Genomic DNA, 72,089 nt, shown 5'->3' with positions numbered 1-72,089 from the left:
CAGCAGTCTCTTAATGCTAGAATGAAACCTGAACCTGCTTTTGCTACTTCACCTATCTGTGTTACTGATAAGGATTATGAATTCTCTGTTGATGCTGAGATTATTACTCTAGTTGAATCTGATCCTTTTTATGGCCTTGAATCTAAAACTGTTGTGGCACATCTTACCAAGTTGAATGATATAGCTACCCTGTTTACTCATGATGAAAGATCTCGCTATTTTTATATCCTTAAGATATTTCCGTTCTCGTTAAAGGGTGATGCTAAGACTTGGTATAATTCTCTTGATCTTGGTTGTGTGCGTAGTCCCTAGGATATGATTTATTACTTCTCTGCTAAATATTTCCCTGCTCATAAGAAACAAGCTGCCTTGCGGGAAATATATAACTTTGTGCAAATCAAAGAAGAGAGTCTCCCACAAGCTTGGGGGAGGCTTCTATTGTTACTTCATGCTTTGCCTAATCATCCCCTTAATAAAAATGAAGTACTTGATATCTTTTATAATGGACTAACCGATGCTTCCAAGGACTACTTGGATAGTTGTGCTGGTTGTGTTTTCAGGGAAAGAACAGTCGACGAAGCTGAAATACTATTGAATAATATGTTGAATAATGAAAATAATTGGACTCTTCCTGAGCCAATTCCTGAGGCAATTCCTAAACCAATTGAGCCAACTCCTGAGGTTATTCCTAAACCCACTCCGAAGAAGAGAGGTGTTTTATTTCTCAGTCCTGAAGATATGCAAGAGGCAAAGAAATCAATGAAAGAAAAAGGTATTAAAGCTGAAGATGTTAAGAATTTACCTCCTATTGAAGAAATACATGGTCTTAATATACCGCCTATTGAAGAACCACATTGTCTTGATAACCCGACACAGGTAGTAAAGGTAAATTCTCTCTATAGATATGATAAAGTTGAAATCCCCTCTACTAAATTTCATAGCCTCATGATTAGATGAATTTGATGACTTTATGGATAGACAAGAAAGTTTTAATGCTTATGTTGCTAGATAGTTAAATAATAATTCTTTTGAGATAGGACGTGTAAGTGATAATCTGGCTAGAGTTAAAGATGAACTTCACCTCGTTAGCAAATATACTTCTATGGTTGCTACTCAAGCTGAGCAAGTACTTAAAGCTCAAAATGGTTTGCTTGATGAATTAAATAATAAGAATGACTTTGTTGTTAGAGTGGCTACTAGAACTGGTAGAATGACTCAGGAACCTTTGTATCCTGAACGCCACCCTAATAGAATCGATCAAGATTCTCAGAGAAATAATTTAGAGGTACCTAGTTCTTCTAAAAAGAAGAAAAAGAAAAATGATAGGACTTTGCTTGCTTCTAGTGAACTTACTGTAGACACACCTGAGAATCCCAATGATATTTCTATCTCTGATGCTGAGACTCAATCAGGTGATGAACATGAACCTAGTAATAATGTTAATGATAATGTTCATGTTGATGCTCAACCTAGCAAAAACAATGATGTAGAGATTGAACCTGCTGTTGATCTTGATAACCCACAATCAAAGAATCAACACTATGATAAGAGAGATTTTGTTGCTAGGAAGCACGGTAAAGAAAGAGAACCATGGGTTCAGAAACCCATGCCCTTTCCTCCTAAACCATCCAAGTCAAAGGATGATGAGGATTTTGAGCGCTTTGCTGAAATGATTAGACCCATTTTCTTACGTATGCGCTTAACTAATATGCTCAAAGTAAATCCTTATGCTAAGTATATGAAGGATATCATCACAAATAAAAGAAAGATACCGGAAGCTGAAATTTCCACCATGCTTGCTAATTACACTTTTAAGGGTGGAATACCAAAGAAACTTGGAGATCCGGGTGTCCCAACTATACCATGCTCCATTAAAACAAATTATGTTAGAACTGCTTTATGTGATCTTGGAGCCGGTGTTAGTGTTATGCCTCTCTCTTTATATCGTAGACTTGAATTGAATAAGTTGACACCTACTGAAATATCTTTGCAAATGGCTGATAAATCAATTGCTATACATGTCGGTATTTGTGAGGATGTGCCTGTTGTGGTTGCAAATGTCACCATCTTAACTGACTTTGTTATTCTTGATATTCCCGAGGATGATAGTATTTCTATTATCCTTGGTAGACCTTTTCTTAATACTGCAGGGGCTGTTATTGATTGCAACAAAGGCAATGTCACTTTTCATGTTAATGGTAATGAGCATACGGTACACTTTCCGAGGAAACAATCTCAAGTTCATAGCATCAATTCTATTGGAAAAGTTCCAACTATTATTTTTGGAGGTTTTGAATTTCCTCTCCCTACTGTGAAGAAAAAGTATGATATTCTTATTGTTGGGGATTTTCATATCCCCGTTGAGGTAACTTAGTGTTATTTGAAATTTCTCCGGTTCCGTGTTATTCGGAATGAGTTTGTTAACAAGACTTGATCAACCTTGTTAGTGGATTCATTTTGATGATCATGAGATGGATGAAACTAGAAGGCACAACCTTCTGTACCCACTTTTTACTTTCTGTTATTTAGATAAAATAAAGCAAAAATAGTATTATCCGTCTGTTTTCTGATTTATCCGTGCATTAAAAAATAGTCCAAAAATAAAAGTGCTCCAAATGCCCTACAAATATAGTATGATTTTTTCTAGAATATTTGAGGATTTTAGGCACTGAAAATATTGCAGGAGGGGCAAGCACCAGGCCACGAGAGTGGAGGCCCCCCTATAGGGCGCCCCCCTATCTCGTGGGCCCCCCGTGGCCCCCCTCCACTTATGCCAGCACCCACACACTTCATCTTCTACCCCAAAAAAATCCCCATCCAGCTCAAGCACGCGTTCTAGCTTGTTTTGCTGTGATTTTCGATCTCTTAGCTCAAAGTTCAATACACAAAACTGCTTTGGGAGATTGTTGCTTGGTATGTGACTTTTCCATTCGTCCAATTAGTTTTTGTTCTAGTGCTTTATTCATTGCAAATTTTTGCTGCATAGGTGACCATGTTCTTGAGCTTGCATGTCAAATTTTTGAGGTCCCAAGCAATTCTAATGCATGATATAGGCTCTAGGCACTTGTAGGAGTAGTTGCTACCAATCTTATTTAGTTTTATTCACTTTTATTTTGAAGTTACTAAAATTTCAGAAATTTTCAGAAAAAGAATTATGCTTAGAAGAATGTACCAAGGTGGTTCCTCGGCAAAGAAAGGGCCAAAGATTGCTATACGTGATCAAGATGTTGAATTGCCGAGGGACGCAAATGTACGGGCTTGTGAGTGGCCATCCGATGGTTTTATGGTCGAAGCAGGCTTCAAGGAGGAATTTGACGCGTATGTGCATAATGCCGAGCTGGAGAACTTCTTACAAGATAAGTGTCCGCAGTATTATCAATTGACTGATTCTTTTGTGCGGAGGTTCAAATATACAAGTGCGCGTAATTCTCCTAGTGTCATGTTTGATATTTATGATACATCTTATACCATGGATTTAGAGGATTTCACAACTGCTTGTAAACTCCCGTAGTGGAGTAATATTAATGATCCTCGCAAATATGAATTTAGAGATTTTCTTGCTAGTATTACTGTGGGAGAATCTAGGGACATAGCACAAGCTAACATAGGGAGCATTCATTTACCGGCTATACATTATTTTGCTCTCTTTATTGGTAGAAGCATTAATGGTAAATACGAAGCTTGTCACATGTGTGTCCCTGATCTGGGTGTCCTCAAGAGTGTTGTTTCAGGTTATAAAGGTTATAACTTGGGGGGGCAATAGTTGCACGTAGGTTGCAGAATAATAGTAGAAAGGGAGATTTATTTGGAGGAATTTATGCAACCCGTGTGGCTAATTATCTTAATATAGCCCCACGAGAAGGGGATATGATTTTACCTCCTGTTTATTTGGATAAAGAATCTATGTTCAATCATAATTTTCTTGAGAGGAATGAACAATTCCTCCATTATCGACTAATCTATGACAGACGCAACGTAGTCCCTGTTACTCTTCCTGCTCCCTACCTTTTTGATTATCAGGTAAAAGGAAGTTATGTTGTCACCAGGGAGGAAGCAGCTGAATACGAGAGGGGAGTGGAGGCAGCTCGCCAACACACTGCAGCTCAGGAGGCGGTTGCCGCTGCATCTCAATACAACCCCGGTTTCACTTATGGATATCAGCCAGGCGGTCCTTGGTACTAGACCCACTTAGGCCAAAAGCCTAAGCTTGGGGGAGTACGTATATCTCACCAACTTTACATTCATGTTCACACACTAGTCGTTGGTGCTCATACTCTTTCATTGTATTATCCATGCTAGTTTAAATTTCTTTTTCTAGTTTTCTTCTTGTGTGCTTGATAAACTTTAAGAAAAACCAAAAAAATTAGTTAGTTTAATTCTTATGCTTGCAGTAGAAATTAAAGTGAAAACCCAAAAATATTTCTAGTTCTTCTTCTTACTTGTTGGGAGCTTTCCCATGTAAATAGTTTTATTTTCTTTTCTTTCCTCTGGGGGTCGAGAAGACCATATTAAAAATGTTTAGTGGCTCTCATATGCATGATTGTTTATTTACCTTAGAGCCCATATTACGTTGTCTCCTCTCTTGAGTTGAATGCTTGTAGATTCCAGCTTAGTCCAATGCACGTGCACTCTTATTATTATACACACCGTTCGGTCGTGCAAGTGAAAGGCAATAATGACGATATATGATGGACCTATTGGGATGAGAAAAGCTGGTATGAACTCGACCTCTCTTGTTTTTGTAAATATGATGAGTTCATCGTTTCTGAGTCAGCTTATTATGAAGTAAACATATTTGCAATGATATTTAGAGATTATAGTTGCTTTCGCCATGCTTGATTAGCTATGAGTTATAATGGTCTACCTTGCGTGGCAACATGCTATTAGAATGATTATGATGTGATGGTATCCTCCTTTGAATGAATTGAGTGACTCGACTTGGCACATGTTCACGCATGTAGTTGAAACAAATCAACATAGCATTCACGATATTTATGTTCATGGTGGATTATATCCTACTCATGCTTGTATTCGGTGTGAATTATTTTTAATGCATGTTTATGACTGTTGTCGCTCTCTCAGTTGGTTGCTTCCCGGTCTTTTGCTAGCCTTCACCTGTACTAAGCGGGAATACTGCTTGTGTATCCAAACTCCTTAAACCCCAAAGTTGTTCCATATGAGTCCACTATACCTTCCTATATGCGGTATCTACCTGCTGTTCCAAGTAAATTTGTATGTGCCAAACTCCAAACCTTCAAATGAAATTCTGTTTTGTATGCTCGAGCAGCTCATGTTACAACTAGGGCTGCCTATATCTTCCATGCTAGGTGGGTTATTCTCAAGAGGAGTGGGTTCCGCTCCTCATTCACGAGAAAGGGCCGGTAACCGGGGTGCCCAGTCCCATGATCCAAAAAGATCAAAGCAAATCAAATTAATTAAACAAAACTCCCCCAGGGTTGTTGTTAGTTGGAGGCACTCGTTTTTTCTAGCAAGCCATGGATTGATGCTTGTTGGTGGTTGGGGGAGTATAAACCTTTACCATTCTGTTTGGGAACTGCCTATAATGCATGTAGTATGGAAGATACAACCATCTCATAGTTGTTGCATTGACAGTGAAAGTATGCCGCTCAAAATGTTATTCAATCTCTATTTTAAAATCGAGCTCTGGCACCTCTACAAATCCCTGCTTCCCTCTACGAAGGGCCTATCTATTTACTTTTATGTTGAGTCATCACCCTTCTTATTAAAAGCACCCGCTGGAGAGCACACTGTCATTTACATTCATTACTATTGGTTTATATTGGGTATAACTTGACTGGATCTCTCTTACCATGAATTACGATGTTTAGTCAGTCCTTGATCTTTAAAGGTGCTCTGCATTTATGTTTTGCGGTCTCAGAAAGGGCTAGCGAGATACCATTTTGTTATATCATGTTATGATTATTTTGAGAAAGTGTTGTCATCCAAGTTTTATTATTATGGCTTGCTAGTTGATTATGTTATTGATATGAGTAATTGTGAGACCTAAGTGTTATTGTGAGTATGGTTAGTTCATAATATTTGCTGAAACTTGAATGCTGGCTTTTCATGTTTACAACAACAAGAGCAAACAGAGTTTGTAAAAGTTTTTCTTTATCACTTTCAGTTTATCAACTGAATTGCTTGAGGACAAGCAAAGGTTTAAGCTTGAGGGATTTGATACGTCTCCAATGTATCTACTTTTCCAAACACTTTTGCCCTTGTTTTGGACTCTAACTTGCATGATTTGAATGAAACTAACCCGGACTGAGCTGTTTTCAACAGAACTGCCATGATGTTGTTTTATGTGTAGAAAAGAAAAGTTCTCAGAATGTCCTGAAAATCCATGGAGGCACTTTTCGGAATTAATAAGAATTTCTGGGCGAAAGAAATACATCAGGGGGCCCAGGGCCTGTCCAAGAGACAGGGGGCACGCCCACCTAGGGCGCCCCCCCTATCTCATGGCCCCCCTGGACCTCCACCGACGTCAACTCCAACTCCATATATTCCGTCTCGCGGAGAAAAAAAATCAGGGAGAAAGTTTCATCACGTTTTACGACACGGAGCCGCCGCCAAGCCCTAATCTCTCTCGGGAGGGCTGATCTGGAGTCCGTTTGGGGCTTCGGAGAGGGGGATTCGTCGCCGTCGTCATCATCAACCGTCCTCCATCACCAATTTCATGATGCTCACCGCTGTGCGTGAGTAATTCCATCGTAGGCTTGCTGGACGGTGATGGGTTGGATGAGATTTACCATGTAATCAAGTTAGTTTTGTTAGGGTTTGATCCCTAGTATCCACTATGTTCTGAAATTGATGTTGCTATGACTTTGCTATGCTTAATGCTTGTCACTAGGGCCCGAGTGCCATGATTTCAGATCTGAACCTATTATGTTTTCATGAATATATGTGTGTTCTTGATCCTATCTTGCAAGTCTATAGTCACCTATTATGTGTTATGATCCGACAACCCCGAAGTGACAATAATCGGGATACTTCTCGGTGATGACCGTAGTTTGAGGAGTTCATGTATTCACTATGTGTTAATGATTTGGTCCGGTTCTCTATTAAAAGGAGGTCTTAATATCCCTTAGTTTCCACTAGGACCCCGCTGCCACGGGAGGGTAGGACAAAAGATTTCATGCAAGTTATTTTCCATAAGCACATATGACTGTTTACGGAATACATGCCTACATTACATTGATGAATTGGAGCTAGTTCTGTGTCACCCTATGTTATAGCTATTACATGAGGAATCGCATCCGGCATAATTATCCATCACTGATCCATTGCCTACGAGCTTTCCACATATTGTTCTTCGCTTATTTACTTTTCTGTTGCTACTGTTACAACAACTACAAAAAACCCCAAAACAATTATATTTACTGTTGCCACCGTTACCTTTATTATCATACCACTTTTGCTACTAAACACTTTGCTGCAGATACTAAGTTATCCAGGTGTGGTTGAATTGACAACTCAACTGCTAATACTCAAGAATATTCTTTGGCTCCCCTTGTGTCGAATCAATAAATTTGGGTTGTACTTCACCCTCGAAAGCTGTTGCAATCCCCTACACTTGTGGGTTATCAATCCTACTATAAACAATGAAGCATGATGCAGCAACGAGAGGAAAAAACTGATTTACATAAAACAAATCTAATCTGAAAACTATCGGATTATATTGATGGCACTTGAGTAGGCGAACTAGCAAATAACAGAAGTAGTACTAAAATTGAATCAGCCTCAAGTCCTCGTACTAGAGAAAGTACTACTAGTAGTACCGAAAACAAAACGAAGATGGATACTTAGCTTTGGGAAGCTTTACGTAGTGATGCCCTTTGGAATCTGTGCATATGGGCACTTCTTTTGTGGCTTTGCACGTTGCCGACGCCGGATACTTGTTCCGGTCAGCCGCGGCTCCTCGCAAGGCTGGGATTGCAGCCCCAGACTGCCGCATGCATGTGCGCACTTCATGGGACCTCACATGGCGTACGGGAGTTGCATGTCTCCATGGGTTAGATGTGTTGCTGGTGGCCGCCGCACAGCCCGATCCGACATACTGCCTGATTGTCTCATCAATCCGCAACGATCGCCCAGCAGGCTCTCAATGAAAGCACCAATGTCGGTTCAATATCTGGCGTATCTCATAGTAGGGGTGCTAAGCTAGGCGTCTTGGAGCGATGGTAACATGGACACGGATTTTACCCAGGTTCGGGCCCTCTTGATGGAGGTAAAACCCTATGTCCTGCTTTTGATTGTATTCATATGGGGATAGTACAGAGTACATATGTCTACCACGAGATGATAATAATGAATATGAGATTGTCTATTGACTAACTTGGCCTCGGTTTATATAAGACACCAGAGGCCTAGGGTTTAGGAGAGTCCTTGTCTTGGGCGCCAAGTCTTGTGGTGTCTTCCTTGTATGCGGCAGGAGCTGTCCGAACTGGCCCATGAGTATACGGCCATGGGGGTCCTCGGCCCAATCTAACTGATCGGGAGACGACGTGGTGAGTACCCCCTAGTCCAGGACACCATCAGAAGTAACATAGCAATAACAATATATGATAAATTCATAGGCATTGGATCGGTGACTCATTGGATGATATTCATCATGAGACAGTTATAACCTAGGGCGATACGACACTAGCTCCAGTTCATAAATATAATGTAGGCATGTATTCCGTAAATAGTGATACGTGCTTATGGAAAGGACCTGCATGACATCTTTTGTCCTACCCTCCCGTGGCAGCGGGGTTTGATGTCTACTACACAACCTTCTTCTTATAGACGTTATTGGGCCTCCAAGTGCAGAGGTTTGTAGGACGGCAGCAAATTTCCCTCAAGTGGATGACCTAAGGTTTATCAATCCGTGGGAGGCATAGGATGAAGATGGTCTCTATCAAACAACCCAACAACCAAATAACAAAGAGTCTCTTGTGTCCCCAACACACCCAATACGATGGTAAATTGTATAGGTGCACTAGTTCGGCGAAGAGATGGTGATACAATTGCAATATGGATGGTAGATATAGGTTTTTGTAATCTGAAAATATAAAAACAACAAGGTAACTAATGATAAAAGTGAGCGTAAATGGTATTGCAATGGTAGGAAACAAGGCATAGGGTTCATACTTTCACTAGTGCAAGTTCTCTCAACAATAATAACATAATTGGATCATATAACTATCCCTCAACATGCAACAAAGAGTCACTCCAAAGCCACTAATAGCGGAGAACAAACGAAGTGATTATGGTAGGGTATGAAACCACCTCAAAGTTATCCTTTCTGTTCTATCTACTCAAGATTCCGTAGTAAAATAACATAAAGCTATTCTTTCCATTCAATCTATGATAGAGTTCATACTAGAATAACACCTTAAGACACAAATAAACCAAAACCCTAATGTCACCTAGATACTTCATTGTCACCTCAAGTATCCGTGGGCATGATTATACGATATGCATCACACAATCTCAGATTCATCTATTGAACCAACACAAAGTACTTCAAAGAGTGCCCCAAAGTTTTTAACGGAGAGTGAAGATGAAAACGTGTGCCAACCCCTATGCAAAGGTTTATGGGCGGAACCCGCAAGTTAATCACCAAAACATACATCAAGTGGATCACGTGATATCCCATTGTCACCACAGATAAGCACGGCAAGACATACATCACGTGTTCTCAAATCATTAAAGACTCAATCTGACAAGATATCTTCAAAGGGAAAACTCAATCCATTACAAGAGAGTAGAGGGGGGGAGAAACATCATAAGATCCAACTATAATAACAAAACTCGCGATACATCAAGATCGTGCGAAGTCAAGAACACGAGAGAGAGAGAGAGAGAGAGAGAGAGAGAGATCAAAGACATAGCTACTGGTACATACCCTCAACCCCGAGGGTGAACTACTCCCTCCTCGTCATGGAGAGCACCAGGATGATGAAGATGGCCACCGGTGAGGGACCCCCCCCTCCGGCAGGGTGCCGGAACGGGCTCCCGAGAGATTTTTGGTGGCTACAGAGGCTTGCGGCCGCGGAACTCCCGATCTATCTTGTTGTTCGATGGTTTTAGGGTATATGGGATTATATAGGCGAAAGAAATCGGTCGGGGGAGCCACGAGGGGCCCACGAGAGTGGAGGGCGCGCCTAGGGGGGTGGGCGCCCCCCCATCTCGTGGCTTCCTCGAAGCTTCCCTGACCTGCACTCCAAGTCCCCTGGATTGCTTCCGTTCAAAAAATAACTTTCCCAAAGGTTTCATTCCGTTTAAACTCCGTTTGATATTCCTTTTCTTTGAAACACTAAAATAGGCAAGAAAACAACAATATGGGCTGGGCCTCCGGTTAATAGGTTAGTCCCAAAAATTATATAAAAGTGTAAAGTAAAGCCCATAAACATCCAAAATAGGTAATATAATAGCATGGAACAATCAAAAATTATAGATACGTTGGAGACGTATCAATCATTCCCAAGCTTAATTCCTGCTCGTCCTCAAGTAGGTAAATGGTAAAAACAGAATTTTTGATGTGGAATGCTACCTAGCATATTTCTCAATATAATTTTCTTTATTGTGGCATGAATGTTCAGATCCAAATGATTCAAAATAAAAGTTCATATTGACATAAGAAATAGTAATACTTCGAAGCATACTAACAAATAATCATGTCCTATCAAAATAGCATAGCCAAAGAAAGCTTAGCCCTACAAAATCATATAGTTAGGCCATGCTTAATTTTCATTACACAAAATACTCCCATCATGCACAACCCCGGTTTCAGCCAAGCAATTGGTTCATACTTTTTAAAGCGCTTCAGCTTTTTCAACTCTTACGCAATACATGAGCGCAAGCCATGGACATAGCACTATGGTGGTATATGGTGGTGGTTGTGAGGATAAAAGGGGGAGAAGACAGTCTCACATCAACTAGGCGTATCAATGGGCTATGGAGATGCCCATCGATAGATATCAATGTGAGTGAGTAGGGATTGCCATGCAACGGATGCACTAGAGCTATAAATGTATTAAATCTCAACAGAAGAAACTAAGTGGGTGTGCATCCAACTCGCTTGCTCACGAAGACCTAGGGCATTTTGAGGAAGCCCATCATTGGAATATACAAGCCAAGTTCTATAATGAAAAATTCCCACTTAGTATATGAAAGTGACAACATAAGGGACTCTCTATCATGAAGATCATGGTGCTATTTCGAAGCACAAGTGTGGAAAAGAGATAGTAGCATTGCCCCTTCTCTCTTTTTCTCTCATTTTTTATTTTTTTATTTTTTCATTTGGCTTTTCCCTTTTTTTTATTTGGTGGGCTCTTTGGCCTCTTTTTTTTCTTTTTTTAGTCCGAAGTCTCATCCCGACTTGTGGGGGAATCATAGTCTTCATCATCCTTTCCTCACTTGGGACAATGCTCTAATAATGAAGATCATCACACTTTTATTAATTTACAACTCGAGAATTACAACTCAACACTTAGAACAAAATATGACTCTATATGAATGCCTCCGGCGGTGTACCGGGATATGCAATGAATCAAGAGTGACATGTATGAAAATTATGAGGGTGGCCTTGCCACAAATACAATGTCAACTACATGATCATGCAAAGAGCAATATGACAATGATGGAGCGTGTCATAATAACGGAACGGTGGAAAGTAGCATGGCAATATATCTCGGTATGGCTATGGAAATGCCATAATAGGTAGGTATGGTAGCTGTTTTGAGGAAGGTAAATAATGGGTGCATGATACCGGCGAAAATTGCGCGGTATAATAGAGGCTAGCAAACTGGAAGGGTGAGTGTGTGTATATCCATGGACTCACATTAGTCATAAAGAACTCATATACTTATTGCAAAAGTCTACTTGCCCTCGAAGCAAAGTACTACTACGCATGCTCCTAGGGGAAGGGTTGGTAGGAGTTAACCATCTCACGATCTCGACCTCCACTCATAAGGAAGACAATTAAAAGAGCACCTCATGCAACAAATTTGTCACATAACTTCTACCATACGTGCATGCTACGGGACTTGCCAACTTCAACACAAGTATTTCTGAATTTCATAATTACCCACTAGCATGACTCTAACATTACCACCTCTATATCTCAAAACAATTATCAAGCATCAAATTGATCCTAGTGTTTTATGCACTTTATATGATAGTTTTTATTATACCCAACCTGGATGCTCATCATTCTAGGACCAAATTTATAACCATAGCAAATACCATGCTGTTCTAAAAGACTCTCAAAATAATATAAGTGAAGCATGAGAGATCTACAATTTCTACAAAACATAACCACCACCGTGCTCTAAAAGATATAAGTGAAGCACTAGAGCAAATTAATTACAAACTACTCCGAAATATATAAGTGAAGATCAATGAGTAGTCGAATAATTGTACAACTATGTGAAGACTCTCTAATATTTAAGAATTTCAGATCTTGGTATTTTATTCAAACAGCAAGCAAAACAAAATAAAATGACATTGCAAGGATAGCACGACTCATGTGAAGAAGCAAAAACTTAGGCTCAACTGATACTAACCGATAGTTGTTGAAGAAGAAAGGTGGGATACCTAATGGGGCATCCCCAAGCTTAGATGCTTGAGACTTCTTGAAATATTATCTTTGGGTGCCTTGGGAACCCCCAAGCTTGAACTTTTGTGTCTCCTTAATTCCTCTCATATCATGGTTTCTCTATTTCTCAAAAACTTCATCCACATAAAACTCAAGAGGAACTCGTGAGATAAGTTAGTATAAACCAATGCAAAACCTCATCATTTTCTACTGTAACAAATAACTAAAATTATTATTCAACATTGCATACTAAATGACTCTGCATATTTAATACTCCTATCCTTAAATAGAATCATTAAACAAGCAAACATATGCAAACAATGCAAACATAACAGCAATCTGCCAAAACAGTACAGTCTGTAAAGAATGCAAGAGTATCAATACTTAACTAACTCCAAAAATTATGAGAAAAATACTAAGCTTTAGAATATTTATCATAGATCATTATGCAAAAAGTTTCAACATTATATCATGCTCTGACTTTTCTAGGGAATTTTTGCAACAGCGGTAAACTTTCTGTTTTCAAACAGCAACATGTATACTAGCAAAATAAGCATGGCAAAGGCTATCCTTGACATTTTTATTGAAAATAAAGATGCAAAACATTATTCTAAATAACATAAAGCAAATACTAACAAAAGAAAATGACGCTCCAAGCAAAACACATATCATGTGGCGAATGAAAATATAGCTCCAAGTAAAGTTACCAATGAACGAAGACGAAAGAGAGGATGCCTTCCGGAGCATCCCCAAGCTTAGGCTCTTGGTCGTCCTTGAATATTACCTTGGGGTGCCTTGGGCATACCTAAGCTTAGGCTCTTGCCACTCTTTATTCCATAGTCCATCGAATCTTTACCCAAAACTTGAAAACTTCACAACACAGAACTCAACAGAAAACTCGTAAGCTCCGTTAGTATAAGAAAATAAAACCACCACTTAGGTATTGTAATGAACTCATTCTAAATTCATATTCGTGTAATATATACTGTATTATAACTTCTCTATGGTTCATACACTCCGATACTACTCATAGATTCATCAAAATAAGCAAACAACACATAGAAAACAGAATCTGTCAAAAACAGAAAAGTCTGTAGTAATATGTATCAAACATATACTTCTGTAACTCCAAAAATCCTACCAAATTAGGAAATCCTAAGAAATTCGTGTACCAATCCAGAGCAAAAATAATCAGATCAATATCATGTTTGTGTGAATTAACATAACTAATTTACTGGGTGCAAAAGTTTTTGATTTTCAGCAGGATCAACACAACTATCACCGTAAGCTATCCTAAAGGTCTTACTTGGCACTTTATTGAAACAAAAGCTATAAAACATGATTACTACAGTAGAATAATCATGTTAACACACAAAAACAGTAAGGATAAATATTGGGTTGTCTTCCAACAAGCGCTTTTCTTTATTGCCTTTTAGCTAGGCATGATGATGACAATGATGCTCACATAAAAGATAAGGATTGAAACATAACGGGATCATCATGAAGTATATGACTAGCATATTTAAGCCTAACCCACTTCCTATGCATAGGAATTTTGTGAGAAAACAACTTATAGGAACAATAATCAACTAGCATAGGAAGGCAAAACAAGCATAGCTTCAAGATTTTCAACACATAGAGAGGAAACTTGATATAATTGCCATTCCTACAAGCATATGTTCCTCTCTCATAATAATTTTCAGTAGCATCATGAATGAATTCAACAATATAACCAGCACCTAAAGCATTCTTTTCATGATCTACAAGCATAGAAAATTTACTACTCTCCACATAAGCAAATTTCTTCTCATGAATAGTAGTGGGAGCAAACTCAACAAAATAATTATCATGTAATGCATAATCCAATTGAAAACTAAAATCATGATGACAAGTTTCATGGTTATCATTATTCCTAATAGCATACAAGTCAAATGATCATCATAGATAGCAACTTTGTTCTCATAATCAATTGGAACCTCTTCCGAAATAGTGGATTCATCACTAAATAAAGTCAAGACCTCTCCAAATCCACTTTCATAATTATCACAATAATATTCAACATCCTCCGAAATAGTGGGATCATTACTTCCTAAAGTTGACACTCTTCCAAACCCACTTTCGTCAATATAATCATCATAAATAGGAGGCATGCTTTCATCATAATAAATATTCTCATCAAAACTTGGGGGACTAAACATATCATCTTCATCAAACATAGCATCCCAAAGCTTGTGGCTTTGCATATCATTAGCATCATGGATATTCAAGGAATTCATACTAACAACATTGCAATCATGCTCATCATACAAAGGTCTAGTACCAAACATTCTAATGCATTCTTCTTCTAGCACTTGAGCACAATTTTCCTTTTCATCATACTTACGAAAAATATTAAAAAAGACGAAGCGTATGAGACAAACTCAATTCCATTTTTTGGTAGTTTTCTTTTATAAACTAAACTAGTGATAAAACAAGAAACAAAAAGATTCGATTGCAAGATCTAAAGATATACCTTCAAGCACTCACCTCCCCGGCAACGACGCCATAAAAGAGCTTGATGTCTACTACACAACCTTCTTCTTGTAGACGTTGTTGGGCCTCCAAGTGCAGAGGTTTGTAGCACAATAGCAAATTTCCCTCAAGTGGATGACCTAAGGTTTATCAATCCGTGGGAGGCATAGGATGAATATGGTCTCTCTCAAACAACCCTGCAACCAAATAACAAAGAGTCTCCTGTGTCCCCAACACACCCAATACAATGGTAAATTGTATAGGTGCACTAGTTCAGCGAAGAGATGGTGATACAAGTGCAATATGGATGGTAGATATAGGTTTTTGTAATCTGAAAATATAAAAATAACAAGGTAACTAATGATAAAAGTGAGCGTAAACGATATTGCAATGGTAGGAAACAAGGCATAGGGTTCATACTTTCACTAGTGCAAGTTATCTCAACAATAATAACATAATTGGATCATATAACTATCCCTCAACATGAAACAAGGAGTCACTCCAAAGCCACTAATAGCGGAGAACAAACGAAGAGATGATGGTAGGGTACGAAACCACCTCAAAGTTATTCTTTCTGTTCTATCTACTCAAGAGTTCGTAGTAAAATAACATGAAGCTATTCTTTCCGTTCAATGTATCATAGAGTTCATACTAGAATAACACCTTAAGACACAAATCAACCACAACCCTAATGTCACCTAGATACTCCATTGTCACCTCAAGTATCAGTGGGCATGATTATACGATATGCATCACACAATCTCAGATTCATCTATTCAACCAACACAAAGTACTTCAAAGAGTGCCCCAAAGTTTCTAACGAAGAGTGAAGATGAAAACGTGTGCCAACCCCTATACAAAGGTTCAGGGGCGGAACCCGCAAGTTGATCACCAAAACATACATCAAGTGGATCACGTGATATCCCATTGTCACCAAAGATAAGCACGACAAGACATACATCAAGTGTTCTCAAATCATTAAAGACTCAATCCGACAAGATAACTTCAAAGGGAAAACTCAATCCATTACAAGAGAGTAGAGGGGGGAGAAACATCATAAGATCCAACTATAATAGCAAAGCTCGTGATACATCAAGATCGTGCGAAATCAAGAACACGAGAGAGAGAGAGAGAGAGAGAGAGAGAGAGAGAGATCAAAGACATAGCTACTGGTACATACCCTCAGCCCCGAGGGTGAACTACTCCCTCCTCGTCATGGAGAGCACCGGGATGATGAAGATGGCCACCAGTGAGGGACCCCCCCTCCGGTAGGGTGCCGGAATGGGCTCCCGAGAGGTTTTTGGTGGCTACATACGCTTGCGGTGGAGGAACTCCCGATCTATCTTGTTGTTCGATGGTTTTAGGGTATATGGGAATATATAGGCGAAAGAAGTCGGTCGGGGGAGCCATGAGGGGCCCATGAGAGTGGAGGGCGCGCCCAGGGGGGTGGGCGCGCCCCCTATTTCGTGGCTTCCTCGAAGCTTCCCTGACTTGCACTCCAAGTCCCCTGGATTGCTTCTGTTCAAAAAATAACTTTCCCGAAGGTTTCATTCCATTTGGACTCCGTTTGATATTCCTTTTCTTCGAAACACTGAAATAGGCAAGAAAACAACAATATGGGCTGGGCCTCCAGTTAATAGATTAATCCCAAAAATGATATAAAAGTGTAAAGTAAAGCCCATAAACATCCAAAACAGGTAATATAATAGCATGGAACAATCAAAAATTATAGATACGTTGGAGACGTATCAGGGTCCTATTGGAAACTAAGGGATATTGAGGCCTCCTTTTAATAGAGAACCAGAACAAAGCATTAACACATGGTGAATACATGAACTCCTCAAACTACGATCATCACCGGGAGTGGTCCCGACTATTATCACTCCGGGGTTGCCAGATCATAACACGTAGTAGGTGACTATAACTTGCAAGATCGGATCTAGAACATGGATATAATGGTGATAACATAAATGGTTCAGATCTGAAATCATGGCACCCGGGCCCAAAGTGACAAGCATTAAGCATGTAAAGTCATAGCAACATCAATCTCAGAACATAGTGGATACAAGGGATCAATCCCTAACAAAACTAACTCGATTACATGATGAATCTCATCCAACTCCTCGCCGACCAGCGAGTCCACGAAGGAATTACTCACTCCTGGTGAGGAGCATCATGGAATTGGCGACGAAGATGTGTTGGTGATGACAAAGATCGAAGATTCCCCTCTCCGGAGCCCCAAACGGACTCCAGATCTGCCCTTCCGAGGAAGAACAGGGCTTGGCGGCGGCTCCGTATCATGAAACGCGATAATTCTTTCTCCCTGATTTTTTTTAGAAATATGGGATTTTATAGCGTCAGTTTGAGGGTCAGCGGGGCCACCAGGTGGGCAGCACTCACCAGGGCGCGCCTGGGGGGCCGGGGGGGGGGGGGGGGGGGGGGGCTGGCGCGCCCTGGTGGTTGTGCCCACCCAGGTGCCCCCTCAGGTCCATCCTGGTTCCATAAATTCTCTTATTTGATATAAAAATTCTCGCAAAGTTTCGTTCCATTCCGAGAACTTTTATTTCTGTACAAAAGTAACACCATGGTAGTTCTGCTGAAACTAACGTCAGTCCAGGGTTAGTTTCATTCAAATCATGCAAATTAGAGTCCAAAACAAGAGGAAAAGCTTTAGGAAAAGTAGATATCTTGGAGACGTATCAACTCCCCCAAGCTTAAACCTTTGCTTGTCATTAAGCAATTCAATTCATAAACTGAAAGTGAAAAAGAAAAACTTTTACGAACTCTTTTGCTCTTGTTTCATAAAGAAGCTTAAACAGCACCCAGGTTTTCAGCAAGGATTATAACTAACCATGTCGACAATAACTCTTAAAAATTATATTAACTCATATCAATGACATAAACAACTAGAGAGCAATAATAAGATATCTCAAATAGCAACACGTTGTCAAAACAACCATGATATAATATGACAATAGTGGTATCTCGCTAGCTGTTTCCGAGACTGCAAAACATAAATGCAGAGCACCCCCAAAGTTCAAGCAATGACTAAACATTGTAATTCATGGTAGAAAAGATCCAATCATGATGCACCCAACATTAGCTATACACAATGCATCAACATGACAGTAGTGCTTTCGGGTTCTGGCGCTTATTTGAGAAGGTGATGACACAACATAAAAGTAAATAGGTAGTCCCTTCGCAGAGGGAAGCAGTCATTTGCAGAGGTGCCAGAGCTCAAGTTTTAAAACAGAGGTAAATAGTATTTTGGGACATGCACCCTTCTCATTCACTTCACGACCATCAGTTATCAATATCTTCCATGCTAAGCACGCTAGTGGCGGTTCCCAAGTTGAAAGGTAAAGGTTATGACTTCATTGGGAGTTTTTGTTTGATTATATGTGAGCTCTTTTCTTTCTACAGTTTGGGACTGGGCATCCCTATTACCACCCTTTTCTCGTGCGATGGCGAGTTAATAAACACTCGACCTGAGAATAACCCGCTTAGCATGGAAGATATCGACCACCTCCTATCGTTCCATGAACGATCCAGGCACACAAAAAAGATATTTATTTGAAGTTTTTGGAGGTGGCACATGCAAATTTACTTAGGACGGCAGGGTAATACCGCATATAGGTATGTATGGTGGACTCATTTGGAATAACTTGGGTTTCAGGTTTTTGGATGTACAAGTAGAGTTCCCACTTAGTACAGGCGAACGCTAGCAAATAGGTTGAGAAGCGGCCAGTTCGAGAGCAACAACGGTCATGAACATGCATTATGCATAAGTAACATTGGATACTAGCATGAGTAGGATATGAACACCATGAACATAAATATCATAGAGGCTATGTTGGTTTTGATTCAACTACATGCATGAACATGTGCCAAGTCAAGCCACTCGAACATTTAGAGGAGGATACCATATCATCATACTACATTACAATCATTTTAACGCAATGTTGATATCCAAGATAAGTCATTATTCACTCCTAGCTACTTATGCATGGCATGAGAAACTATAATCTGTAATTTTCATTGCAAACATGTTTGATCATAATAGGCTGAAGCATGGATACTAGGTTAAACATATTTACAAAAACAGAACAAGTCAAGTTCATACCTGTTTCTCTCTGCCACGTCCAGTTTATCTAATATCGTCATTATTGCCTTTAACTTGCACGACCGAATGATTTGAAATAATAATAGTGCAAGAGTGCCATGGACTAAGCTGGAATCTGCAAACATTTATTCAAGAGGAGAAGACAAGGTAATATGTGCTCTTTGTTAGATCAACACAATGCAAGAGCCACTCAACATTTTCGTCGTGGTCTTCTCCTCGGTATGACTCGATAAGAGAAAAAGAAATTTCAGAGAAACACAATGAAATATTTTTGGAGTTTTTGGTTTTTCGAAAGCAAGCAAACGTACAAAAAGGGAAAAACAAAAACGACAAAAACTATTTACACGGGGAAGCTCCCAACAAGCAAAAGAAGAACAAGGAAGTCTTTTTGGGTTTTCTTTTAGTGCTACAATAATTTAAACTAGAAATAAAAATCAAAAAGAAGCAAGAAACATATTTTTGGATTTTCTCAAAGTTTTTTCAAACAGACAAGAAGAAAGCGAGAAAATAATTTAGGCATGGATGATACAATGAAAAAGTGTGTACACCGACAACTGGAATGAAATGTGTGAATCATGAATGTAGTGTCGGTGGAGATACGTACTCCCCAAGCTTAGGATTTTTTCCTAACTTGGTAATCACCAGTCGTGGAAGCCATGAGGTCCAATGTTGAAGTGCCAGGGAGCGGGCACCATAGGGTCTGTCGGTGTACTAGAGTAGGGGTACCCTAGTATCCCGAACTCGTGCACGGGCAGATGCAGCGCCCCGCGGCAAGGCTTGCCGGGTGACCGCCAAGACCCTCCATGGTTCCCTTGAAGACCATTCAAGAACAAAGTACTCAAACCAAGGCCCCGGCAAGAGGAGCTTGCCGGAAAGGCCAACCAAGGCCCCGACAAGAGGAGCTTGCCGGGAAGGCCAACCCAGGCCCCGGCAAGAGGATCTTGCCAGGAAGAGACAAGACCCCGGCAAGAGGAGCTTGCCGGGAAGGCCACTGAAGGCATACCAAGAAATCTTGCCGCGACGCGCCCTGCGTCCCGGCAAGATCCGGCGAGCGACAAGCTTCCGGACGCGACAAGACGACGACCCCGGCAAGGTACTTGCCGGGGGCCAGTTGCCACTCTATACCCACGCTCCAGCGCACCCACCCGCATGTCGCCATGAGGCTTCCTCAGGGGGCGCGTGGCGGGAGCCTGTGCAGCCAGGGGTACGTGGTGGCAAGCGGAGATGAAGAGAAGGCCATCGTGGCGAACGGTGGCGCTCCTAACGGTCACTTTTTGCATTGTTTAGGCAACTCAGACAGGCATTCAATGCTCTTGTCCCCTGCCGTCAGAGTTAGGTAGGGTGCACTGTGTCTACAGTAGCGGTAGGTGCAGCTACCGCATTCTTTTTCCATTTCTACCCCTCTCATCTACGTTGCCACCTGTCGGTGACCCCTTGAGAATATAAAAGGAGGCCCAGGCGCAACGTAGAGGGGGTTGGGGTTCGGCTCATTCGAAAGACCAGAAACACTCCCACGCTCAGTCTGATAGCGTCCACCGCTCCTGAGCAAGAGTTCAATAGACACAAACAAGCAGCAGTAGGGTTTTACGCATCTGTGCAGCCCGAAGCTGGGTAAAACTGCTCGCGTGTACCGCCTCGATCCGCTCTTTGTTCAACCTCCGCCCTCACCGAATCGAAAGGGGCTCGGTCCGCCGATCCCCATAGGTGTTCGTGGATCAGTTTCCCCGACATCTTTGGCGCGCCAGGTAGGGGGATGCTTCGGCGGCAGCTGTTCCATCCACGTCAAGGCTCAGATGTTCTTCATCGTCATGGCTCCTAAGAAGCAGGTGAGCAAAAGAACGACGCCAGTGCGGCAACAGAAAAGCTAAGTCATGCGAAACTTTAGATATTTCCTTTCTATATAAGGTTATCCGCCTCGGAGATCTTGTTCTTTGTATGGAAAGCCTGTGCGCGGAGGAATCAACTCGTAGCTAGTTTCACCCTTACTTTGTTTCGAGTCCGCTCAACAACTTAAGTGAGCTGCGACTAGTTGCGACAAGGTTTCTTGTCGGTAGCGGCACCGCCAGCAGGCTGCTGACGTCCCGCACTCAGCGCTCGCGGCCAAGGTGCCTGCGCCGACAAGTTCCCTAAAAAAATAGGGTGAACGTACAAAGAGAGGTTGAACAGGAAGATAGCATGCACTATTTATTTGAGATTTCTGCATATACCTGTATGCCAAGGAGCCTTCTTGGGGCTAGTTGCGCTCCATGTTGCCTCGAGTCCGCTCGGCAACTTGTGCGGTTGCGCTAGAACCAAGAAGGTAAACCTTTCCGGGAGGCGATGTTCCTGAATAGCCGCTAAGGGCCCGTTCCCTCAAGTGCTGCTGGCTGGATCGTACGCACCGGAAAGCATTCCAGCAGGCATAGGGAATATGCAGCAAAAGTCAAAATTCGCAAGCGGGTTAAGTGCACTTCAGATGCTAAGCACTTGTCATGTTTAAACGCAGTTATGGCCCGGGGGCTAGCAACGCCCTTAGGACCAATCTTTTTGGTGTCAAGAACGATGAAGTTCTTCGCCATAAGCCTTTCCAGCAACGATCTTGCCGGGAGCCGGTGTCAAGAACGACGAAGTTCTTCGCCATAAGCCTTTACGGCAACGATCTTGCCGGGAGCCGGTATCAAGAACGACGAAGTTCTTCGCCATAAGCCTTTCCGGCAACGATCTTGCCGGGAGCCGGTGTCAAGAACAACGAAGTTCTTCGCCATAAGCTTTCCTGGCAACAAGCTTGCCAGAAGCCGGCATCGAGAATGTCAAAGTTCTCTGCCGAAGATAAAAGCCTTCTCGGCAACAAGCTTGCCGGAAGCCGGCATCGAGAACGTCAAAGTTCTCTGCTGAAGATAAAAGCCTTCCTGGTAACAAGCTTGCCGGAAGCCGGCATCGAGGACGTCAAAGTTCTCTGCTGAAGATAAAAGCCTTCTCGGCAACAAGCTTGCCAGAAGCCGGCATCGAGAACGTCAAAGTTCTCTGCTGGAGATAAAAGCCTTCCCGGCAAGCCAGTATCGCTGGGGGCTGCGAGTGCCAAGAATCGTCCACGGCAAACCAGAGTTGCCGGGGGCTGCAATATCAGATAAGCCTTTCATCCCTCATCATGCATCCTCTTATGGACTGGGGAATGTGAAACCACGTTTCTTCCCGAAAACTGCCGTGCTCCCTCAACTCTAGGCCCTGGGGCTCGTTCTCGGGGCCAAGTTTGGTCGTAGTCGCGGCAGCAAAGGGATGAAACGAGGAGACCGCACCCACCTCGTTCCTGCCTCCGTCAAAGGCGTGAGAAAGGTCGAGCGACATGGGAAGGCGGCAGGGCCTGTTGCCGGGAGATGAAATGTCTGTCCGAGGGATACCAAGGATTTGCTCCTTGGCGTGGGTTCAACTCGCGAGACAAATAACCCGGCAAGCATCCCCTTTTCATTAAAAAACATCCCACTCAGGTACAGTCCATAGAGGATGAAAAACATGAAAGAGAGGATTACAAGTTTTAGATACAGCTAAGGCCCGAAGGCTTACAATTAAAAAGATAAGATGCCCGTAATCCCTTTCCTGTCCCTCTCTTCAGGAGGCAGGTCAAGGAGGCGAAAAGGGCAAAAGGAGCGCCTAGGCGAGCTACGGGTGCCAGAAGACACCAAGAGAACATCCCGGGGGCCGTCCGAAGGCTGGACGGCGATGGCGGCGCTGGAAGCGGGGCTCGAAGACGGGGCGGCAAGACGTCAGCACGCTGTCGAGGGCACCACGCCCTCGTACTCCGACCTGACGGCCTTGTCGCCAGCCCTCTTCCCCTTCCGCAGCCTCCCTAGGCCAGCCGCCCAAGGAGACGACCCCGGGGAGTTCAAGAAGCCGGCGACACGGATGATGGGGTCGCCGGTGCCGCGCAAAGCGGCGCCCGACGCCTAGTCGGACCCGCCACCCCGCCGCCCGCTACCCTCATCGTCGCTGTCGCTCTCCTCCTCGTCACTCTCGCTCGAGGAGGAGCCTTCGCTATCGGAGGAGCTGTCCACGCAGCACTTCGCCCGAGTGCCGAAGCACCCGAAGACCTTGACGGAGAGGAGATCGCCCTCCATCAACTTAAAATGGAGGGTAAACCCCTCCATTAGGCTGTGGATACGGGCGAACGTCTTCCACCCTCGATCAAGATACATCACATTAGGGGCTGGGAATACAACGCGGACTCGCGTGCCACTGATCCCACAGCCCCTCATGTGCAGTCTCAATGTCTTGGGCGGGTCCAACTCCATCGCGCTCGCAAACGGAGCTGGAAGTCGGAGGCGACGACGAGGCGCCCGGCGCAGCTTGACGAAGAACTCGCAAGGGTTGTCCCCCATATGGACCGCCATGGGGGGAGGAGCCGCCGGCGGAGGCGAAGCTGGCGCGCCGCCCCGCCCGCCTCTTCCCCGAGCGCCTCGACCTCGTCCTCGACCTCGTCCGCGACCTCGCCCCCTCCCTCTTCCCCTTGTGGCTGGCTCTGCCACCACGGGCGCGGGAGAGGGAGAGATGCACTGTCTGGCGGCGACCCTCGCCGCCACCGATGAAGGGCCTGGGTTCCCTTTCTCCATGGCGAATGAGAGAAAGGGGAGCAGAAGCTGAAGAAAGAAGGAGATGAGAGAGTGCGGGTTTCTGAGCTCCCCTCCCGCTCTTTATAAAGGAGCGAGGTGGGGGCTCGGCCGCCCCGCTCAGCGAATCAAGGCACAGGAAGAGCAGGGAGTCGGGGCCAACCCGCTGCCTCTGCTCGCGACGGCCCAGTTTCCCACTTCCACCATCCGCGACCCCAAGCGCATGGGAGCCGTGTGGTGGGGATGCAGAACCAAGGCGACGGATGAGGCGGCCTCGCTCCGCCTCGTGATCGCGGGGAGTGGACGTCCCGAAAACCGCGCACCGGCCCCGTCCAGTAAATGCATCACGCCCCCACACCTACCTCCGTTTAGGGAGGAGGGCGTGAACCGTCCCCATCATCGCGGCCTGACGCATGCTCGAGGGGCTTAGCCCCGCGCACGCCGCCCGCGTCACCGACGACGCTGCGTTTGACGCGTGCCATTCTGGGCGTGCGCGGTGGGAGCGGAGAGATATGCGGCGTGACCTAGGCCGCGCGTGCCCGTGCACTGTTTTGGGCCTGGCCCAACAGCGCTCGGCACCGTGTATGGCCTAGGCCCGGGGGCTCCTGTCGGTGTACTAGAGTAGAGGTACCCTAGTATCCCAAACTCGTGCACGGACAGTTGCAGCGCCCCGCGGCAAGGCTTGCCGGGTGACCGCCAAGACCCTCCGTGGTTCCCTTGAAGACCATTCAAGAACAAAGTACTCAAACCAAGGCCCCGGCAAGAGGAGCTTGCCGGAAAGGCCAACCAAGGCCCCGGCAAGAGGAGCTTGCCGGGAAGGCCAACCCAGGCCCTGGCAAGAGGATCTTGCCGGGAAGAGACAAGACCCCGGCAAGAGGAGCTTGCCGGGAAGGCCACTCAAGGCATACCAAGAAAGCTTGCCGCGACGCGCCCTATGTCCCGGCAAGATCCGGCGAGCGACATGCTTCCGGACGCGACAAGACGACGACCCCGGCAAGGTACTTGCCGGGGGCCAGTTGCCACTCTGTACCCACGCTCCAGCGCACCCACCCGCGTGTCGCCATGAGGCTTCCTCAGGGGGCGCGTGGCGGGAGCCTGTGCAGCCAGGGGTACGTGGTGGCAAGCGGAGATGAAGAGAAGGCCATCGTGGCGAACGGTGGCGCTCCTAACGGTCACTTTTTGCACTGTTTAGGCAACTCAGACATGCATTCAATGCTCTTGTCCCCTGCCGTCAAAGTTAGGTAGGGTGCACTGTGTCTACAGTAGCGGTAGGTGCAGCTACTGCATTCTTTTTCCATTTCTACCCCTCTCGTCTACGTTGCCACCTGTCGGTGACCCCTTGAGAATATAAAAGGAGGCCCAGGCGCAACGTAGAGGGGGTTGGGGTTCGGCTCATTCGAAAGACCAGAAACACTCCCACGCTCAGTCTGATAGTGTCCATCGCTCCTGAGCAAGAGTTCAATAGACACAAACAAGCAGCAGTAGGGTTTTACGCATCCATGCAGCCCGAAGGTGGGTAAAACTGCTCGCGTGTACCGCCTCGATCCGCTCTTTGTTCAACCTCCGCCCTCACCGAATCGAAAGGGGCTCGGTCCGCCGATCCCCATAGGTGTTCGTCGATCAGTTTCCCCGACAGGGTCCCACTGCTGAGGCTCCACCTGTGCCGCCGCCAGGTTGTTCCGGTAAGCGAGAATGTCCTCAGGCATAATTCTGTATCCATTCCTGGCAACATGATCAAACAAAGCAGGCGCAGGCAAGGTGGTAACATCACGAGTTTCCTCACTAAAAATTAAATTGTAAGGCAAGTCAAGATTAGGGCGATCGACAGCAAGAAACTGATGGTCCTTCATAGATGCTCTGTCTAGGTAAACCTTGGGCAAGGGGTGATCATGTTGGCGTATCTGCACATTGAAGTGAGTAGCCAAACGAGTAGCGTAAATGCCCCCATGTATTTTACCCTTGAATCTGTTAAGGTGAAGGCGACGTGCCACAATAGCTCCCAAGCTAAAAATGTTGTCGCCATAAAGTGCACGACGCAAAACAGCAAAGTCCAGAGCGCTAAGTGAACCCACTTTCTCTCTCTCTCTAGCAAGAACTTTGCGATAAATAAAGCAAAATAATGCACGGCAAGAAACTGCAAACTAGTGGCAGTGGTGCCCGATACTCCTCTCTCATCCCCCACGGTCAGAGTACAGTAAAAACCATCAAACTCTGAGGGCCTAGGATCTACCAAACCCCCATCAGAAGGAAGCATGCATATGTCACAAAATTCAGTAAGTGGGATCTGGCGGTTTTCAACATATAAATTAAATGACACCTCATGGGGATTATTCCTAGAATGAAAGTGAAAGTTTTGCACAAAGGAGATTATGAGGAGATGATATTGTTCGCATTCGGATGTGATGAATTCGGTGAGGCCGGCATTAGCAGCATATTGGTTGAACTCTTGGAGGATTCCGTCCTCTGCCATGAAATCATTGTCCGGCCACTCACACGGCCGTAGTTCCGCCAACCTCCGGGTATGAAGATCGTTGTTAGAGGACTGCCTAATAACCCCCTTGGAGTTCTTCTTGGAAGCAAACTTCCTGAAGATATTCATCTTTTTCCAAGCAACAAATCCCTGAAACAGTTTCGGAAATGGAGCTTCGAGCAAAGAGATCGAAATCCGTGGTTTCGGAGGCAAGAACGCGCGAGAGAGTGTCTTGGTGATTTTTTTGGGTGAATGGAGTGGTGTGGGAGGAAGAAGTAAGTGAGGGGCCCCACCAGGTGGGCAGCACCCACCAGGGCACGCTTGGGGGTGGTGGCGTGCCCAGGTGGGCTGTGCCCACCTGGTGCACCTCCCTTAGGTATTATTTGTACCAGAAATTCATAAATATTCAGAATAAAATCGTGTCAGATTTTCAGAGCATTCTGAAAACTTTTATTTTTGGGTCATTTTTTTATTGCATAGAAAAAGTAGAAAACAGACAAAGCATTTTATTTTATTTAACTAATAAAAACAGAAAATAAAAGGTAGGGACAGAAGGTAGTACTTACTAAATTCATCAACTTCATACCTCTCAAAAATGATCCATTAATAAGGTTGATCAAGTCTTATTAATAACCACTTTTGATTAGCATGAAGCCGAAGAACTTTCGTAAATCACTAAGTTACCTTAATGGGGATATGAATGTCCCCAACAATAAGTATTTCATATTTATATTTTATAGTAGGTAGAGGTAGTTGAAAACTTCCAATAGTGATTGTCGGAGATTTTTCAATAACATTGATACCGTTCACTTGGAATTGTTTCTTCGGGTGCACCATATGCTCATTACCATTGATATGAAAAGTGACCTTGCTTTTATTGCAATCAATAACAGCCCCTGCGGTATTCAACAAGGGTCTACCAAGGATAATCGACATGTTTTCATCCTCGGGCATCTCAAGTATAACAAAGTCGGTCAAAATAGTAACATTAGCAACAACAACGGGCACATCCTCACAAACACCGATAGGTATGGCAGTTGATTTATCAGCAATTTGCAATGATATTTTAGTAGGCGTGAGTTTATTCAAATCAAGTCCTTTGTATAAAGAGAAAGGCATAACACTAACACTAGCTCCCAAATTAGATAAAGCAGTTTTCACATAATTTCTTTTAATAGAGCAAGGTATAGTTGGTATTCCCGGATCTCCAAGTTTTTTAGGTACTCCATCTTTGAAAGTGTAATTAGCAAGCATAGTGGAGATTTCAGCTTCTGGTATTTTCCCCTTATTAGTGATGATGTCTTTCATGTACTTTGCACAAGGAGGCATTTTCAGGATATCAGTCAAGCGAGTGCGCAAAAAGACTGGCCTAATCATTTCAGCAAAGCATTCAAATTCTTCATCATCTTTCTTTTTAGTTGACGTGGAAAGGGCATAGGCTTTTGAACCCATTGTTCTCTTTCCTTTCCATGTTTTCTAGCAACAAAGTCGCTTTTATCATATCTTTTATTCTTAGGTTGTGGGTTATCAAGATCAACAGCTGGTTCTATCTCAACATCATTATCTAGTTCTTTATCATTAGGTTGAGTGTTTTCATGAACCTCATCATTATGTTTTTCATTATCAGAAGGTGAGTGTTCATTACTAGATTGAGTTTCAGCATCAGAGATAGAAACTTCATTATCATTATCGGGAGGTTTTTCTATTTCAGGTTCACTAGAAGCAGGCAAAGTCTTATCATTTTTCTTCTTCTTCTTTTTAGAAGAACTAGGTGTAGTGGTGTTGTTCCTTTGAGAATCTTGTTCAATTCTCTTTGGGTGTCCCTCAGGATAAAGTGGTTCCTGAGTCATTTTACCTCCTCTAGTTGCTACTCTAACAGCAATGTCACTTATATTATTATTCATTTCATCAAGTAACTCTATTTGAGATTTAGCAACTTGTTCTTATTGAGTTTGAACCATAGAGGCATGTTTTCCTACACCTCTAACATCATTTGAGATTATAAATAACAAGTCACTTAAGCGCGCGATCATATAAGAGTTGTATTTCAATTGTTTCATAACATTTGCATTGAAGCGATCTTGCTTTCTAATGTAACTATCAAACTCATAAAGGCATCGCCCAGGATGTTTATTATGAGGATCATCACTATCATTGAATTTCATTAAATATTTTACCTCTACCACCTTGGGTGGTGGTGGTGCTTCAAGCCCATGTATTTCTTCGATAGGTGGTAAATTTTTAACATCCTCGGCCTTAATACCTTTTTCCTTCATAGATTTCTTTGCCTCTTGCATATCTTCAGGACTGAGATATAAGATACCCCTCTTCTTCGGAGTGGGTTCAATAGGTGCTTCAGGAGGAGTCCAATCATCATAATTTTTCAATATGTTATTCAATAATTCTTCAGCTTGTTCAATAGTTCGTTCCCTGAAAACACAACCAGCACAACTATCTAGGAAGTCCCTAGAAGCATCGGTTAGTCCATTATAGAAGATATCAAATATTTCATTTTTCTTAAGAGGATGATCAGGCAAAGCATTAAGCAATTGGAGAAGCCTCCCTCAAGCTTGTGGGAGACTCTCCTCTTCAATTTGCACAAAGTTAAATATTTCCTGCAAGGCAGCTTGTTTCTTATGAACAGGGAAATATTTTTCAGAGAAGTAATAGTTCATATCCTGGGGACTACGCACACAACCAGGAGCAAGAGTATTGTACCAAGCTTTAGCATCACCCTTTAATGAGAACGGAAATAACTTGAGGATATAGTAATAGAGAATCTTCTCATCATGAGCAAAAGGGGTAGCTATATCATTCAACATAGTAAGATATGCCACAACAATTTCAGTTTCATAACCATGAAAAGGATCAGATTCAACCAAAGTGATTAACTCTGGGTCGACAGAGAACTCATAATCCTTATCAACAATAAAAATAGGTGAAGTAGCAAACTCAGGATCACATTTCATTTTAGCATTCAGAGATCTTTCTTTATACTTGCACAATAATTTCTCTAGATCATCTCTATCCTTTACAAGTAAGAATATATCTAGTTGCCTCCTTATTCATAGTATAACCTTCTGGTACCTTTGGTAATTCATATCTAGGAGGACTAGTTCTAGTAGGTGTTTCAGTATTTTCAGTTTCAAGTTCATCATCAGATTCAACAATATCACGTTGTCATACTTTAGCAATTTTTTCATCAAGAAATTCACCTAGTAGCACATCATCATCAAGAAAGGTACTAGCATCATCATGAGTAGCATTCATAGCAGAAGTAGCATCATCAATAACTTGCAACATATCAAAATCAATAGCATGTTCTGGAGTTGCAAGTTTACTTATAATAGAAGGTGAATCTAAAGCAGAACTGGATAGCAGTTCCTTACCTCCCCTCGTCTTTGAGGGAAAAATCTTAGTCTTAGCATCCTTCATATTCTTCATAGTGATAATATGATAATAATCCCAAGTAACTCAACAAATATAGCTATGCTCCCCGGCAACGGCGCCAGAAAAAGGTCTTGATAACCCACAAGTATAGGGGATAGCAACCATTTTCAAGGGTAGAGTATTCAACCCAAATTTATAGATTCGACACAAGGGGAGCCAAAGCATATTTGAAGGTATTAGCAGCTGAGTTGTCAATTCAACCACACCTAGAGATTAATTATCTGTAGCAAAGTGATTAATAGCACAGTAGTATGATAGTTTGATGATAGCAGCAGTAGTAATGGTAACAGTAACAGTGATAGCAGTGATATTGTAGCAATAAAGATAGCAGTAGCAACGGTAGTAACTTAGCAAGAACAATATATGATAAATTAGTAGGCATTGGATCGGTGACTCATTGAATGATATTCATCATGAGACAGTTATAATCTAGGGCGATACGGCACTAGCTCCAGTTCATAAATATAATGTAGGCATGTATTCCGTAAATAGTTATACGTGCTTATGGAAAGAACCTGCATGACATCTTTTGTCCTACCCTCCCGTGGCAGCGGGGTCCTATTGGAAACTAACGGATATTAAGGCCTCCTTTTAATAGAGAACTGGAACAAAACATTAACACACGATGAATACAGGAACTCCTCAAACTACGGTCATCACCGGAAGTGGTCCTGACTATTGTCACTCCGGGGTTGCCGGATCATAACACGTAGTAGGTGACTATAACTTGCAAGATCGGATCTAGAACATGGATATAATGGTGATAACATAAACGGTTCAGATCTGAAATCATGTCACCCAGGCCCAAAGTGACAAGCATTAAACAAGGCAAAGTCATAGCAACATCAATCTCAAAACATAGTGGATACTAGGGATCAAGCCCTAACGAAGCTAACTCGATTACATGAAGAATCTCATCCAACTCCTCATCGACCAGCGAGCCTACAAAGGAATTACTCACTCCCGATTGGGAGCATCATGGAACTGGCGATGGAGATGTGTTGGTGAAGACGAAGATCGAAAGCCCCCCTCTCCGGAGCCCCAAACGGACTCCAGATCTGCCCTCCCGAGGAAGAACAAGGCTTGGTGGCGGCTTCGTCTCGTGAAACACGATAATTCTTTCTCCCTATTTTTTTGGAAAATATGGGATTTTATAGCATCGGTTTGAGGGTCAATGGGGCCACTATGGGCAGCACCCACCAGGGCGCGCCTGGGGGGCTGGCGCGCCCTGGTGGGTTGTGCCCACCCATGTGCCCCCCTCAGGTCCATTTTGGCTCCATAAATTCTCTTATTTGATATAAAAATCCTCGCAAAGTTTCGTTCCATTCCGAGAACTTTTATTTTTGCACAAAAATAACACCATGGTAGTTCTGCTGAAAACAACGTCAGTCTGGGGTTAGATTCAAATCATGCAAATTAGAGTGCAAAATAATAGGAAAAGCATTAGGAAAAGTAGATACGTTGGAGACGTATCACGAGACTACGCTTTTCACTTCCATTTGTGGAGGTGTAATGGATCTTGCCGAACATTGTTAGTAGTCCCTTCTTTATGAATGAGATGAGGCAAAGCTTTTGCCTCTGTTTTAGAACAAAAAAATCACGTCAAGAGGAATTTCTTTTATAGAGCCGATAATGGAGTGAAGTCCGTGCGTGCAACACCACAAGCTATAGAGTATTAGAGTACTAGCACTTTACGTGCAAAGCCATATTGCACAGTTCATAATGCCGTGCCAGGCTTTTCCGGCTCCTCGGGCTTAATTGGGAGGTGCTAGTTTAAATATGCTAGCTGATGAGGAAGCTGCAAGCAAGGTCCGGCTAGGGCGAGCACGCAGGCGAGAAACTTTGCATGGTATGAATTGGTATATAGGAGTACTCCTACTACTCTAGTACGTGAGCCACGAGATGATTGGACGGAAAACCCGTTCACGTGGCTGGGCTATCCAGTGCACCCATATTGTGGTGCGACACGTTCGTTCGACTTCAAAAGTCAAACTACCAGTGTACAATATTCGCTCGCAGTGAAGTTACTATTTAAAGAAAAGGCCACCGTGCGTTTGGCCGGGATCGAACCCACAAAACGAGCTGTACACTCCGGCGACCACTAGTAGTACTCGTTGGAATACAATGCAACATAGAATCACCTTTTGTCGCTAGTACATTGTTCCTTACAAGAAACCACTAATAATGCCAAGAAACTACTACCAGACTTGTGGGACCTACATGTTAGTCTGGAAAAAAAATCCCCGAGTGACCTCCTACCTCCAGCCCGTCCACCTATTTATCCTCGGCCATGGGACGCAGCTACCGCCCCCGGCAGAAAGTGAGGTCAAACCGCCGATGGTGCAGAGCCCATCTTGCGGCAGCCCGGATGCCAGCTCCGTCCGGCCCTTGCGGCTGCTATCTAGCCAAGATAGCACACACCCTGCTGGATGCATCCAGCTGCTTGTCTGCAAGGTTTGCTAGCTAGGTCAGCATAGTGGTGCGGCATCTTGCTCACGCGTGCCGCGCTAAGGCCAGCCATCTGCCTCGAGCGAAGGCCAGCGCAGCATCTTGCTCACGCGTGAGTCATGCTTGGGCCAGCTAGCCAACCCGTGCAGAGGCCAGCGCGGCGTCCGGCCTGTCCGACGGAGCGGCGGCCAACTCGCTCATCACCGGCGCCACCGACGAACACGCATCAATACTATTTGAAGTAATGTTCAGGAAAAATAATGATTGGAGGAGGAAGAACAGGATAGAAGGTCAAATGTGGGTCCCTCATGTCAACGGTCAAACAAAATGTGTTGGTTTAAGCTGCCTCGTCAGCACGGACGTGTGGGCCAACCCTGTCATAAACGTGTTTAAACGAGCCTAATCGGCACTAGGTAGTAGTTTTTTGGTGAGGATTAATAAAATTTTGGGTATGTTTTCGCTATTTTTTGTACAATAGTTTCTTTCTAGGGATGGTTGAAAGTGGTAGTTTTTTGTTAAATACTCTACATACTGTAAGTAGGAGTGAAAGTTAAGCTTTGGAAGCCAGTAAGCACTGCTAGTTACATAGTGCCTATGTGTACGTAATTCAAACTAAATATCAACCATGAGTGACTAATATCTAGATGGAAAACTCAAAACTATGGAAATACTAGCATTTTTTGCATGGTTGGAAATACCAGTAATGTTCACGTGCGTTGCAACGGATCATAATTAGAATAATACTTATTCACAAACTTGATAGGAAACACTCTAATTTAAATATACATATATCACTAGAGATGTATTATGTTTCAATCAGAATATATTCCTTGGGCTACGTTCGTGAGGTGAGGGAGGGATGTGGTTGATTTTAAGATACTAATTAAGGGTTCTCTGCAAATTGGTAGAGAAGTGGAATGCTATTGAGAAAAGGCAACAACTTACCTCATAGTCGTTAGATGTAGATCTAATGGTCAGAAATGACGGATGGCAGACACACCATAATAACGAACTAAGTCTTCTGTAGGAGTACTAGCAAGATGTCCGTGCATTGCACGGAACATCAAGATGCATTTTTATTTATAAAAACACCTCTTGTGATTGACCCATGCAGGAGTAATTCCATGCGTAAAAACTAATGATATCTCGAGAAAGAGGAGGGATAAGGAGGAGGAGTGGGGCATGGTGGTGATTGGTGGTCGGACTGAGCGGAGGCATGGGGATGGACGACGTTGGTAGCGACCACCATGCCAGATTGTTCCAAAGGCTTCATTTTTTAATTGCTCAATAATGAGGTTGTGGGAGATAAGGACGAACAAGAGAAGGCCTTGTCTGCAAATATAGAGAGAGGGTGCGGGTATCTTTTAGTTTAATTTCTATCCGTCAGATATAGATCGGACGGTCTATATTGCAAGATGGCAGGCATACCATCATCACCAACTTGGTTTGATTTATAAGAGAAGAGATATATGTATGGAGATACAAACATATTATCGATACTTGTTTCCATAAACTTGGATCTACATTCTATTCAACGGTTGAGCATGTGGGGTTGTAGCACGATGACTTCTCGACTGTGTAAAACAAAAGGTTTTCCCGTCACCGATAAGGAGGGGGTGACGGCGGCGTGCTTTTGGCTTGCTCTAGTTCTAGTAGTCATACTAGGTGGTCTATGCATATGTAGATTTATTCGTTTTCACGTCCCGTGTTTGCCGTACTGCCACGACTGTTGATGAATAGACAATGAGTTATTCACGTGAAAACCTTTGTTGAGCATGTGTGCGAGAGAGAGAGAGACAATGCCCGTGTGTGATATGTGTAGAGAGTGAGGCAGTGATAAGATATTCTTTGTGTATCTATGTGGAGGATAGAAAGAGACATGTGCATGGGGTTGTGTGTTGTGTAATGTGGAGACACATAGATATAATTAGAGAGTGAGTGTGTGAGATACACATGCGGACATGGGGAGAGATGTGTGAGTTAGAGAGATGGAGAATTTTGGTGTGCATCTGAGCCAGAGAGAGAGGGGGGATATACACATACCTAGAGCCGGAGAATATGCAAGGGTGTGTGTCTTAAAAGAAGGATCCACATAGATGGGTGTTTGTGCATGTCTGTGTGTGATTGTGCGTGCATGTGTGTTTGAGAGAGAGAGAGTGTGTGTATGTGCAGAAGAGAGACCACTAATGATGTAAACCTAGTATAGGGAAGGGGGGAATGGTATGACATGCGTGTCAAAGAGATATAAAGGCATGTGTATTAGTGGGATAGCATGAGTGCAGGAAGGGAGCAGACTATTTGGAACAGACATAGAGTGTGTGTGGGAGAGGGGTGTGAGAGCGAGAGAGAGAGAGAGATCTAGAAAGGGAGAGAAAGAGAGAGAGGAAGAGAGGGGGAGAGAGGGGTCGTTTGTGTGCAGAAGTGGCATATAGATAGGGAGACAATGTTGATGCTGTTTGAAAGTGGCCTATGTACGGAGACACAAGGGAAGCGAGTCATCGTGTGTGTGATAGGGACTTCATGAGAGATCTAGCATAGATGGCATAGAGAACAACGTGTGAGATTGAGAACGATGATACATTAGGGAGCTATGGAAAGAGTCACGACATATATTATATAGGGAAGGAGTTGGGGCGGGTCCGCATGTGGGAGAGATAGAAAGAGGGGAGTGGTGCACAAGGAGACAAAGTGTGCTTGGTTGCAGTGGGGGTGATGTGTGAGGTGTGTGTGTGAGAACCACATAGCTAGGGAGATAGACGTTTGGGGGCGATGTTTTGTGTGTATGGGAAAGATACACTCTATATAGTGCATGTGCTTGGGAAAGAGAGATGCCGGGAGACATAGAGAGTGAGTGAAGAGATGTGTGCATGCTCGAGAGACAAAGTGATAGAGACTTATATTGGGGGTCCGAACTTTAGAAGAGAGGTGGGTGTTAATGTGCTCGTGTGTTCGTGTCTGGGGGAGAGAAAGACGTGTGTGTGTGTGGGGGGGGGGGGTGGCTCGAGATAAAGAGTGAGGTGTCTATATTTGAGAGACTTTAGCGTAATTGAGATATATATGGTCAATAGTGTGTGCACTCATGGTTGATCATTTTGTTTCAAAGTTTGGTCTATGAGATACAATACTTTTGAACATGCATGATATACTTTGAAGTACCAGAATTACAAACCTAAGATTGGTATTTTGGAATTCGACTCCATCACTAGCTTTTGTAATTCATTTAAACAGAGGTACATTTTTTAAGCCGGCATTTCGTGATTTCAAATTCATATATCAATCCTAGAGATATACACATACGGGCATGTTTAAACTTTATAATCATCCACTTTATTCATACACATACACATTTTTGCTTTTGTCATCATATTTAGGATAAACACATTTGGAATTTCATTTGAATTGGTCCATATGATGGGATTTGCTTGCACTAGCTCAATGATCCATATTTGAATTAAATGGACAATCTAAGTTTTGAGTTGGAGACATTGATTTTCGAAACTTGCACTTTTTTTCATGCAAAACAAATAAATTCTCGGGCATGATATCATAGTCGGGCGTACAAGAGCAGAACACTTAATTTCAGGCGCCAAAAGCTTTCAAACTTTGCGCTCACATCGAAATATCTCGCACCCGAAAGTTTAGCCCTGCGATATTCCTGTTTTACCCCCACCACATGAACGGAGAAGGGCTGCTTTGGTAAATCCATTGTTTTCCCCTCTTTGCCCCCAACATTCTTCCCCAAAACCCCTCCCCTTCCTCTCCCCGACCCCCCTAACCACGCCAAGCCGCCAAATCTAGTTCTCTGCCGCAGCGGTGGACCTCACACCCCGCCATATCTACCTTCCGCACCTTGGAACCCCCAACTGCCAACTCACCACTTCACCGGAGCCGCTTCAGCGACTAGCTTGTCCACCGCTCCAGATCTCCTTGACCGCCATCATGGTCCACCGCACCGGATCCGCTTCACCGGCAACCTTGTCCACCATAGTGTAGGCCCTTCACTGACTCCCTCGTCCGCCCCATTGCTGGCCCTTCATACAAGCCCTCGTCCGCCGCAACAGATCCGCCTCACCGAAAGCACTCTACACCATGCCAGATGTGCTTCGCCGATGCCTTCGTCCACTGCACTGGACCCGCTCCATGGATGCCATAATCAACTCCACCAACCCTGCTTTACTGACGCCGCAGCCTCATCAGGTTATTTTGATTTGTACTCCTTCGTTTTTTCTCTTCTCTATCATGGAAATATTCACTTAGCACAGATGAACTTTCTTATATGTCGACAAGCGCCGCAACCGAAGCACCGGAGCCGCTTCAGCAATAGCGATAGCTGGCCCAAACTCAACCGCAACATGAGCACCATCGACGATCCTTAGCTATCAAGTTTGACAACGAGACCCATATACGCCGCCAAGAATCAGGTACTATTATCTAACGGCCGATGCCTATGTTAACTTTCTTAACATAAGCACTGCACCTTTGAATTTCTTCAGGGCATCATTCAATTTTTCATGCGAAGCATTATTCTGCTTGCAACTGTATGGCCATACTTCTAGCAGTGAACATTTTACATGTGCTAAATTATAAAACCAGTCCACATATAGTTACAATGCTTTAGTTATGTCCTAAGTATTACTGTACTTCCTAGATATCACTTCCTCCTATTTTACTACTTGCATGCTATATTTATGATAATGGTGTTGTTCTGATGCCACCTGTTAGTTCCATCAAACTTCTTCATGTTCTCCATGCTTAATTACACATCAGCAAACTAGCATGTGGTTCCGCTGCTTTTTGTTTGTTTTACCCTACATTTTCTGATGCTAGCTATTACATCACTGCTCTGATCCTCTGTTCATTGTGGGACTGTTTGGTTCCCAACCACAGTTTGCCAAGCCAAAGTTTGGATGCCACAATTTAGTTGGCATGTGTTTGTTTTTTGCCACACTTTATTGCCCCTATGGCCCACTTGTCATAGAGACAACTTTTTTCCAACTTTTGCCAAGTTTTGCATCCAATTTCTCAGCCACACTTGTGTGGCTTGCCATACTTGTGTGGCTTGCCATACTTGTGTGGCTGGCCACACTTTGGCTTGGCCACGCTAGTCTCATACCAAACAGACCCTACTTTTTTGTGCGTTCTTGATCTTCCCAAGTTGCATGACTAATTTGATGTTTCTATTAATTATGGAGCTGCCAACCGCATCAAGCAAAATATTTGTTCTTTTGGGGCTAGCACCTCGAACACGCATAAAAATAGAGTGAAGCACATATATTGTTCTGTAAGCACACACCCTTCTTTCATTAGTTTAGATGAACCATTGATGATCAATTCAAACTAGTGCATGCGATTAAAATTAATTTTACCTAAATAGAGGGTGCAGAATAAACTACAACAACTAGATTTGCAACCACGGGATGCTGACGATATCTTCAAAGAACATTGCAACAACAGCGAGGCTTCACAGGAACATATGGTAAGCCAGTGTGTTTTAGTACATGTGAAATGTAATGCATGTGGGCTGATTTCTTGGCTTGTGCCCTCAACCTATAACCCTACAGAATTACAAATAGTTTAGTTGTCCGCTTTGCTGTATTGCTTGATTCAATGCTTGTTTGTTACTTGTTAGGCTATACCTGAGTTGGCCAATATGTCAGCAGTGCCTGTTGTACTATCGTAAAGAAATGCATGCCTAGTTCATTTGACTCCTTAACTTTTCATATGAACTTCATCACAAGACTGTCTTCATAGTTTATATGAGGCCACACTTTTAAGTGTGTTCTCAGATTATTTCAACTGCTTAGATGCTTTGGCAACTTAAATATAGTGGTGGCACTCCCTTTCAACTAGGGATGTCAATTGGGTCCCGTTTAATCCCTATTAAAGTCCACTAGTGGTATGATATTTCAAAAGAGTTTTTGTTTTTTGAGGAAAATGAACTAGGGAGCTAGCAAAAACTAACTAGATGGGACTGGTGGATGCCATTTATTTGCCACTTACATCCCTAGTTTCATCCTACCATTTTAATTTCTTTTTGGCTGATGCTGCTTCAAACCATTTAAATATAGCTTGCCATGCTCGGAAATAATTCGTATGTCGTTTACCATGTAAGCTTACTGCCTGGATCATGCGATAAATATCTCTTACTTATGTCCAGCAGAAATCTTTCAGGATGCCGTTCACACTAGGACACAATGTAGAACCCCAGAATCTATTTGTGGAAGTAGTGCGCCATCCATGTTACCAGATGGTAGCAGTTTAGAGACGACACCGCCGGAGAGCAGTCTGAGCACAGATATTATAGTTCTTGAGGCTCTACTAGAGGCAAAAAGAGATGGTGTGGCTGCCATGAATGAGGTAATCTTGATCTTGAGGATGGAAATTATGCAATTAGTTGCACGCATTATGCAAGCAACTCAAGAATTGGAGGAAGTAAGAATGTTGCATTTGAAGATGGAGGAGGTCCTACTGCTTCTGCTATCTGAATCCTAGGTTAATCCCAGTTCTTCTTTAGATACCAGTTGAAATTGTCATTAGATTATTATACTTGCATGTTGTCATGTCTCTCAATGAATTATGTTGTAAGACCCCCTATGTTGTCCATGTGTTGTAATTATCTAAATTTTTTAGGCGAGGTAATCCTCAGTACTTGTATGATTGACATAGGTGAACTGTTTTTCGTGTGAGCATATTGTATTGGATGAAATAACTGTTTGACTCAAAAGTGTATTCAACCTACTGAATTCGAAGATCACGACATTTCTAAATCATAATCATATATAAAGGTGGAATAAATATTTGTCATGGTTTTGAAAAAATAAATAACAAAATGTAGAATGATGTATGTATATTCGTAATCGAATAAAAATTGGATTTGAATTTAGTTGCCACGGCCCAGGTAAACGTGAATGCCAATTCTCCCAAATTTTGAACGAAGCGGCAAATCACCCACTATCATTTGTCCGCTGCCCGAAGAAGTGTTTGCGAGATGGAAATTACTGTCTTCCCCTGGCACTTCACATCCTAATCGACCAGATTTAATCTATTGTCGATAGGGGTAAACTAGTAACTTCAATCAGACGTGACATGACCGCCCCTGAGCCTATTCAGACACGATGGGCGCCAAACGTGGGCGGCAAAACACATTTGTTTCAAGGTCGTCCGAAAGACATGTGTCTCTCCCTCCATTTGCCCACTCATACACGATGGGCGACAAAACAAACTCTCCTCGTCCGAAATTGATGTAGGCAAATATTTTAAATAGGGGCAGATGTGTAACTTCCCTCAGACGTGACACAACCGGCCTACCTGTCAGCCCCGTTCATACATCGTGGGCGCCAACCGTGGGCGGTAAAAGACCCTCTCCTCTCCCGAAATCGCTACCGGCAAATATTTGGGAGATGCGAGATTACCGTCCTATCCCCAACCAACGTGATGTCTCAAATTTTAAATGGGGGATAAGTTCGTAACTTTCCCACATTTCAGACAAGCACATCCCAAATTTTGAGATCCCCCCTCCATTTCCCCATTCATACACTATCGGTGCCACAATAACCCCCCCATCGTGGCCAACCTCCTCCGCCCGCCATCCCATCCTCCACCTTGCGGAGCCGCTACCCCTACCCCGTCATCCAATGCAAGAGATGGACGTCTCTCATCCACGGCGCCAGACCAGAATCCTTTCATCGCGTCCTCTCACTTCATCGGCGCCGTCGTCCACCTTGACATTGCCGCTCCTATGACCGCCTCGTCCATGGCAACAGGACTTATCCCCACACCCGACCGTCCAAAGTCTGCTTCCGCACTACCGACAGCCATCGCACCCGCAGCATCCTCAACGTATCAGCAGGGGCATACACATCATCGCAAGAGAGGTGGTACTCTTTCAAATCTGCTTGAGTTATTGATCTCACCCGAAAAATAGATCTAACTTGTTTACTGTACTTGTGCGTACCAAATCGTAGTGGCTAGTTGAAAGCAAACATTGGTTGCGAAGTAGCCTTTGTCCGGTTTGCACCTTCTGATCCGCCATGGCACGGTCACTATACTCGTAAAGCTTACGGTTTCCCCCCTTTATATTCACTACCATCATCGTAGGTGCTTCATGTCGTGCTAGCACTTCTCCTCAAGATCTCAACCCATCAAGTGAAACAACATGCCACTCATAATTCCAAAGCTTAGTTGTTGATTTACGAATCTGATATGAAGCTCATATATTACTAAAACAGAGAACGTTTAATTGGTCACTTAATGTTCCTATATTCATTTCGAAAAGCATGTGCGCCACACACCGGCGGAGCTACAATTAAAATATTGGACGACCCAGATGGCTTAGACTACAGGGGATCCCAAATTTTTGTACAAATTTACCTTCACTCCTTTTTATATTGGACTAGGGCAGGGCGGGCCATGGCTTTGTTTTTTTTTCTTATGTAGCTCTTTCTTGTCGTACCGGCAAGCCCATATGGTCCAGCTAGTTCCACTTTCTTGATTTTACTCTTCATGCTTAGGGTTTCCCCCTTTTATCTACTCTACTATGATCTGCTTAGGTGCCTTCTGTCGTACTAGCAGTACTCCACCCTTCAAGCTAAACAAGACATCACTCATAATTCCAAAGCTTAGTTGTTCAAATATGATTGTGATATGATACTGATATTAGTTAACACACATATTTAATTGGTTAGCCAAAGGTCCCACTTCAGTTTCCAAATGCATGTCGCAACATACAGAGAGACAACAGAATTGCATTTCTTTGTCACTTGTTGACTGTACTTTCTTGTCCATACCAAATCTTAGTTGTTATTTCAAAGCAAACATCGGTTGCTAACTACCCTTTGCACGGTTTGCAGCATCAGATCTGCCATCCCACTACCACGGTCAACACTATACTCATCATGCTTACAGTTTGCCCATTTTATGATGACCACAATCATCCTACATGGTTTGTGTCGTAATAGCACTGCTCCACCCATCGAGCTAAACAAGCTTAGTTGTACAAATTCTAATTTGATATTATGCTCATATTAGTAAAACTGAGACATGTTTAATTGGTCAGCTAAATGTTCCTACTTCAGTTTAGAAATGCATGTGAGCCACATATGGAGAGACTGGAAGGAATAGTATTTCTCTATGCGCTCTGGTTCATCATGGGTGGGCAACAAACATTGTATAGAAAACCTTGTAATATCTTCAATCCGCTTGCTCTTCTTTAACATGATCCTCTTCTCTTCTGTAATAAGTATGTTCCTTGTTGGGAAGAGTAGCAGAGACATTTGCTGTTGACTGGTCATGTCGAGTTGTTCTCCCTTAGTATATTTTGAACCTGTCAGGCCAGGTCGACTTGTTCTTCTTAACTATATGTTGAAGTTGTCATCTGCGAAGTATCATCACTTCTGGAGGTCTCATATTTTGAGTAGTAGGCCACATTATATTAATGCACACCCCAAATTAAAGCATGCATGTCATCTCTCAGTAGAATTGCAGAGATAGCACAAAGGGGTTTACAGGGAGGCAGTATTGGATTAGAATCACTTCTGCATTACAAAGATAATCTCACTTGTTTTTATGTTTTCATGCATGTCAGGTATTGAACATGATCAAAATGAATATGAGAATGGGCGCACGAGAGGAATATTGCAGAACAATCCACTGGCTAACAAACTTGGCATCGTGGAGGATGGCCTATCTTATTCACCCATCAAGGTGCTTGCTCTAACTTGGCAAGGTTGTATTGGTCACACATATTTTGCATATGACCTCTTGCATTACTTCTACTTTGTTACACCACCATCTGCTTAGTTTAAGCATCATATATGAGTATATGCCATACCTATCCATTTTCTGTACCTATTCCATGTGTCATCATACTATGTTTTTTCAGTCAAATGTTGTTCTTCTATAATAGATGTACAAAAGGAAGAGGGCGAGTGCAGATCCTCTAGGACTACAAACTAGGTATTTGGAAAAGGTAGTCATACCTGTTAAATCATATAGATCAGCAGCCATAGAAAACACAGACCCAACTATACCACACTTCACCCCTACTCCACTGGCCAAACCCCTATTAGAACTGTTGAAAGCCCATCATCAGGTACTGTCTATGATATCAATTCAAAATTTCAACTCCTAAATTTCTGCATGTGCCTTACCTTCTCTCTTGTATGAAAACTAATTTCAGATGAATCTCCTTGCTCAAAGGATCATAGGATCTCACAACAATACTGTGCACTGAATTTCTCTTGTCAGTACCTCTTACCCTTTGTCAGCATACTTACACTCATTGCTGTTTGATTATGTAGCATCACTGTAAATGTTCGCTTCTTTATCCTCCCTTTGCTCAAAATTATGAGATATATATTTACTCTTAGATAAATGTAGAATTAACACAATGTTTATGAAGTTTTGGATTGCTCATGTAAGTACCTGTTGTCATGTATGTCACGCCCAATATGCGATCCTATCCTTAAGGAACTCGAAGGTCCCACCAAGGATAGAAGCGCATATTGGAGACACTTTTGCAAGGTGGATATCATTACATCGTACCATTACATAATAGTTGGGGATACATACAAGAGGCATACAATGCCACACGAATACAAACACATCATACATAAGAGCATCATCCGACTACGGATGAAACACAACCAGAGACTCAAACGACATCCGCCCTGCTAGCCCAGGCTGCCGACCTGGAACCTATCCCCTAATCGAAGAAGAAGCAGAAGAAGAACTCCAAAACAAGGAAACATCGCTCTCGCATCATGACCATCGCATAACGTGTACCTGCAACCGTTGTTGTAGTAATCTGTGAGCCACGAGGACTCAGCAATCCCATTACCATGGGTATCAAGACTAGCAAAGCTTAACTGGGTATGGAAAAGGATAAGTGGTGAGGTTGCAGCAGCGACTAAGCATATATGGTGGCTAACATACGCAAATAAGAGCGAGAAGAGAAGCAAACGGAACGGACGTGAAGCTAGCAATGATCAAGAAGTGATCCTGAAACTACTTACGTTCAAACATAACCCAAACCGTGTTCACTTCCCGGACTCCGCCGAAAAGATACCATCACGGCTACACACGCGGTTGATGCGTTTTAATTTGAATCTGGTGTCAAGTTCTCTACAACCAGACGTTAACAAATTTCCATCTACCACATAACCACGGGCATGGCTCTCGAAAGTTTATACCCTGCAGGGGTGTCCCAACTTAGCCCATCACAAGCTCTCACAGTCAACGAAGGATATTCCTTCTCCCAAAAAGACCCGATCAGACTCGGAATCCCGTTTACAAGACATTTCGACAATGGTAAAACAAGACCAACAAAGCCGCCCGAATGTGCTGACAAATCCTGATAGAAGCTGCACATATCTCGTTCTCAGAGTAACAGTCATCTTGCCTAAAATCCCACTAGGAAGAAGAACGATTCCATGAAGAAGACGAACGGACGAAGACGGACCAAGCGTAGTCGAACGAATCCTCATGGTCGCAACGAAACAGGAACTATCGAGAAGAAGCACAACCGGAAAGGAGCAAACCCCATGGTAAACACACAACACATAAACATGACAAGATGCTCAACCAATCATGATGCATGACAAAGCTATATGATGCTACTCATGGCAAGAGATGATGCATACAAGAGCAACATATCAAAGCAAGTTTAAATGAGGCCGGAAACAACATATAACAAATCCGGTAAGTCCTCATATACGAATTTCGAAATTGGTCCAGATCTGAATAAACCTTATGTTCAAATTGTTAAACAGCAAGTTAAGATGCACCAAGATGATCTACATGAAATTCTAGTCAAGTTACATATAAAGTTCAATTAGTTCGGAGCTACGACCTAGAAGATATGAGCAAAACAAGTTAAACATGGCATTGCTGCAAAAGGCATTCAAACATCAAGCAAACACTCTGAAAACAAGGATTCAACATGACAATAAGAAACTACATGCAAATCTAAGCAAGTTTCATATAGAGCACACTCCAAACGGAGCAACGGTGCAACACATACACTCCAAACAAGATATAACAACAATCTGTCCAAAACAACAACTAGGCATCTTGCAAGCATCAAAACAACATGCTACAACACCTCAACATGAAGAAAAATGGCATGGACGTGATGTACAGATGAAGCATAAGAAAACATGAACACTGAGCTATCTCCATAAAACACTATAACATGCTCAAAAGTACATGGCAAGATTGCAAACAATAGCAGTCTCACAGACTTAGCAGAAATCACTGAGCATGACAGAAATAACATCAGGTTACAATGTTTAGAGCTCTCAAACAACATGTTACAGCAAGCTATCATGGCAAAATATAGCATGGCATCCTAATACTAAAGACAAAGAACAAAACTCCCTTACTGAACTAATTCCAAAGATCAACAAAAAATATGGTAGCATCCATGCAAACATGGCAAATGATATGACAGATTCAGACAGTGAAAGTAACAGCACATGCCAGGAACAACGATAAGTAGGCATGTTGGTGAACTTTTACAACTCACCACAGAGCAATACATGGCATGACAAGGTGACCAACAGTAAGAAGACACATTTATGGAGCTAAACATGGCAATACCATAGTCATAGGGTGCATGGATCACTAGCAAAACACATGGCAAAACTGAACTTAATGTTAACAGGCTGACAGCAACATTATTTAGCAATTTGAGAGCAAGATTACAACAATCTACATCAGGCTATAAATGCAACCAAGGCCATGGATGGATAGAGCATGACATGTAGAACAAAACTTACTTAGTGTACATCTCCAGATTATGCCTATAATGGATGGTAGCATCAACCAAACATAGCAACAAGATATAGCAGTTACATCCTAGCAAAACAGTAACAACAAGTACCCTACTTCACGAGCTTGATGCACTCACTACAAGACATAGATATCACCACTGTAAAGATGGCATGAATATGCTCCTAAAACATGTATACATCATGCTGAAAAAATGACAAGTCACCAAGTTATAACAGTTTCAGCAGGTTAACATCATATAGCACGATTGCAACAGTAATTAGGGCATCAAGATGAACTCAAACAAGCATGCCACAATGAATGCAATGAAGAGCATCTCACAATGAACAATTTAATATATCATGCATGCAAAACGGATCTACAGTCGGAGAGTTATGGCATGTTGAACAGGGCACCAGAATGCTGAAAATTAGGGACTTAGAAGAAATTTACCCTCGCGAAAAACTGGACGGGACGGAGTGGGACGAGGAGATCCGGGCGCAGCGGGGCGTCTGGGTCGGGGGAGTGGTGGATCTCATCCACCTCCCCGGATCCGGCGCCGGCGAGAGCTCCGGCGAGGGGGAGGCCGGCGAGGGGCGCGGGATGGCGGAGGAGGTCGGGACGGCGCGGGAAGGCGGATCCAGCAAGGAGGAGGCCGGGGCACGCGGCTCGAGGCGATGAGGCGCGGCGGTGCCACGCAGGCGAGGTGGCGGCCAGAGACGAGGTTGGACGGCGGCGGCGTGGATGCGGGAGGTGGCGGCCACGTGGCGGGGGACGGGCGGCGCGGACGGCAGGATTCGGTGACCGGCGGTGAAGCGAAGGCGGCGGCCGGGAGGCGAGGCACGGCGGTGCGCCGGCGGGGCGGCGGCGGAGCACGCCGGCGGCAGGGAGGCCGGAGCGGGCGGGCGCGTCGGGCTCAGGGAGCTGGGCGCCCGGGCCCTCACGTGCTGTGGCGGCGTGACTTCGGGCCTGGCGGGCCAGATCCGGGCCCTGACGGGTCCGCGCGGGTGGGAAGGCTGGAGGCGCACGCGGAGGGCGCCGGTTGGCTGCGGGCGACAACAGTGATGACGTGTCGCCCCGGGATTGGCCGAGCGATGTGGCTGGCGGCGGCCGGACAAGTCCGGCGGCGGGCGGACATGTCCGGTAGGCGAGAGGGAGGTGGACTAGAGTTTGGATCCGAAAATGGAGGGGAAGAGGGGGTTTATATAGGCATAGGGAGCTAGGAGTGTCCAAATGAGGAGCGGTTTTCGCCCACACGATCGTGATCGAATGACAGAGAGCATGGAGGGGGTTTAGATGGGCTAGGTGGGTTGTGTGAAGAGGTGCTGGGCTGCAAAGAGAAGGGGTCTCGGTTAGCCCGGTTAACCGTTGGGGCATCAAACGACCTCCAAATGGAACGAAATTTGACGGGCGGTCTACCGGTGATATACCAAGGCCACTCGGCAAATCTCGGCCCCATTCCTAGAACGTTTTTATCCCGCTCACGAAACAAGGTTTGAGAGGGGCGACGGGCGCGCGCGAGTGTGGTTGGGTTCAGAACGGACAACGGAGAGAACCGGGTAAACCCGAACGGATGCAAGTTTTGAAAAACATGTAGATGAAATGAAGATGATGACATGGAAAAATGCAACACGCAAGCAATGACATGGCAAAAAGGCGAATAGCTGGAAGACACCTGGCGCATCTGTTCTGGGGCGTTACAACTCTCCTCCACTAACAAGAGATCTCGTCCCGAGATCTTATGAACGAGACGGAAGACAAAGAGGAAGAGGTGAAGTAAGAACGTAAGAGAGAAGATGAACAAAGTTGAGAGCACTCGGTTAGAAAAGATGAACGGCGAATATGACGAGAACCAAATGCTCATGGAAGCAAGATAGACTCTGAAACCACTCCGGTTAGAACAAGATAGAAAAGGAATAGGACAAAAGAATTTGGGCAGCACTCCGACTGAAAATGGAAGGAATGGAGACCTGAACTTCACCCAATGGGATGACACTTGACGAGATGAACAACACAATACCTCCGAAATAATTGAAAGAATTGAATGAAAATAACTTAGAAGGAAGGATTGAATGGAGTTGTTGAGAAAATCAACAATGAAAGAATAAGCTTGTTGTGGACTTATTAAAAACAACTCAAAAACTTGAGGTGAAATATACCACAACCAATGTCTGAATAGCTAAGAAGAATGAAGAAATGCAAAACTCCACTTCAGGAGAAAACGGAGAATTATTTGCACTTCGAGACGCGAGAAGAAAAGATACTTGAACTCCTCCAACAAGAATCTTGATGTACTCTTGAAGAATGAATTAAATCATGAAGAACCACCATGAAGAACTCTGGTGACAAAAGGATGATGAGATAGAATGAAGGAAGAAAGAATAAGATGAGCCTTGTGGTGATTTAGATGGAGGTTCCGACGAAATGGCCGAAGAAAATTTGGACTCCAGAAAAGAAAAGATAATGACACTTAGAACTAGAATTTATTCATCAAGAACAAACTCCAAAGGAAGGGATTACGCACTTGGATGAAATAAGAATAAGATTTATTGTATGCTTATCCTTCATCAAATTTAATTGATGATAAACGAATTTTGCATACTACTTATTCTTGTTGAAAAAGAATTAAGGGGGGGGGGGGTATAGCACAAAACTTGAGAAAGTCTTCATGAACCACCAGTAGGATTGGAAAGAACGAATGAATTGATATGATAACAAAGGAAAAAGAATCTGATGGAACCACCGTAAGAATTAGAAAATGATTAACGAAAGAGAATGAATCACCGGGAAGAATTAGCAGAACAAATATGCTTGAGAGGATTTAGATGCAAAAGAATGAAGAGATAACAAGCTGATTAAAGAGCACTTGAACGAAGCGCCAGGATAATTGGATAACGGTAGCTGGAATGATGACTCCCGTGAAAAGAAATGGAAAAACAACTCCTGACATACTCCGGATGGGTAAGAAAAGAATATCTGATAAACAGAATAATTTGAGAGGATAACATGAGGCACGAATCTTCGAGAGAGCGGGTAAGATTTAGAGGAAAAACTCTTCTTCAATCTTCAGCTGACAATGAGAAACACCACCAAAATTACTGAGATACTCCGGGAGAATGAAAACCGAAGAGGTTGAGCCAACAATGAAAAGAATTTGAAAGCGAACTTGGAGAAGGCATGTGACTGATGGGATCCATTCTTATGTCACACTTGAAAAGAATTAGGAATGGCTCCGGAATAATTAGAAGAGTCAGGTAAGAACCTGGGAAAATACCTGTGGGTTAGGGCTCACTAAAGAGAAAAACACCGTTGGAAAGGGATGTTGAATAGAGAGATGATGCACCAGAACAATTGAAATATTTGAATGAGGTGACAACCTCGAATTAATTGGAACACTAATGAATCTCCTGAGATGTCTTGAGCACACCAGAAGGATAAACTGGTGAGAGGCGAACAAACAAAAGGAAACATTTGATCCAAGGAAAAGAATATGATCAACACCGAAAAAACTTGAATTGAGTCCACCGGAAAAGAAAAAGAGATGAAGAATGTCGAACGAAACGAGAATTCACCGGTTGAAATAATTTACAAAAGATTGAAGAGGCTCCGCACGAATGAAATAGATGCTCGGAACAGACTCAGGCTCCGGGAAGAAGAGGGTGGGAGGGCGGGAAAACAAAGGCAACTTGGAAGGGGAAAAACCGATGAATAACTTCAAGAGGAAACACCGGTTGAAAGAATGCAAATGCTTCGCACGAGTAGGATGGATACTCGATTACGGACTCTGGCTCCGAGGAGAAAAAAGGGGTGGGCGGGTGGGAAAAGAAAACAACTGAGGATTGAACTTGGCAAAGATGAAGAGGCTCGAGTCAACTAGACGAGAAATGCACTGGATGAAAAGAGATGAGAACCAACGACCAAAAAACCTACTGCGTGATCCTAAATAAAGTATGAAGGGGAAGACAAGTAAGTCAAAACACCTACATCAAGATTCCTCACCAGAGCGACGAAGGGGCTGAGGAGTAAAAAGAATTCCTACTCTCCGATATAACTAGACTCCGAAAACACTTTTCTTCTAGACTCGACAACCGCCAAACTACATGATCAATCAAGGGGGCTCCTATGGTCGGTCGAGGCTCTGATACCAACTTGTCACGCCCGATATGCAACCCTATCCAAAAGAAACTCGAATGTCCCACCAAGGATAGAAGCGCATATTGGAGACGCTTTGGCAAGGTGGATATCATTACATCGTACCATTACATAATAGTTGGGGATACATACAAGAGGCATACAATGCCACACGAATACAACCACATCATACATAAGAGCATCATCTGACTACGGATGAAACACAACCAGAAACTCAAATGACATCCACCCTGCTAGCCCAGGCTGCCGACCTGGAACCTATCCCCTGATCGAATAAGAAGCAGAAGAAGAACTCCAAAACAAGTAAATATCGCTCTCGCATCATGATCATCGCATAACCTGTACCTGCAACTGTTGTTGTAGTAATTTGTGAGCCACGAGGACTCAGCAATCCCATTACCATGGGTATCAAGACTAGCAAAGCTTAACTGGGTATGGAAAAGGATAAGTGGTGAGGTTGCAGCAGCGACTGAGCATATATGGTGGCTAACATACGCAAATAAGAGCGAGAAGAGAAGCAAATGGAACGAACGTGAAGCTAGCAATGATCAAGAAGTGATCCTGAAACTACTTACGTTCAATCATAACCCAAACCGTGTTCACTTCCCGGACTCCGCCGAAAAGAGACCATCACGGCTACACACGCGGTTGATGCATTTTAATTCGAATCTGGTGTCAAGTTCTCTACAACCGGACATTAACAAATTTCCATCTGCCACATAACCGCGGGCATGGCTCTTGAAAGTTTATACCCTGCAGGGGTGTCCCAACTTAGCCCATCACAAGCTCTCACGGTCAACGAAGGATATTCCTTCTCCCAGAAAGACCCGATCAGACTCGGAATCCCGTTTACAAGACATTTCGACGATGGTAAAACAAGACCAACAAAGCCGCCCGAATGTGCTGACAAATCCTGATAGAAGCTGCACATATCTCGTTCTCAGAGCACACCGGATTGTCCAAACTTCCGGTAGGCCAGCCCAGAGTTGCCCCTGCTAGCCACCGGCAGCTGATAGGTTGGACCAACACTCACAATGAGCACTGGCCCGGGGGGCGGGGGGGGGGGGGGGGTAAATAAAGATGACCCTCGGGCTCCGGAAACCCAAGGGAAAAAGGCTTAGGTAGGCAAATGGTAAAACCAAGGTTGGGCCTTGCTGGAGGATTTTTATTCAAAGCGAACTATCAAGGGGGTCCCATAAATCACCCAACCGCGTAAGGAATGCAAAATCAAGGAACATAACACCGGTATGACGGAAACTAGGGCGGCAAGAGTGGAACAAAACACCAGGCATAAGGCCGAGCCTTCCACCCTTTACCAAATATATAGATGCATTAATTAAATAAGAGATATTGTGATATCCCAACATAATCCTGTCCATCATGGAGCAATCTTCAACTTCACCTGCAACTAACAACGCTATAAGAGGGGCTGAGCAAAGCGGTAACATAGCCAAGCAAAGGTTTGCTAGGAAGGGTGAAAAGGTTAGAGGCTGACATGGCAATTTGGGAGGCTTGATAAGCAAGAGATAGGTAGCACGGGATAGCGATAGAACGAAGCAACTAGCATAGCAATGATAGTAGTGAGATCCAGAGTAACGGTCATCTTGCCTAAAATCCCACTAGGAAGAAGAACGATTCCATGAAGAAGACGAACGGACGAAGACGGACCAAGCGTAGTCGAACGAATCCTCACGGTCGCAACGAAACAGGAACTATCGAGAAGAAGCACAACCGGAAAGGAGGAAACCACATGGTAAACACACAACACATAAACATGACAAGATGCTCAACCAAGCATGATGCATGACAAAGCTATATGATGCTACTCATGGCAAGAGATGATGCATACAAGAGCAACATATCAAAGCAAGTTTAAATGAGGCCGGAAACAACATATAACAAATCCGATAAGTCCTCATATACGAATTTCGAAATTGGTCCAGATCTGAATAAACCTTATGTTCAAATTGTTAAACAACAAGTTAAGATGCACCAAGATGATCTACACGAAATTCTAGTCAAGTTACATATAAAGTTCAATTAGTTTGGAGCTACGGCCAAGAAGATATGAGCAAAACAAGTTAAACATGGCATTGATGCAAAAGGCATTCAAACATCAAGCAAACACTCTGAAAACAAAGATTCAACATGACAAGAAGAAACTACATGCAAATCTAAGAAAGTTTCATATAGAGCACACTCCAAATGGAGCAACGGTGCAACACATACACTCCAAACAAGATATAACAACAATCTGTCCAAAACAGCAACTAGGCATCTTGCAAGCATCAAAACAACATGCTACAACACCTCAGCAAGAAGAAAAATGGCATGGACATGATGTACAAATGAAGCATAACAAAACATGAACACTGAGCTATCTCCATAAAACACTATAACATGCTCAAAAGTACATGGCAAGATTGCAAACAATAGCAGTTTCACAGACTTAGCAGAAATCAGTGAGCATGACAGAAATAACATCAGGTTACAATGTTTAGAGCTCTCAAACAACATGTTACAGCAAGCTATCATGGCAAAATAGAGCATGGCATCTTAATACTAAAGACAAAGAACAAAACTCCCTTACTGAACTAATTCCAAAGATCAACAAAAAATATGGTAGCATCCATGCAAACATGGAAAATTATATGACAGATTCACACAGTGAAAGTAACAGCACATGGCAGGAACAACGATAAGTAGGCATGTTGGTAAACTTTTACAATTCACCATAGAGCAATACATGGCATGACAAGGTGACCAACAGTAAGAAGACACATTTATGGAGCTAAACATGGCAATATCATAGTCATAGGGTGCATGGATCACTAGCAAAAGACATGGCAAAACTGAACTTAATGTTAACAGGCTGACAACAACATTATTTAGCAATTTGAGAGCAAGATTACAACAGTCTACAGCAGGCTATAAATGCAACCAAGGCCATGGATGGATAGATCATGACATGTAGAACAAAACTTACTTGGTGAACATCTCGAGATTATGCATATAATGGATGGTAGCATCAACCAAACATAGCAACAAGATATAGCAGTTACAGCCTAGCAAAACAGTAATAACAAGTACCCTACTTCACGAGCTTGATGCACTCACTACAAGACTCACTAAAATACATGGATTGCACCACTATAAAAATGGCATCAATATGCTCCTAAAACATGTATACATCATGCTCAAAAGATGCACACACAAAATGCAACAAAAATGACAAATCAGCAAGTTATAACAATTTTAGCAGGTTAACATCATATAGCACTCTTGCAACAATGATTAGGGCATCACGATGAACTCAAACAAGCATGCCACAATGTAATGAAATGAAGAGCATCTCACAATGAACAATTTAATACATCATGCATGCAAAATGGATCTACATTCGGAGAGTTATGAAATGTTGAACAGGGCACCAGAATGCTGAAAATTAGGGACTTGGAAGAAATTTACCCTCGCGAAAAACTGGACGGGACGAAGCGGGACGAGGAGATCCGGGCGCAGCGGGGTGTTTGTGTAGTGGTGGATCTCATCCACCTCCCCGGATCCGGCGCCGACGAGACCTCCGGCGAGCTCTCCGGCGAGGGGGAGGCCGGCGAGGGGCGCGGGACGGCGGAGGAGGTCGGGACGGCGCGGGAAGGCGGATCCGGCGAGGAGGAGGCTGGGGCGCGCGGCTCGAGGCGATGAGGCGCGGCGGTGCCACGCAGGCGAGGCGGCGGCCAGAGACGAGGTTGGACGGCAGCGGCATGGAGGCGGGAGGTGGCAGCCACGCATCGGCGGACGGTCGGTGCGGACGGCGGGGTTTTGCGACCGGCGGCGAAGCGAAGCCGACGGCGCGCCGGCGGGGCGGCAGGGAGGCCGGAGCAGGCGGGCGCGTCGGGCTCAGGGAGGTGGGTGCCCGGGCCCTGGCGGGCTGCGGCGGCGCGACTTCGGGCCCGGCGGGCCAGATCCGGGCCGGTTGGATGCAAGCAATGGCGGCGATGACGTGTCGCCCCGGGATTGGCCAGGCGATGTGGCTGGCGGCGGTGGACAAGTTCGGCGGCGGGCGGACATGTCCGGCGGGCGAGAGGGAGGGGGACTAGGGTTTGGATCCGAAATTGGAGGGGAAGAGGGGGTTTATATAGGCATAGGGAGCTAGGAGTGTCCAAATGAGGAGCGGTTTTCGTCCACACAATCGTGATCGAACGGCGGAGAGCATGAAGGGGGTTTAGATGGGCTAGGTGGGTTCTGTGAAGAGGTGCTGGGCTGCAAAGAGAAGGGGTCTCGGTTAGCTCGGTTAACCGTTGGGGCATCAAACGACCTCCAAATGGAACGAAACTTGACGGGCGGTCTACCGGTGATATACCAAGGCCACTCGGCAAATCTCGGCCCATTCCGAGAACGTTTTTATCCCGCTCACGAAACATGGTCTGAGAGGTGCGGCGGGCGCGCGCGAGTGTGGTTGGGCTCAAAATGGATAACCGAGAGAACCGGGGAACCCGAACGGATGCAATTTTTGAAAAACATGGAGATGAAATGCAGATGATGACATGGAAAAATGCAACACGCAAGCAATGACATGGCAATGAAGGCGAATAGCTGGAAGACACCTGGCGCATCGGTTCCGGGGCGTACAATGTACTCCCTCTGTATCGAATTAATTGTTGATAATTGGATGTATTTAGAACTTAATAGTGCTAGATACATCCATTTGAGCGACAAGTAATAACGGATGGTGGTGGTATTATTGTACTTGCATCGCGAGGTAGTTGATTGTCTAGCATTACTCTGCATCTTATATGCCTTGCCCTCCACTTCCTCCAAATTATCAGATCTACATTTACTCTTTCCAAAATGTTGAATCAATCCAATGCCACTTCACACGTTGATGTTTGCATTCCTCCTGCCAGTACCTTTTGCCTTGTAAAGTTGTACTTAATTAATTGCTATTTGATTATGTATCATTGATATGCCTCCAACGTATCTATAATTTTTGATGTATTCATGCCATGTTTATAATATTTCTACATGATTTTGGTATGATTTGGTTAGAACTAACCCGGACTAATGATGTTTTCAGCAGAACTACCAGAGTGTTGTTTTTGTGCAGAAATAAAAGTTCTCAGAATGCGTTGAAAATTAACGGAGATTTTTTTTGGAAAATATAAAAAATACCGGAATGAAAAGTTATCGGAGGGGAGTCTCGTGGGCCCCATGAGGGTGGAGGGCGCCCCACCCTCTGGGGCGCGCCCCTGTGCCTCGTGGACTCTCCGTGGGCCCCCCTGACTTGTTCTCGACGCCAACCTCTCCTATAAATCCCCAAACCTCCCGAAACAAACCTAGATCAGAAGTTCCGCCGCCGCAAGCCTCTGTAGCCACTAAAAACCAATCGGGACCCTATTCCGCACCCTGCCAGAGGGGGGATCCATCACCGCTGGCCATCTTCATCATCCTGGCGCTCTCCATGACGAGGAGGGAGTAGTTCACCCTCGGGACTGAGAGTATGTACCACTAGCTATGTGTTTGATCTCTCTCTCTTGTGTTCTTGATATGGAACGATCTTGATGATGTTTCTCCCCCTTTACCTCTTGTAATGGATTGAGTTTTCCCTTTGAAGTTATCTTATCGGATTGAGTCTTTAAGGATTTGAGAACACTTGATGTATGTCATGCATGGGTTAATCGTGGTGACAATGGGGTATTTTATTGATCCACTTGATGTATGTTTTGGTGATCAACTTGTGGGTTCCGTGACCTTGGGAATCTATGCATAGGGGTTGGCACACATTTTCGTCTTGACTCTCCGGTAGAAACTTTGGGCCACTCTATGAAGTTCTTTGTGTTGGTTTGAATAGATGAATATGAGATTGTGTGATGCATATCGTATAATCAAACCCGCGGATACTTGAGGTGACACTGGAGTATCTAGGTGACATTAGGGTTTTGGTTGATGTGTGTCTTAAGGTGTTATTTGACTACGAACTGTAGGGCTGTTTGTGACACTTATAGGAACAACCCAATAGATTGATCGGAAAGAATAACTTTGAGGTGGTTTCATACCCTACAATAATATGTTCGCTCGTTCCCCACTATTAGTGACTTTGGAGTGACTCTTTGTTGCATGTTGAGGGATTTTTATATGATCTAATTATGTTATTATTGTTGAGAGAACTTGCACTATTGAAAGTATGATCCCTAGGCCTTGTTTCGAAGCATTGCAATACCATTTTTGCTCACTTTTGTTACTTCCTACATTGCTGTTTTTATATTTTCAGATTATAAAAACCTATATCTACCATCCATATTGCACTTGTATCACCATCTCTTCGCCGAACTAGTGCACATATACAATTTACCATTGTATTGGGTGTGTTGGGGACACAAGAGACTCTTTGTTATTTGGTTGCAGGGTTGTTTGAGAGATACCATCTTCGCCCTATGCCTCCCATGGATTGATAAACCTTAGGGCATTCACTTGAGGGAAATTTGCTACTATCCTACAAACCTCGCACTTGGAGGCCCAACAACGTCTACAAGAAGAAGATTGCGTAGAAGACATCAAGTTCTTTTCTGGCGCTGTTGCCGAGGAGGTAAGTGTTTGAAGGTATATATTTAGATCTTGCAATCAAATCTTTTAGTTTCTTGTTTTATCACTAGTATAGTCTATAAAAGAAAACTACAAAAAATGTAATTGAGGTTGCCACATATGCTTCATCTTTTTAATATCTTTCATGAAAATGATGGAAATGAAAATTGTGCGCAAGTGCAAGAAGAAGAATGCATTAAAATGTTTGGCACTAAATCTTTGAATGATGAGCATGATTGCAATGTTGTTAGTATAAATTCCTTGAATATCCATGATGCTAATGATATGAAAAGCCACAAGCTTGGGGATGCTATGTTTGATGAATATGATATTTTTGGTCCCCCAAGTTTTGATTAGAATATTTATTATGATGATAGCATGCCTCCTATTTATGATGATTATATTGATGAAAGTGGGTTTGGAAGAGTGTCAACTTTAGGAAGTAATGATGCCACTATTTTGGAGGGTGTTGAATCTTATTGTGATAATCATGAAAGTGGATTTGGAGAGGTCATGACTTTATTTAGTAATGAATCCACTATTTTGGAAGAGGTTCCAATTGGTTATGAGAACAAAGTTGCTATCTATGATGATTATTGTGATGACATGTATGCTATAAAGAATAATGATAACCATGAAACTTGTCATCATGATTTTAATTTTCAATTGGACTATGCCTCACATGATAGTTATTTTGTTGAGTTTGCTCCCACTACTATTCATGAGAATAAATTTGTTTATGTGGAGAGTAATAAAAATTCTATGCTTGTGCATCATGAAAAGAGTGCTTTATGTGATGGTTATATTGTTGAATTTGTTCATGATGCTACTGAAAATTACTATGAGGGAGGAATATATGCTTTTAGGAATTGCAATAATATCAAGTTTCCTCTTTATGTGTTGAAAATCTTGAAGTTATGCTTCTTTTGCTTTCCTATGCTAGTTGATTATTGTTTCCATAAGTTGTTTGCTCACAAAATCCCTTTGCATAGGAAGTGGGTTAGACTTAAATGTGCTAGTCATATTCTTCATGATGCTCACTTTGTGTTTCAATTCTTATCTTCTATGTGAGCATCATTGAAATCATCATGCCTAGCTAGAAAGGCATTAAAGAAAAGCGCTTGTTGGGAGACAACCCAATATTTATCCCTACTATTTTTGTGTGTTCACATGATTAAGCTACTGTATTAATCATGTTTTATAGCTTTTGTTTCAGTGAAGTGCCAAGTAGAACCTCTGGGAAGACTTGGGTGAAAGTTAATGCGATCTTGCTCTAAAAACAAAAACTTTGCGATCATGAGATTAGCTGTCATTTTTTATAGAAGAGTGCTTTTAAGTTGATTCTTTTTTCAAAAAATTAATATACAGATTCATCATGTGCACCAATTTATTACATAACTTTTGGAGTTATAGAAACATTCGAGAGTTACAGATTACTACAGACTGTTCTGGTTTTGACAGATTCTGTTTCCTATGTGTTGTTTGCTTATTTTGATGAATCTATGAGTAGTATTAGAGGGTATGAACCATAGAGAAGTTGGAATTCAGTATATATAACAACAATATAAATAAATAATGAGTTCACAATAGTACCAAAAGTGGTGATTTATTTTCTTATACTAACGGAGCTTATGAGATTTTCTGTTGAGTTTTATGTTGTGAAGTTATCAAGTTTTGGGTAAAGATTTGATGGACTATGGAATAAGGAGTGGCAAGAGCCTAAGCTTGGGGATGCCCAAGGCACCCCAAGGTAATATTCAAGGTCAACCAAGAGCTTAAGCTTGGGGATGCCCCGGATGGCATCACCTCTTTCGTCTTCATTCATCGGTAACTTTACTTGGAGCTATATTTTTATTCACCACATGATATGTGTTTTTCTTGGAGCATCATTTTGTTTTATTAGGTTTTGCTTGCTGTTTGAATAAAATACCAAGATCTGAAATTCTTAAATGTTAGGGAGTCTTCACATATTTACCTAATTATTTGACTACTCATTGATCTTCACTTATATCTTTTGGAGTAGTTTGCCGTTTGCTCTAGCGCTTCACTTAAATCTTTTTAGAGCATGGTGGGGGTTTTATTTTGAAGAAATAGATGAACTCTCATGCTTCACCTATATTATTTTGAGAGTCTTAAACATCATGGTAATTTTCTTGGGTTACAAAATTAGTCCTAATTTGATAGGCATCAAAGGGGGATGTAATAAAAACTTTCATATAAAGTGCATTGAATACTAAGAGAAGTTTGATTCCTTATGATTGTTTTGAGATATGAGGATGATAATATTAGAGTCATGCTAGTGGAGTAGTTGTGAATTTGAGATATACTTGTGTCAAAGTTTGTGATTCCTGTATGAAAGGATCGAGAAGAGGTGTCTAGAAGGGGGGGGGGGTGAATAGACCCTTAACACACAAAGTTGGAAGTTTTTAAGTTTCTCAAGTTTAAGTGGAGATTTAGCATAAGTTTAACCATTCACAATACAAATCAAGCAAGCATGCAAAGAGTATATGAGTAGAGGAAATTAAAGCATTTAACTTCTAAGAAAGTAAAGGGATGGGCTTGGAGTGTGCAAACGCAATTGGAGACACGGATGTTTTTGTCGTGGTTCCAATAGGTGGTGCTATCGTACATCCATGTTGATGGAGACTTCAAACCATGAAGGGTCACGGCTGCGCGAGTCCACTGAGGGCTCCACCCACGAAGGGTCCATAAAGAAGCAACCTTGTCTATCACATCATGGCCATCGCCCACGAAGGACTTGCCTCACTAGGGTAGATCTTCACGAAGTAGGCGATCTCCTTGCCCTTACAAACTCCTTGGTTCACTCCACAATCTTGTTGGAGGCTCCCAAGTTCCACCTAACCAATATAGGGGACACCACTCTCCAAAAGGTAATATATGGTGTATTGATGATGAACTCCTTGCTCTTGTGCTTCAAATGATAGTCTCCCCAACACTCAACTCACTCTCATAGGATTGGATTTGGTGCACTACAAAAAAAAAGACACATCCGTGACATTTTGGGCCGAACTAAATTTTTTTCTGTCATACATATGCCACTTCTATGACGATAATTGTGACAAAACCCGGTATCATCATAGATGTGGTGGGCTCCTACTTATATGACAAAAAATCATGACAGAAAATGGTCTTTTCGTCCTGGGCAGGCCGGAGACGCAGCTGCATGACATTCTTTGGGCCGTCCATGACGGAAAAAACCGTGGTAGAAGCGAGGGGGAGGAAAATTTCGGTGAGTTGCCGGTTACGGTGGGAGGTCGGGGGCCGAGTGATGCGCGTTTCTCTCGTACACGTGCGAGGCGTTGGCTCTAACTGAACCCGAGCGAGGCGTTGGGCTCTAACTGAACCCGAGGGATTGCACTACAGGCTACGCGTTACTGAACCCAAGCGATCGATCGATGGCTGTTAACTGAACCCGATGGAACGATGCCTTCGCTACTGCTGCTAACTGAAGCCGATCGATTGGATGAACAGTGAGCATTGCGGGGGGGGGGGGGGGGGTTGGATGAACAGTGAGCGGTGGCGTTGCCTCTGGATGAACAGGACCCCGTGGTATGGAGGGCTGGATTAACAGTAGACGGTGGAGGGGTGGTTGAGCAGTAGCCGGTGGAGTAGCGCGCGGTGGAGGCTGGATGAACAGGAGCCCGTGGAGGCTGGAGGAGGTCGACGGTAGCCCGTGGAGGCTAGAGGAGGTCGACGGTAGAGATGAACAGTATCTCGTGGAGTCCCGTTTTGCGGTACGCCACACCCCTCCCGATCAACAGGACCCCCGTTTCGACCGTAGGAGGTCCGTTTCCTCCGTTTTGCGGTACGCCACACCCCTCCCGATCAATAGGACCCCCGTTTCGACAGTAGGAGGTCCGTTTCCTCCGTTTTGCGGTACGCCACACCCCTCCCGATGAACATGACCCCCGTTTTGACCGTAGGAGGTCCGTTTCCTCCGTTTTGCGGTACGCCACACCCCTCCCGATCAACAGGACCCCCGTTTCGACCGTAGGAGGTCCGTTTCCTCCGTTGTGCAGTATGCCACACCCCTCCCGATAAACAGGACCCCGTTCCGATTGTAGGAGGTCCGTTTCCTCCGTTGTGCGGTACACCAGGCCTCGTTTCCATCGCCTGTTCCGTCCAAGCCCTCCCGATGAACACAACCACGCATTCTGTTCCGACCCAGCCGGTTGGCTCCCCATGAACACGACGACAACGTTGTTTCTCCATTTCGACCCAGCCATGTATGTATGCGCGAGTAGGCGTTTGAGACCCTGCCCGTATGTACGTACATGGCCGCATTTTCTTTCTTGCACCCTCGCCGTTGTACGTACGTTTACATGCTACGTGCGCGCCTCTACTACGACACGTGCGCGCCTCTACTACGACACGTGCACGCCTCTACAATGACTAGTATGTACGTACACGTTCGCGACCAGAATGATAACCCTACGTACGCTTCGACCAGGTGGGTCCCGACTGTCAGGCACTTCCTTGCCTGCGAAGATGTAGCTGGTGGGTCCCAGCAGTCAGGGGGGAATCATTTTTTTTGCCCGGACGCACTTCCTTGCGTGCGAAGGTGCAGCTGGTGGGTCCCAGCAGTCAGGGGGAAACGTTTTTTTCGTGAAATACGGTGGCCCGTCCGGTGGGTCCCCGCTGTCAGGTGGAGGAATAATTATTTTGCGCGTAATAAGGAGGCACTTCCTTGCTGCGGCCGTGGACCTAGCTGTCAGCCTCTCCACGTACAGTCCACGTCCGATGGAAGCCATTCCTTGACCATGTTGACCACGCCGCGCCGAGAGCACCAGGGCGGTGGACGATGGCGAGGCCTAGGAAGGGGACGACGCGGAGCCGGGGAAGACGCAACAGTGGATGCCCATGCGTAGAGGAGTACGAGGGTTCACTGGTTCACTGTGGTGTGAGGCTGCCATCGCCGCAGAATAACAGGGCATGTGGGTGAGTAGAGGGATGGCCTGGCCAGCAGTGGGAGTGGTATGGGGCAGTGAGGCCTTCGCCGCATCGCAGCCGGCCACGTGAGGCAGGAGCACGAGGCACGACCGGCGCTGGTTTGGGCGGCTGGAGCAAGAAGACGAGAGGTTGACGAAGCACTACGGCCGTTGGATGGACATCGTACGGTCACTGGAGCTAGAATCGTGCATATTGACTAAGTTGACAAAGCCCTCCGTCCCCGTTAACTTAGTAGGCCCACAAGTCAGCCTGCCACTATACTGGGTCCCAGCTAACAGGGGGAGTATTCATTTTTTTGCTTCCTTGCGTGTGAAGATATAGCTGGTGGGTCCGAGCTGTCAGCGGCGGTAACATTTTTTCGTGAAATACAGAGGCCCTTTCGGTGGGTCCCGGATGTCAGGTGGAGGAATCATTATTTTGCGCATAATAAGGAGGCATTTCCTTGTGTGCGGCCGTGGACCCAGCTGTCGGCCTCTCCACATACAGTCCACTTCAGATGCATGTCGGTCGTTGACCACGTTGACCAGGCCGCGCCGAGAGCACTAGGGTGGTGGACGACGGTGAGGCCTAGGAAGGGAACGACACAAAGGCAGGGAACACTCGGCAGTTGTTTCCCACGTGGAGGGGAGTACGACTGTACGAGGGTTTACTGGTTCGTCTACCGTCGCCGGAGAATAATAGCAGGTGTGGGTGAGTAGAGGGATGGCTAGCCCAGCGATGGGAGTACGGTGGGGCGGTGAGGCCTGCGCGGCAGCACAGTCGGCCGCGGGGAGGAGGGAGCAGGCAGTCCCGCCGGCGCTTGTTTGAGCGGCTGGAGCAGGAAGAGCAGAGATTGAAGAAGCACGACGGTCGTTCGATGGACATCCAAGAGTCACTGCTTGTGCGTCAATCTTTTTTTAGGAAAGCCTCAAATCTGTGGAAAACAGCATACAGCCCATTTGCCATTATTTCTAATAATTTACAGCCCATTTGCTAATTCTTAAGGTTTTTTTTGGAGCCCATATTCTTTTTGTTAGCATTACAGCCCATATTGCGACCATGGTTAAAAAATTATACGAAATTTTGCATATTTCGGTGCGGTCCGAACTATTTTTAATCCTGAAATTTCGACTCACATTCAAACTGATTTTAAAAATAAATGTATATCAATATAAAATCCAACAAATTCTCCACGCGTAAAAATTAATGTAATTTAAAATCTCGAAATGAAAAAAAGATATTTGAAACTAATTGTCAGTTTGACGTGTTTTAAAAATGCACAGCCCATTTCTCATTACTGATAGGCCATTTTCTCGGCCAGCCGAATGAAGCTCTCCTTGTCTTGAAAGATTTACAGCCCAACAGGCCTGACAAAGCGACTTACTTGGCAAATCAAAAAAAACTAGGCAGTGGCCTTGGACCCAACTGTCAGCCTCTCCACATACAGTACTCTTCCGATGGAAGTCGGTCGTTGACAACATTGACTGTGCCACGCCGAGAGCACCACGGCGGTGGACGACGGCGAGGCCTAGGAAGGGGATGACGTGGAGCCGGGGAAGACGCGGCAGTGGATGCCCACGCGGAGAGGAGGACGAGGGTTCACTGGTTCGGCTGCGGTGTGAGGCTGCCGTCGCCGCAGAATAACAGGGGGAGTGGGTGAGTGGAGGGATGGCCTGGCCAGCGGTTGGGAGTAGTATGGGGATGGTGAGGCCTCCGCGGCAGCACAGCCAGCCACGGGAGGTAGGAGCATGCGGCACGACCGGCGCTGCTTTGGGCGGCTGGGTCACGAAGACCATAGGTTGAAGAAGCACTACGGCCGTTGGATGGACATCGTTGACCACGCCACGCCAAGAGCACCAGGACGGTGGACGACGGCGACGCCTATGAAGGGAACGACACGGAGCCGGGAAAGACACGGTAGTGGCTGCCCATGCGGTGGAGAGTACAAGGGTTGACTGGTTCGGCTGCCGTCGCCGGGAAATAACAGGAGGTGTGTATGAGTAGAGGGATAGACAGGCCAGGGATGCGAGTATGATGGGGCCACGAGGCCTGCCCGGCAGAATTGCCGGCCACGGGAGGCGGGAGCAGGCGGTTCCGACGGCGCTCGTTTGGGCAGCTGGGGCAGGAAGATCAGAGACTGAAGAAGCACGATTGCCGTTAGATTGACATCTAACGGTCTGACACTGGTAGAGTCGATTGTTAACTAAGTTTCTTTTTTGCGAAACCTTGTGTACGCATGAACTTGGTAGGCCCACAAGTCAGCCTGCAAATCTGTGGCAGACAACATAAAGCCCATTTGCTATTTTTTATAATTTCCAGCCCATTTGCTAATTCTTAAGTAATTTATTACAGCCCATTTTCTGCCCAGGACCACGGTCAAAAAGTTAAACCTTATTTTGCATATTTCGGTGGAGTCCGAACTGTTGTAATCCCGAAATGATAAACATTTTTTTAAGAACTTATTGATTTGCCAAAAAAATCGTTTTGTTTTTGTGAGCAAATAAGACGTGGGACAATTGAGTTGGTTTAAGGGAAAACCAGTGGTAAAAAATCAGCGCTGGGTGGGAAAAAACAACAAAAATAAGGATGTAAATATGAAAAGGGAATTTCATGTGTTTTCAATATAATGATACGTGTATATGAACTAGTAAAACTATAGGTAGAGATTAGAAAATGGATGTAGGACATGCGTTTCAAGAGGAAAATAGAACTGGACTGTGTGTTTGATTCAGTAAAAAAAACTGCCTGCGGATGTTGTAAGACAAAATATAACTAACGCTGGCGGGCCAGAGGCCAGTAGATACCTGCTGGATCTTTGTGCCCCATTGTCGTCATGGGCTGGGCCTGTTAAAAACAAAACCAACCTTGGGCAGTCTGCAGCCCAGTTGAAACTTGCTCGACCTAAAAAAACAATATACGTGCTCAATAAACGAGAGAATTCTGCAAGTACAGACTGATAACTGGGATGCAGCACAGATATCATTTTTTTATCATGATAATAAGTGCATGCACTTGTTTTGAAAAAATTGGAGAACTGGGAATTCGAACGGCGGGTGCTTATGCTACCCATCAAATAAAAATCAGGTGCCTGAAAATTCGTTTCGAAACAAATGATTCAGCTTTATATCCACGCCGACCCTCGGCATGATGGTTGGAAGCAAATGCAAGTTCATACCAAAAGATCGTTAACAACAATACCAACTTGCGGACGACAAGGTAGTACAACTACCAATACCTAACTAACTTATAATCTTTTTACTCCTGGCCCTAGTGTTCGTCTGGTAGAAAATTGTGCAGAGGTCCAGTTCCCACTCCTTCTCTTGCTCCAGGTCCCCAAGGTGGTACTGGTGCATCACCCAGTTGGTCCTCTGCTGGTCGAAGTTCTTGTTGGTGTGCAGCACCAGAACCTTTTTTGCTGCCCGTCTGCCAGCTGTTGACCATCACCGGCAAGGTATTGCCGGTCTTGTGCCACATCGTGTGCATGCCGCACTCCGACTGTATCTTGCGACGCGTCCACGTTCCCCTTTTGAACGCCCTGGAATTGCGCTGGAAAAATTGCTTCCTTAGACCACTCAGTGTGATACCTGCAGTATTGTGGAATACAGGTTTTAGTGTACGTAGTTGGCATTTTCATAACATCTTTGGCATGTTGCAGTCACTTGTTTCACTTTTTATTAACTGTCAAATTGTAATTGCTTCACCAGGTATGCGTCTAAAAAGAAAAATAGAGCTATAAACAAAGGAATATGTTTGTGCAAGTAGACGGCCGATCGGTGTCTGACCTGGAAGTTTCTCAGGTTGGGTGTAGCATATGCTGTGCTCGCTGTCGATGGTTGGTATGAACAAATCGAAGAGAGATACTGAAATCTTGCGCTGTCAGCACTCACTTTGGCCTCAAGGTGCTCGATCAGCTCCTGATCCGTGGGATCGAACTTGACGCCAGCCGGCAGCACCGGCCAATCCTTCTTCGACTTGCATCGGTAATTCTAGTTATATGGTACTCAATGTATGATCAATCGACTGTTTTAAGTGAATGATGAAAGATATCGACAGATAAGTGGTACTCCAAATCTGAAGTCCAGAATACCTGAACACGCCGCCGGGATTCTTGTGTCACCTCACACACAGCATGTTGTCACGTGAATTCAATGTGTGGACATGATGAATAATTTGACCGACGTATACTAGTACTGCTACTGTACTGCTTACTAGTCGTATTTAGTGTCACAATTTATACATAGGTTTAACTAACAAGTATGCACTTGAAGCCTAACTGATATATATATATAGGGTGGGTCTATTATGATAACACCCCTTAAGACCTTATTCTGCACACCCGAACCTTATTCTGCTAACACTTTAGCACTGCTCTATGGACCGAAACCAAACTGCAGACAAGGATTAAAAAACCCACACCCACCCCGACCCACCTTCTTCCGCCATGACTTCTACCCCGCACGACCCAATCCCCCCGGCACCAACCTCCCTCTTCCCGATCCCCACCTCCTACCTCCGCCGGTGCTGCCCCACCGCGCCTCGCTACGCGCCACCGCCGCCTCCTAGTCGCCGGAGCTAGCGCCGCGCGCCACCGCGCCCAGGCACCCAGATCTACCCCTTGCTTCCCACCCACACCCACCCCACCTCCCTGTCGTGCTTACCCTTCCTTCCCCATGGCCCGTAGCCTTCGTCCCTTCTCCTCCTCCCCCTCGCCGGCCATGGCGCGCCTCCCGACACACAAAAAGGGCCTCGCGCCCCCCCCCCCCGACCACCTCCCATCGCAGAGCCAGCGCCGGCCACCCGATCCAAACACCCGCCAGATGCAGGCCGCCGCGACGCCGCATCGCTGGATCTGCCCATCTCGGACAGCGACCTCCAGCTCCCTTCTCCTCATCCACTCCCAGCGACGAGCTTGACGACGGCCTCCCCAACCACCCCGTCGCCGGCCTTGCCTCAGGCTAGGACCCTTCTTCCTTCCCTTCTTTCTTACAGGCCCAGCCAGGGGTGAGGTCACCGTGCTCCAAGTCCATAGGCATCCGCGAGGAGGACGAAGCGTCTTGGACGCCAGCTTGCACACCCATGCTCAACGAGAATTTGCAGCTCGCTCGCGAGTGACTCCCTACAACGACCACAACAGGGAGGTACCCCCTACTGCACCGATCTAGTCCCGATGAGGAGCCCCCCTCCCGTTTCTTCTCCATGCGCCCTTTGCCACGGTCGCGCACCGCCGCGGCTGCACTAGATTCAGGGGTGGACTGCATGGCCAGTTGTGCCCCCTCCAGCGACCGGCCACCAGCGCAGGATGGATCCGGTCGCTGCGGGAGATGCCGCCACCGGTCTCCACTGACCGGCAGCCACAGGTCTAATCCCCGATTTAGTCCCTCCTCCCCCGATCTGATCTTCTCAACTACCACAGAGGCGGTTCAATTTAGTTGTTGTGGCCAACAGCCTCGATTTGCCTCTCTGCCGGAGGCCACCGCTCCAGATGGTGTTGCTTCCTGAATATGCCATGCAGTCCGGCGCCCGTGGTTGTGCAGTGCGGCGCGTGGGTGCGTGTAGTTCGCGAGGATGACCGTGGAACACCAGACGATGAGCACCACCTCCCCGCCACTGCTCTCGATGGCCGGAGTTGGAGGAACCTCTTGCCTGGTCGCCACTCTCCTCTACTGGATGCATCTGCGAGCGGTCTCCAGAGCAGGTTGCCACCCCCGTTCCTCTGCAGTAACAACGCCAGGACGACAAGCACAGAGACGAGGGTGTGCTTATGCAATGGTCAACGCCACTCTATGGCATGCAGTGCACTTCATCACATTCTTTTGGATTGTGCACTTCATCCCGTCAGGTGGTTGTAGTTGAGAGCGCGTGTGCGCGCAGAGGAGGACATGTGCTTGTAGTTGAGAGCGTGTGTGCGTGCAGTGCGCCTGTATAGCGTCGGTACATAGTTTGTCTCATCCACAGATTCAACAGTGCAATTAGTTGCCAGTGTGTGCATGTTTTCTCAACCAAAAACGTATAATTGTAGAGTTTGGTTCACTTATTCATTTTTTTGATGTGGTTCACTTTGTAAAACAGAGAGAAAAACAAACCCATCAGAAGTTCATTTACTTTTCATTAACTTCATCCCATCTACAGTACTGATGTCTTGCTTGAAAAGACAAAAAAATTAGTTTACTCCAAATTGCTCATTACCCCTCTTTATAAAGTGCAATTTGTTTCGTGTGTCTCAAAATTCAGTTGACTACATCAACATTTGCAGTACGATATGGTTCACTTTTGAGAGTGATGATGTTCAGTTGCACAAAGCGTGGAAGTGTGAAAAAAATTAGCGAAACAAAAAATAGTAATGTGGTTCACTTCCATGTATGTCGAGGTTCATTTGCACTCGTCTCTGCGGTCCACTCTCGTTTATGAAAAAATGTTTAAAAAAAGAAAACAAAAACTCGTTTGAGAAAATTTACGTCCAACAAAAAGAAATCATGAAGTTCGCTTGACTTTCTGATGCAGTGCGGTTTTCCGTTCAAAGCAGTGCGTTCTTTCATAAAAAATGACGACAAAAACTCACAAAAGCTCGTCTGAGAAAATTTACGCCCGACAAGAAAATCATGAAGTTCGCTTGATTCTTTGATGTAGTGCGCTTTTCCGTCTAAAAACAGTGCGGTTTTCTTCCTCGTCTTCAAAAATTTACGTCCCACAAAAAGGAAACCATGCAGTTCTCTTGCCCGTGTGATGCAGTGCGTTTTTTCATCCGTTGCAGTGCGGTTTTCAGTCGGATGAAGTACCCACGTTGATTTGGGTGTCGCGAAAAACAGAGTGTCCGCATTTTGGTAAATTTAAAACTGCTCTTAAACCATAAAGAATTAGAGAGAGTGTTCTACATGAAAGAGTAGCGTATCGTCGATATATTTCCAACGGCATATCGTTCGAATCATTCCGAGCAGCGGTTTGTAAAAAATTCGCGAAAAACAGCAGCTGCCACTCATCGTCCGCCACACGATTTTCAAAATTAACTTAAAACCGTAAGGAATCTCAAAAACATTGCAACATATGAAAGCTGTGCCTCGTTTGTAGCTTTCCAACGGCGTATCACACGCCTCGTTTCGACAAACGGTTCAAAAACTGGAGCGAAAACAGTACCGAAAATTTGAATTTTTTTGAAAAATAGAGTTCCGCGATATAGTAAATTTGAAACTGCTTTTAAACCGTAATGAATTAGAGAAAGATTTATATATGAAAAAGATGCGCCTCGACGATATCTATCCAACGGCGTATCATTTGCTTCGTTCCAACAAGCGGTTTAGAAAAAAACGCGAAAATACGCTCGCTGCCACTCGTCATCCGCCGCACTATTTTCAAAACTGCTCTTAAACCGTGTGGAATCTCGAAAAGTGTTCAACATGTCGAAGTTGCACCTAATCCATAGCTTTTCAATGATATATTACACGCCTCATTCCGATAAACGGTTAAAAAATTAGAGCGAAAACAGTACCGAAAAAATAACGCGTGCAGTTTTTTCCAACGAGAAGTTCACTAGTCTCTATTGCAGTGCTCGTCGTCAAAATGATGCAGTGCGCTTCTGTTGAGCGTGCAGTGCTGAAGTGGTGTGCAGAATAGTTATTCTGCTAATATTAGCAGAATAGACCGTCTGTATATGGCTTCTGCACAACATCTCCATCATCATTATCAGTACATCCTACGCAGGTGAGTTAGGATGCACTTGATCCCAGGAAGGTATCTATCCTTCAAACCAGAGGAGTGCTTCAAACTAACAACAGTACATGATATCCAACAAAAGGGGGTCGTGCTACAGCAGCAGAATACATGGCTCAGTCTAGATATCAGCATGAATCAAGTTGTGCATATTTGCTGTTGGCATGAACCACATCGCCGCATGTCGGGTTTGCAAAAGCCATCCATCGCATGGAAGCTTGATGCCTTTCACACACTAAAGATTACCTGGCAACAAGTTGTGTCGACGAATCTCTGGATATGGTGATTCATGAAACCCATGGTATGATGTGTAAACACAGCCCCCCCTCGCGAATGGAAGTTGCATAGCACAGTAATCATCGCCGGTGATATGATCGATGATTGGTTGGATGGTCGGATAATTGAGCCCGAGGAACAAGGAGTGGTTGCCGAGGTTGTAAACCCGCCTCCAGTTGAATACGCCTGGCCCAACGGAGCTGGGATCTTTCTCGAACACGAAGCAGCCATAGCCATCAATGTCACGAATGCCCCACGCATTGTACTGCATGTGGTTTGATGTAATGGTTTGGTCAATTTGGTACGTGCGAATGAGCATCAAATGACCGCCGTCAGCTGAACGAGCGATAAACCACCACCCATCGGCTGGTATGATTCCAGGTCCTGGAATCATGAAGGCCAGCGCATTTGCGTCTGCTGCAACAATTCAAATTGGAGACCAAAAGGACAAAAATAAACAATCATGTTCAGAGTATGTGTGGAATTAAGATTATTATAACAGTGACACATATCATAGACAGAGAATTTCAATGCCGTGGTCATAATCATACCCCAAGTTAGAAAAATAAGCCAATGGCTTTCATATTCTAGCAATATGTCATGGTTCAAACATCATGTAACAATGAGAGGAAAACAGCTATGACAGCGCCTACTCATATTCTACCATAGCACTTACTACTACTGTTCTCATATCAACTCTAAGCAATAACATGCGTTGTTATAAAAATCTTGTAAACAAGAGTAACATATAGCAATCATGATGTTATGCTCATAATATGTATTCTAACAATCATTAGATGCCAATTGTTCTCATATCAACTCTAACAATAACATGTGTGGTCATAAAAATCTAGGAAATGAGAGGAACACATAGCAATGCTGTGGTTATAGACATGTTATGCATTCTAAATTTGTAACAAATGAACATGCAGTCGTATTCATAAGGTAAAGATGAGATGAGATAGAACAATTACACGACGATAGATTCCACCAGTATAGGCAGCCAATATGTGCGTCGGCCGCGTAAACGATGCCATCATGCACTATAGCATCAGACAGAAATGTTGCCTCAACAGGATTGATGATGAGCCATAACCATGTATGGCGACCGGATTCTAGATAGACTAATCCCATGTTGAACAAGGCAATGAGCTTGTAATCCATGTAGTCTTCTGATGGTGTGGGCACTTCGCAGATTACAACTTTCTGCAAACAGAGGTCGAGCCAAAAGCTTGACGCCTCTCGTGCGTAGTAGGCAGGAGTGTCTGGCAGGCCGCGAGGCTCGATGTCGGCGGTATCCAATGATAGAAGGGTGATCTCTCGCTGGGTGTAGATATCCACGAGATGCCATGGACTACCGGTGTGGTGGATGAGGACGATCGAGTTGGCCTTCATGCCCGCCCAGTAGTGGCCGCGCATGAAGGACAGGTGGACGGGTAGTGGTAGCATGTCGGGAGGCACCACGGCAACCTCCATAGGATCGTCAAGTCGGTGCCTGGGCCACCTGCGAGGATCAGGCATCAGCAAGCAGGGTGTCTTGAAAAGAGTCGGCCGGTTGCAGACGAGTAGACGGTACAAAGACACCGAGCATGCGGCCAGACGAACGGTGCTGAGTAGGTCCATACGACTATAGATCTGCTCCAAGAGAACATCGGGGAGGGAATTCCAATCGCGGCTCTGCGTGTCAGTCGGTTCTGCCATTGGGGTTTTCGGTGCCTGGGAGCCAGCGGGGAAGTGGATTCAGGCGGGCGAGCGAAGAAGCTTCTCCTCGTGTGGCCGAGCAGTGAGCGGGGGGATATGGTACGCGCGAGCTACCAAGGAAGATGGTGCGGGCGGGCAAGCAGTGAGCGGGGGTAAATGGTGTGCGGCCGACAATGGGGAAGAGAGGAGGAAGAAGAAGAGAGGAGGAAGAAGAGTGGAAGACAGGGAAGAAAGTGCATTAAATCTCAATTTTACTAGAACTACAACCAGGATATACCGTCCTTCGGAGTGTAAATAGTTACACCGATGACATGTGGGTCTACCACAAGAGAGCCCATATGTCAGTTAATGGAGGACAGAGGTGCGTAAGCGTATTTGCGGAAGCATGCTCCACTAGCAAACATGATGGCAGTACCGGGTAAGGCTGATTTAGTAACAACAACACGCTGGTTCAGCTTATTAATTACATGTCCCATCTGCTACAGCGTGTATTGTCACTTCACTGTGAAGACTAGTTGAATAGTTCTCTCTGACCGAGATGGCGAATAATGGATCGCGAGGACTTCCTTTCTACAGTATCCCTATGCCTCTACGCTCACTTCACTCATTTTGCTCCATACCTAGTCACTTGTTGAAATCTGTAGAAAGACAAGTACTCCGTATTTGGGAACAGAGGGAGGCTTTTACTCCGTACTATTTGGGAACAGAGGGAGTATCACCATATGGAGGGAACAGAGGAAGCTTGAAATATGAACATGTTAGTGGTAGGGAGTAAGCCCCATGCATGCATGCATGCATGCAACATGCAACACTCACACGTACACATGGACACGCGCAACAGTCACGCACCCATGCGGCACACATCACACGACGCAACACACACAGCTCACGCTCAAGTGCTCAACCTACACCCTACGTCCGTGAAAGACTGTACATTTAGAGATTTACACATTGACCAGGGCATAATTAACGCCCAAAAGTAGCAGACTTATGTGTGCATGTGACCATTGAGATAAGAAGATTAAATGAAGGCCGTTGCATGATGTAACTAAGGATAGATATGTAGCCTATACCTACAGCACAAGTTGGTGCATTAGTCAATCAATATCGATTTAGATTAAAGGCTAAATGCATTGGAAGTGTAGATGTACATTATGTACCACACTCTTTGTTTTGTAGCCGATGTACACACTTTGTTGGAAAACCGAGGGAGGACACGTGCATGCACTCACATACACAGCTAGGGCGGTTCACGCGCAAGGGTTGGACTCGTGTCAAGCCTGTGTAAAGTTTTGTTTAACTGATTTCTTTGCTCTGCCAACTGACAGGTGGGACCCAGAAACCAAGTGACAATTTAACCAGTCAACAAAGTGCCACGTCGACTATGTGGCCGGTCAGTAGGGTGCAATACGGTGCTCTACGATGAGCTAGTGATCGTATAATCGCCGCAAAACTATATATAGTGACCGTAAAGAGCGTATTATTACATACGTTGACCGCCAGTGTATTTTTCTCATTTCAAATTAAGCCATATTAATCGGAAAGGACGCGGTATGGACTACTACAGTACTAGTACTAGTACTCCTTTGATGTGTCCCGTCAACTCACCGAACGAGGAGAAGCTTGCTTACTACGCCTCTCCCTCGCCCACGCGCGCGGTGGTTCGCAGGACGAGGAGAGGGTTTTGACTACAGGGCCCTCTCCCTCTCCCTCCCTCTCCCTCTCCCTCACCCTCGCCCTAGCGGTGGACATGCAGCAGTTCAATTGGGGTCA

This window comes from Triticum aestivum, chromosome 7B, assembly GCF_018294505.1.
Source record: "Triticum aestivum cultivar Chinese Spring chromosome 7B, IWGSC CS RefSeq v2.1, whole genome shotgun sequence".
NCBI lineage: Eukaryota > Viridiplantae > Streptophyta > Magnoliopsida > Poales > Poaceae > Triticum > Triticum aestivum.
The sequence above is the reverse complement of the archived record's forward strand: the minus strand, read 5'-3'. Positions refer to the sequence as shown.